The sequence below is a fragment of the Battus philenor genome, unplaced genomic scaffold (assembly GCF_028537555.1).
Source record: "Battus philenor isolate CCGP_79_NKW_IND1 unplaced genomic scaffold, ilBatPhil1.0.hap1 SCAF_4, whole genome shotgun sequence".
In the NCBI taxonomy this organism is placed as follows: domain Eukaryota; kingdom Metazoa; phylum Arthropoda; class Insecta; order Lepidoptera; family Papilionidae; genus Battus; species Battus philenor.
Window position 1 is genome coordinate 5414304 of NW_027181704.1, and position 72089 is coordinate 5486392.

General features: G+C 31.8%; 3 protein-coding genes across 4 annotated transcripts; all 3 read left to right on the forward strand.

The window, feature by feature from the left end:
- The first annotated feature begins 15157 nt into the window (after window positions 1-15157).
- On the forward strand, window positions 15158-21113 carry LOC137929000 (lipopolysaccharide-induced tumor necrosis factor-alpha factor homolog). 2 transcript variants are annotated; one of them, XM_068772012.1, is made up of 3 exons: window positions 15158-15201; window positions 19653-19923; window positions 20879-21113. In XM_068772012.1, the coding sequence occupies exons 1-3, from the start codon at window positions 15168-15170 to the stop codon at window positions 20979-20981; spliced, it is 408 nt and encodes a 135-aa protein (XP_068628113.1). In that variant the 5' UTR covers window positions 15158-15167; the 3' UTR covers window positions 20982-21113. The 2 variants fall into 2 exon arrangements, with proteins under 2 accessions (XP_068628113.1, XP_068628114.1); XM_068772013.1 differs by lacking the exon at window positions 15158-15201 and adding an exon at window positions 16846-16949.
- Window positions 21114-25031: 3918 nt separating this feature from the next.
- LOC137928948 (lipopolysaccharide-induced tumor necrosis factor-alpha factor homolog) lies at window positions 25032-27016 on the forward strand. Its single transcript, XM_068771956.1, has 3 exons — window positions 25032-25050; window positions 25661-25994; window positions 26914-27016. The coding sequence occupies exons 1-3, from the start codon at window positions 25032-25034 to the stop codon at window positions 27014-27016; spliced, it is 456 nt and encodes a 151-aa protein (XP_068628057.1).
- Window positions 27017-27699: 683 nt separating this feature from the next.
- On the forward strand, window positions 27700-31749 carry LOC137928885 (lipopolysaccharide-induced tumor necrosis factor-alpha factor homolog). Its single transcript, XM_068771889.1, has 3 exons — window positions 27700-27822; window positions 30032-30356; window positions 31430-31749. Exons 1-3 carry the CDS (start codon window positions 27804-27806, stop codon window positions 31530-31532), a joined length of 447 nt encoding a protein of 148 aa, XP_068627990.1. The 5' UTR covers window positions 27700-27803; the 3' UTR covers window positions 31533-31749.
- The last annotated feature ends 40340 nt before the right edge of the window (window positions 31750-72089 follow it).

The following is a 72089-nucleotide window of genomic DNA, read 5'->3' on the forward strand; positions in this document are numbered from 1 at the left end:
TAATATCCTTTATGTACTTTTTAGTTCATTCCGATTGTGTCTGACTTCTCTCTGCAAATTGTTTTCTTTGATTTAACAAGAGACCCTATACTTCCTTTGGTTACCTCCTTCATTTTAGAGATGATGTATCTACTATGAATAAATATCTAGAGATGAATAAAATGAACATCGTGGGCGGATAGAGTCTACAATTTCAATGTTTTCTGCGAGTCGATAAAAGGACACAGTTCCTTGATTATTAAATGAGGAATGAAAAGTATCATCTTCTCTAGTTCTTAAGACAAGGTTCTAATCAAAACCAACGAGGCTAAAACGAAATAATAGATGCAACTTTTGGACGAAAAACCTTAGAACGGGATTCAAGACACTGCAGTTCTGAGTTCTAAGCACTGTACAGAGTTTATGCGAAGATGAAAATTTAAATAAAATAGCCAACATCCAGCAGAAGAAATCTACATAAAAAGAAGAAGATCAAAAGGCCGATTTGCTGCAGATAAAGCTAAAACGATCATAGTATAGTAGTTATTTTAAATGTTTCGGAATATGGTATGATCATTATTATTATATCAGCCGTAGAACCTTCACAGCTGGGTATATGCTTCCTCTAAAGATTTCCAATAATACTGGTTGAAAGCAAACCTTGACAAGGTTATTTGTACACCGATTTCTAATGAAAGTGGTTCGTCGCGCCTTATTCGACCTTATTGCCCAAACGGCTACTTGTTCAATGGGCTATGCAGCCTGCTCAACTGGCACTTCAATTTGCCAACTCGCTGGACTATATTGGGAACATTCTTTCGTCGTTGATTTCCTCATGCCTGATTCCTAAATATAACATATATGTGTAATAAACTGAGTAAGAATGGTCAACACAAAAATTTTATTCCCATGCCGTTATCGTCCATGTTTCATAAAGACCGAATCGTAGGCGATAAAAGGGCGTGATTCCAGTTATGTGGCATTAGATCGTGTAGCCGGGATGTCGTTAACCGGACTTCGGTGAACGTGTTCGTGGCCGGAATAACTAATAGGTGTTGATTAGCTCCCAGGTACAGGCATTAGCGTGATAGACACATTCGTGCGACGCACGGAATATCTATGGAAATCCGTAAACCCTCGGGAGAGTTGGCTTTACTTATTCTTGCTTTATTCTTCTCTAATGTACCTTCGAAAGATGTATAAAACTTAGGAAGGTTATCATTGAATAGATAATGATTATCACATATGCTGATACGAGGAAGTTTTAAATATAAAATTTTCTAGGTTTGTTTCTAGGTGCAAAGCTAAGTAGCTAGCACACGCGAGAGCATGTGTCCGTACTAGCGTGTGCTAGCTTATGGGGACCGGAAAGTAATGTTGTTTTTGTCGACATTTTTTACAGAAAAACCGATTGCTTTAATATTATAAACACGTATTAAATGCTGCTTTCAGAAAAACTATAATAATAAGTTTATTATTATTTTGTATGTATTGCTATGGGGGACCCATGTCCAATAGTACACACACACACATAAACACACACGCATATATGTATGCATGTATATATATGTATATATATATAGCGTATACCCAAACGTCTGACAATCCATAACCATATACAGAAGCTAAGTGCACTAACAGATGGATGTGCAGATTTAAGTGGTTATCTGAAATTCCTTTACAGGTGGTTCGACGCTTGATTAAAGATCAATGAGCACTAGCTATTGTTGTCGGAACTGATTAAGCCTCATTGAACTTGCTGAAATACCAGAGAAGTATCAATTTCATGTTTTGGTATGAATTTCCATGCATTGAGAGTTCAGAAAACAATTTCTGCTTATAGGATGACTTTGCTACGTTTTTTGAAGATATTTCAGTACGATAAAAAGGAGCATCTGTTTTATTAAATAAATTGAAAAAAATTTCAAAGGAGTCCCCAATTATTATCATCCCCAGATCAGCTGGCCTAGCGGTATGTGTGGACTTGTTGAATGATTCCCAGCCGTAGGGAGTCCAACGCTGAACATAGGTTTAATAAGACCGGTCGGAAACGGTCTGCATGGAGCCTTGGAGACCGAAGTCGCCTGTCAGTCCTTGGTCTCAAATAAAGAACCTTAAGGTCCCGACGACCGTTTGTTCTGCGCACTACAGGACATGTCCACTCCCAATTCAACTTCCCAATAAGTAGAGAAGTACTGAGTATAACCTTCTCATGTTGATAAATTATGTCATGAATGTCGGAACATCAAAGAGTGCTAAAGTCAGTAAATTAAATAAAATAATAAAAATTATTCTCTTAATTATTATTATTTTAAATATATATATATATACTACTATTTCTGTTAATAAATTCAAAGTGCACAAAGTGAATTTACCGTTGAATAATGTTTAATTCAAAACGGCTCTGGCGGAAGGTGAAAACGTTTTATTTTGATATCGTTAATGTCCCCTTTGCCTTTAGTTACGGCTGTTCAATGTTGTGGAAGTGCGTGGAAAAGCCGAGATATGACAGGCACCCTGCTAATCATGAATACTGCAAAGGACGTACGGATTTATTCCGGACAGTTTGAAATTTTTTTGACCGAAAAATTTCTCATAACAAGTATCTCATATAGTGTTACAGTGTACATTTGATCTTATATTAAATTTTGAAAATTCTCAAACGTATCTAGAAGGTTGTTACAACGTATCACGATGTAGGAGTAATTAGCTAAAACATGATTTTAGTTTTGATTGTTCAACATACGTATCATATCATGCAGGAACGTATTACGGATTGTATATCTGTTTAACAATATATATAATTATTTAGTCATGACGTGCATAATTTTGTATTTGGAATAATTTTCATATAAGAAACTTTTTCGCGATTTTAAAAGTTAAAAAAAATATATTTTTATTCAAGTCTGCTGCGATTTTTAACTTAACGCTAAAAGAGCAGTGATACTCAGCAAAACAGTTTGATGACTACTTAAAGTGATCAAAACGAATCCATCCGCCTGCAAGTAAGTTAGCCATTATAATGGAGTTAAACAGAACTGCAGTCAATATTGTTAAATAAAGAATCCCTAAACTAATTTCTTCTTCTTTTCTAAAAAACTAAGTTATTGAATGATACAAATTTTGATAAATACAGGAAAAAATACTTCTTGGACAAAAATTCGCACAGAGTCATCTTTGCTTTTCTGAAAATAAAATGTACATTTATATAAATTTTTATACAATGTTTACTAATTCGTTTATTTTAGCTAAATATCAAAACTAGTAACCATTAATTATATGGGAATCCCCTGGATAATTTGTGCACAGGATATTATATGCAGTAAATAAAGCATGGACTGCTTAATGTTTCCAGGGTTATTTATTTCTAAAATGCGGATATTCTTATTATTTTATTTAACAAAACCAAAGCAACTACTTTTGTTTTTACGTACGTGTGAAACTTTCAATGAGGTAATATAATATAAAACTTCATCCAATATTTTCGCACTAGTTGGTACTCATAGAGCGCCTGTTAAAATTCTGATAGCAAAAATGCGAGTTTGTATTGCTTATGGTTTAACTTTGAAAGGTATTAGTTTTTTTTAAATCTCTCAATTTTAAATGCATTTAATCTAAAGTTAATAATAATTGATGAGTTTCCATATCCTTGAATTATATTAGGTATATAAAAAATGTAATAACTTCCCTTAGTACGTTCATCTTATTAATATAACTTAAACATTACGTACCTAAATGTATGATGCCATATTTCTCTTAATAATTTAGACTTATAAAATATTTATGTTAATAATGTTACCAATCTCTACCTAAAGCGCGGTTCAGCGTTGTAAGTAAATACTTACATTGTTTACGTACTCTTTTTTTCCTTTTATTGTGACTAATTCTTATTACATTGTTTTTTCTCACTTTTAGCATGAAATTTACTTACATAATCCGTGGGTTATGTTGTTAGTTACGTATTTGTATATTTTTTAATGTTTTTTACGTAACATAATGCTTAACGCTACTAGTTTGTTCCTAAAACAAATAAATAAATAAATATGAAATGCTGCTAATTTTTTGGGTTGTGAAGAATTTATTTGATATAACATGATATAAAAATTAAAAGTACAGGGTCCTCAAGTTAAAAATAGTGCTTAAACTGCGTGAAGTAGGGAAGTTGACAATGTTTGTGTTTCATTATGCCGCAGCCAAGGGCAGTTACAGTTCGGCGTTACGAGTGTTGTGATCAGGTGTACCGGTTACTTAGCGACTGTTAACCCAGCAGGGTACTCCCCGGGTCTGAGAATGAGGGGTGCGAAAGATTACTAAATGAATAAAGTCGACTCACTATCAAAAAAAAAAAATCTTTAATTACCGATTTTTATTTAACACCGGCAATTTAACAAAGTTGATCCACATTAAAAATGAAATGAATCATTTTCAGACTGATAGTGACCTGTTGAAGGCATATTTTCAAACGGAACAGCTAGCTAATCAGGAATAGTTTGACTGGTGATTTTGCGCCTAGGCTGGTTGACAATGCTGATACAATGCATTCTTAAAGTGAACGGGCACAGGCAAGGATTAAGTAGGTGTGAACACAGCATATAACTTTTCTATTTGTGAGGGTGAAGGAAAACATTGTAAGGAAACTGGTACATTGTTAGACCAAATGATGGAATAAAAATTCTAACAACTTATATTCTAATCTTGTTATGTATCGGAATACCGGAAATATTATTAGTCGGATGACTTACATGGTAATGAAACTTTTTAATATGGAGTTCATCATTAAAAAACTAATTCATAGTTTTTTCTGCATACGAAAAAATAACATTTTTAAATTTCAAATTATTATAAGAATTTGTACCAATTTTGTTAATCACCTTTCAGTTTAAAAGGCCTTTTATTTTGATATATCACATCTTAATAAAGGTTTAAGAAAATGTGTAGTCTCCATGAAGTTCTGTGTTCGATTTGGGAAATTACGTACGTACGTCGAAGATTAACGTGGATCGCGGGCCGTTCGACCCGGAAGCTGCACTGTGCGAGAGAGGGGCGCTCGGCCACGGTTATTATCTGGTTGCAACGTCACTTCCGATCCCCTCACCCCTCCTCCATCCACTGGCTAGTAAGCGTAGCCGGTATTCACTACGTTTGAACTATTTCGAGTGAAGCGACTCGTGTACCGGCGAACATTTCTCTATTTGTGCTTCGAATTGTGTTTGTTCTGGGACTTGAAAAGAACGCAACAGCTGACTGATCTCGTACAAGATCTAAAAATGAAATATATTTCTTACAAACATAAAGTACAGATGCTTTTTAAATTATTTATTTTTGCACGAGTTATAATTGTTAAGTATTTTTTTTATTTTTAATGTTACGCATCTGTGATAATATGAATATAACACCTATAAATGTAGTACAGGGTATATAGATATAGAGGTAAAAGCTTGAAAAGGGATGACTGTATAGCTTAATAGTTAATAAAAATCTTTAAAGCTGTAAAACCCGTCAATCATATGGAATAAAAAAACTGAACTAAAAAAGTCGGTATTTATTATTTTCTAAGAAATTAACGATTTTCTGCTTCGCCGACAGGTGATTCGTATATGAAAAAAAATGTGTCTCACCAATATAATTTTTTTAGCTATCGAATATTTTGTGATCTCGGTAATTGGAAAATTGTCGTCGTGCGTTATAACTCTAATATATAGCTACAGCGTCCATTAAACAAGAAACCAATACTGCTCAGTAAAAATATGATATTTAAGTTATTGAGTCTGAAATGTGAACCTCATTTATACTTTATTTTATTTTGAAGATGACCTTTGGTTTCAAAGTTGTTCACCGAATCCGTTACTTTGGGAAGGGCTTATTTCGGACAACCGATAGATGTTCCTTAGGGCTAAGTAACAGAGATCCTAAACGGTTTAATCACTTCGAACGCGATTAATTATTATACTAATGAAATCTAATTATATACTCGTTTCCAGTAAACATTTTCGGTACGTTATATTGTAAATATGACTATTTTAAATAGGCCTATAATTGTAGACATATCATTTATGTACTACTTTCAAATTCACCATCATCTTTTCAGCCATAGGACACCCACTGCTGGACAAAGGCCTAAGGACTCTATAACTTACCAGTAAACACGCATCCAGCTTCTTACGCCATCTATCTACCTTGTGAGTGGATGTCCTTGGCTGCGCCTGCTAGGCTGTGGTCTCCACCGAAGAACCCTAATAATCCAGCTGCCATCTATTGTGACCTTACCATTACCATTACCACTTGAAATTGCCAGGATCGTTTGGACTGTGTAGGTTACTTTTATTCGTCTATAAATCTTTTTATTCCTTATTCGATCGCGTAGGGAAATCCCGAGAGTAGCACTCTCCGTGGCTCGACTGTAAGCTTACCAATAAGTCAAGAGAGAGACTAAGTTAAATTACAACGATCAAAAATTGTAATGAAAGCGTTGCGAAAATTCCCTCCGATGCAACGGGACGGTGCGTTGCGGCCTAAGTTAATAAAAGACAAGGAAATCCGAAACAATAAGTCTTTGTTTCATCTTCGCAATTGAATTAAGAAATAGAAAATCCATTAAAATACTTTGATGTCAGTGTAATATAATTTTTAATTTAACCACTAAAGTTTTTAAATTGACGAATAGAAGAGCTTTTTTAATTTATAAGAAGCATAATTTTCATGGGATTTATATACGAATACACCGAAAATAACATAAAAATATTATTCATTTCTTTGTTTGTGTATAAAACTTAAGTATCCATTTTTGTACTGAATTTCAATTAATTTATTATTTTTAAGAAATTATAATAATGTTTATTATTATTGCACTATTGAAAATAACAAATAATATTTGTTCATTGCAGTTAATATTTCTGGGTAAAAGATGTATTCCTAAAGACGTCTCGTGACACAGGCTTAGTCAAGTGTGAGGCTTGTACTGTAAAATGGATCAGTTAATATTGTGGAAGTAAATAAATATATTGTTATTTTTATATAGTTTATAGTCTTAATATAAATTAAATAAACTGAAATTTGTTTTGCTGGATATTAGGAAACTACTTATTCCTTATGCCGATAGTTTTAATTTTTTTATTAGAATTAATTCTCAATGACTACATTCGTAGAGGCGTAGCAACGTAGCACTTGTATGTTTGATACAGATTATTTATATATTAGGGGGACCGGAGTAATGGTGCTTTCTTAAGTTAAATTCACACGACTATATTTTTAACAAGTTTTTATTTCAAATCAACAATGTATTCACCTTCGTTATCAACTACCTTTTGGTTTTTAATATACAAATTTTCAACGCTGGTGTGTTAAAAATCAATCGGTTTTTCTGTAAAATATGTCGACAGAAACGACTTTAAACGAATTTAATGTTTGAGAATATTTATTTGTATTAGTATTATTTAATTTAAATAACAAATTATTTACATATAAACAAGAAACATTTGATATTCTTCTATTCTTTTATTTTTTTAAAAAGTTCTTTAAGGTTGGTTACAAACGCGACTGTTGTAAATGGGACAAAAATATCTAATTCTAACAAATTCGTCATGATCTTTTCAGACGTAAGACTTTCACTGCTACACGAAGGCTTCCGACGTCTATCTATCTCTGTGGATGAACGTCCTTCGTTGCGCTGTCTGATCCGTGGTATCTACTATCAGATTCTTAAGAAGGCCATTTGTTTTACGTGGTATGTGTCACACTTGTCAATCCGCTGGCCTCTTTTTTTATTTAAACGACATCATAATATCATATGTTAAGAATCCTGTGGAGAAGGAAGGAATACTGTGGAAAATTAATAGTGTTAAATGATTAACACATTTAATTTTTCTAAACGAGCAAGAAATCGTATTCTCGTGTTTAACATCCTCTAGCTAATATATCCCTATCCGTCTATATCTAAGGTTACGAGAAATAACGTGTTGGAATTTCGGTAAACCTCAGAATGTTGTTCATCTTCACATCTGTATTCCATTAGCAAATACGGTTTACCTGCCATGAAATTTTCCAATTTAACTTGATCTCTTGCCTCCTTCGTCTTCTTTGTGTAATTGGATAATATTAGGGAGATGTGATATATTATGAAGGCTCAAAATTAACTAGCCGATGTGTAAGACGCAACGAAACGCCCGAGGTGCTATCAACCAGGTACCGAGTGGGTGGAAACAGGGGTGTCAGAATAGTTAGGTGTTATATTTCAGCATAAATCAACACTCCAAATAAACTCTGGAATATTTCCCGTAATTAACAGGAGCATTAAAGTATTTACGCAATTACTGTTTTGTGACTCTTTAAAATGAGAATAGAAATGGATGTAATTAAAAAAATCTTCCAACTTTAATTTTATTGTCTTCTTTAGGTATGAATTATTCTGTTTATAAAATAACTAGAGTGCTTAATTTGATACTGGTATTATTTTGACTGTTCTGGCATTCATCTCTACAAATATTACTACAGTGGTTACTGTAGTTTACATTAGAAAAAAGTTTCTTAAGGATCCAGAGTACGGACTGGCAAGCGCAGCCTAGGATGAACTAACAAAGTAACTTACGGACTGTTTCCGATCTTAATGAATATCTATAAGCTATGCTCATTATTAAGCTAAAGAATTTCTACGGCTAAAATAATGATGACGATTAAAAATAATTTTGGCTTTTTAATAATTACGGTGGTCACGAAAAATAAAAGCCAATTTAAAGTCGTCATGTCATCCCTAACAATGAAAACACGACAGCTTGCCAGGTAATCTGGTTTGGATCGCGGACATGAAATTCATAAGTGCTCGGTAGAGTTAATGGATGAAAACGTTAACTCCTTAGGACCTTACGAATTTCGGTGGGCGGCCACGGGGGGCGGACGCATTTGCATATGTGACTGCGGATAAGGTACCTGCCGGGATAGTTTGTGAGCTTACGAATATCCCATTAGCTGTTGATGAAAGTTATCTTTTGTTATCTTTCTATAATCATAGTAGAGCCACGTATTTATTTTTAATTAAAACTTGTTCGACGAAGTCCTTTGACCTGTGTTTAAGTTACGCCGTACACTTTTTTTTTAATCAAAATCTAAGGTCATGGAAATCGGATAAGATGAATTAACAATAATTTTACCACGCAGGCTGATTGGTTATAAGTATAAAAGCTTTAAAGACGCGAATGTATTGCACATTTGTCAGCAAAATCACTTTTGAAATGCGACAAGATAATAACATCTGGCAGTACAAAATCTGCAGGGACAGATATTAAATATTAATTTATCTTAATATCTAATATACTGAATTTTTAAAACTCTGTTTCTTACTTTTTTATCATTACGTTATATATTATTTTTTGAACGCAAAGATTTTTTTAATAAAGTGTTTTAACCATTAATTGAGAGCAAATCCGCTTTACATTCACCGCTTTAAAGATTTTATACCTACAATCACCCTTTAGATTTCATTCTAATAATATTCATTTAAATATTTTATGCTTTCAAAACAACATTGATTTATTTTCACGACGTAAGCTTGTTTATTCGGTATGTGACCTTTCAAAATTGAGTCGATCAATCCGAACCCACAGATGTCATGTTTAACTTTTTGTGAATATCTTGTTCAATCAGTCCTTAGGGATAAGCAAACTTCGTTATTATTCACCAGTTTCCCTCATAAGTAGAAACATTTCGGATGGCAATAATAAAGTTATAGAATATTTGAGTATACTCCTCGGTCATTTCGGTCACTCGAGTTTTTTGCCCTCCGACGGCCGCTTGTCATTGTGCGTTTTCATTTTCTTTCCCCCACATTTATGTATTCATGAAATGTTGCTATGTAATGTTCATTATTGTGCGAGAAAAACATTTTTTACTTTACAATAATAAATAAAATTACGTTTTATTCATTACGGGGCGGCGGTAGCCCAACGATAGAGGATTGAGACTTGCGATCACATGTCACGGGTTCGATTCCGGAGATCGAGTGTTTATACAATTATAAAAGATTTCCACTGCTCACAAACATGTTAGCATGCATAATATCACATTGTGATCGCTTACTCGCCTTACATAGCAATTATGGTGTATGCCCCCATAGATATCTCTTAGCGAAGCCTTTGGTTTGCAGTGTATACGAACGACGAGAACATGAAATTACATTATTTATTTCTTGTAAGCCCGTCCTGACAGATATGTATAAAGAATCTGTATCCACTAATAAATAACAGCCTTACCACCTTGTTCTTTAATATAATGTGCACAGAGATGTAATTGCATTGTAGTATATTGCAAAGAATCGAATTGGTTTCTGTTGGTTCCATTACTTGCTATTTGTTAAGCATTATAATATTCTTACTTTATTAATTTGACTAGCTAGGGAGGAAAATCATTACTCTGTCGCAGTCCTACCAGAAGATTTATAAATGTCCCGTATTTCTTTTTATTTATAAACAACCCTGTCAATCACCATCACCCTATGCAGTACGGTACACAATATTTTTTGTTTGTTTGTTATCATAGCGTACTTTTTTATTTTGATTGTCGTCAAATGTTTGACGGCCAGGGACCAACATTATTAGCTCTGTGGTTGGTTCGTGAAAAAAAATTTCGTTTTATTTTTCAGTTTTTTTTTTGTCTCTGTTGCAATTTCCTCGTGCCTATACGGAATTACAAAAGAAAATAAGAGAAATTTGACGAGCCGTCCTCGAATTTTCTGCGTAGCAAGGGATTCATCGATAAACTTTTGTATATTGATAGATTGACAAAAACATTGTCCGGATAAGTTCGCAGGATGAATTTTTTTTTTAATTTAATTAATTCATACTAATACAAAAAATATATCGAACGGTTAAGACTTTTTAATCTTATGCTGTTATACATAGGTATTTAATCTTTTAAGTGTTCCTTAATAACTGTCTTCGACGTATTCTTGGTATATACTGGCCTGAGAAAGTCTCCAACGTAGATCTCTGGAAACGCTGCGGTAAGAGGCCGATTGACTAGCAGATCAAAGGCTGCAACTACTGGAACTGGGTAGGCCACAGGCTCCTAAGGCAAGCCCTAGAATGGAATCCTCAAAGTAAGCGAAGACGTGGCTGCCCAAAGCAAACCTGGCGGCTGACGATCACTGCAGAAGTCAAGGCAGTTGGAATGACTTGAAGCGAAGTAAAGCGCGAGGCTCAAGACCGCTCGGGATGGCGACGTACTGCGGACGCCCTCTGGCCCATCTTGGGGCTCACATAGGAATAAATGATGATGATTTAATATTTTATTGAAAAAATATATTATTATGAACTACTGACAGCATTTTTTTGTAAAAATTAATTTAAGCTATTAAATATATATTAAGTAGTATAAAATAATAATATATAAAAAAGGATATTGAAAGTTCCTACAAACAAAAAAACAAGATCACAGGAAGGAATGTGTATGCTATGTAATTTTAGTATCAATTAGCTTCTTGAGTATCGTAATGAATACAGAGATCTCAAGCCAGACGTTGCGACGTACTAATCAGCCGATTGCCTGTTCAGAGCTCTAGAGTAGGATACAAAGGGCTTTTGTATTTGAACTGGTGAGGAGTAGCTACCATTGTGTTGACAGACCATGATTTCGATAAATTGAAGCAACAGTCTTTTAATCACGAAGTAAAAGATTCCACGTGAGCATATAATTAACAGTAATTAAACCATGTTACAGAAAAATAGTCTGTTACGCTGTTTCGATTGAACTGTATCGTTTTTTATAAATTTTACCTTGCACCTACAACTTTCTTTTTCATTATATTTGTTATAGTTATTCATTATTTGTAATAGTTATATCTCTATGATCATCAAAAAATCTGTAGATATTTCCTATTTTTTATTACAGTTGACAATGAAAATAATTTTAAATATACGAGAATTTATATTAAGAACGTAAACTTACTGTTTTTCTTTGATCCATTAAAATAATATAATGCCGTAGTCCATAGACGACCACTTACAAGACAGGCCTACCCGAAAAATATCTGGGGGATATACCATAATCGCCACGCTTGGTGCGTGTGCTGAATTAATTGTCAGCAGTGTCAATCTTACTTAATTAATTCATAAAATGTGACTTATATATACAACTGTATCCCGGGAATCGAACCCGCGACGTACGATCGCAAGTCTCAGTCCTCTATCACTGGGCTACCACTGCTCATACAAAATGTGTTTACTTATAAAATAATTAGCAGAGATGTCATGAACTAACTTTTATATTTGTTGTTATCTGCTTGAAACAACTTGCGCATATTATGTTGATGTGTATTTTTTTTGCGGTTCTTAAAATAATAAGTATAAATAAAAAAATTCTAATTAAATAAATGAAATTTTAATAAATAAATAAAAATTTCGTGATGGTTGGGCAACTAATAGGAGTCATCACAGCAGTTATTATATTATATTATATTAAATAAAAATAAATAATATTGTGTCTTAATGTTTTATCTTAACGCCAGGTCACAACACGCCATGACCAACAGTGGACGTTCTGTGGATAAAATGATTATAGTGAATAGGTTTCATAATAATTTATATTATTTAGAAATTCTTTTATTTTAATTCTAACTTGACGCCTACGTAATTTTAAAGATAATTTTAATAATAACAGAAAACTTAAGTATTTATTAATATTTTGATTCCAATTATCATTTTATATTTATATGTTCTTACCCATAACCTAATAATGTACGTATACGAATATTGTGAAAGTCTCTAATAAATATAAAATTTACATAATAATTACATATAATCGTAGTTTATAATCTAGGCGTTTAAGTGGTTGCCTTTTATATAAATAAATTATTTAATATTATAACGGAAATATTGACATCAATTGGTAATACAATGTGTATAACTATAAACAAAAACGTACAATATTTATATAATAATAGTTTAATAGTGCACAAAAAAAGTCATATTGGGTTTATGTATTGTGTCATTTCTTCAGAAAAACGTTGGAGATCCTATGAATACTCCAATGATTTATAGGAACTACGGGTTAACCATTGTACGGACCCGACCGATCCATCCGAAAGAGTTCTTTCGTTATCTTCATATTTATGCACTTGCATAGCAGTACGGACTAAAAAAATGCAATGACAATACAATAATATTTAAAAGTAATGTGGCATTGAACCCCTGTTTAGCATTAAATTGATTGCCATCGGTAATTAGTTGTGATGTCCGCTTTATAAAAGTGAATGCTCGTACTATCGCCGCAATCGTGATGCAGACCACGTACGTAAGTGCGTTGCTACGGAAAAGAGCCGGATGTATTTGCTTACCCGAATTTAATTTAGTCAACATCCCAGCAATTAACTAAATAGATTGCGGATAGCAGAGGAATTTGAATATATCCATTATGCAAATTATTTAACGTTTCGATGTTTTTGATACTGATACGCTGTTTTAAATATAAACTAAACAGCCTTATTACTAATTATATGTGTAGTAGGACCGAGAGAAAACTATCATTTTTTGGAGGTGCAATAAAAATTCGTAGGTTATTGTTAATACATATTAATCTTTAGCCTTTCGACTATCGAGAATCGATAACTAATTCCAGGAGATTTTCTTACTTACTATATATATTGTCAACGTCGTCGTTTCAGCACTGCAAGGTATAGGCATTACCCAAAGATATCTATGGGGGATATACTATAATTGCCACGCTTGGCAGGCGGTTGGGCGATTGCATTGTGGTATTATGATACGCAGAGGACGCTGCTGCTCATTTCTTGGAAACTTTGTTTGTGAGCAGTGGCAATCCTCTATGTATTGTCCTTTGTAAAGTAGAAGTGTGATTTTTTTTTCATTATTTTTGTGAAAAGCTATTTTCCCATTTTATTACCAGCAACTAAAGAGTATATGATTCACTTGTAAAAAAAAAAACTACTTCACTTTCCCGTTTTTGTAAGTCACTTGGTGACAGTCGAGCACAAGTGTTAGTATACATCTTATTCTTATGCTGTAATTTATGGCTCCTGCTATTTTTATAGGACTAATATAATGCATAACGTGTGAATTATTTAAGATTGTATCTTCCACGTTAGGCATCACTCGCACCACTCGTATATAAATGTAAATGTGTTACATAAATGCTATAATATAATACTAATGTTCCAAACGTATTATGCTAATTGAATTATAACGAATTTTAGAGGTAGTTATTTTATTTTTACCTGATATGACTATCACATATTCCGGAACAGGTATGAATAAATTGATGCCTGTTTTCGATAAATTATCAATATTGTACATACTGACCGGTATTATTTTTTTGGTCATTTCGTATGTAATAACAACGAATTGCAGTGTTTACAAATAAATAATTATAATTTCAACAGACATTACAATTTATGATAAAAATGAAAAATAAGTTCAAATGTACTTATGATTGCGTCTCAAATAGGGTGTATTGTGTCCATACTTTAGTAATATTTGTATAAATACGCGTTAAAAATAAAAGTTTGCTACGTGATTTGAAAAAGTACAGGAAATTATTAGTTTTTCTTATATTTTATAATGTATCCAAAGCAAATATCTTTTACGATCTAAAATAATTATTCTTTGTATCTCTCGTATTCCAATATCAAAGTAATAAATAATACCATTTAATTTAAAATAAGCGACTTATTGTAATACCTTTGAAAATAACTTTAAATAAATAAGTTTATATATATTCAATAAATGTTTTCCTAAGATAATTTAAGAATAAGCAAGAAAATCATCATTGCGTCGGGAAGGAAAATAAGCTGACATTAAGTATAATGTAGCATCATACTTTTAATTTAAGTTTTCGTTAGGTAAGTGATGGATCGCGGCGAGTGCACGCGGGCCTGCATTTTGCTTGACTATTCATCCATTAGTTAAATAGGTTTTCCATCAAGATAAACTTATCACTTGTGACGTAAAGCCCGTCTCGCACAATACGATCACTTCCCTAAGGGTAAGTTTTAGTGCGTTGTTTGTTTTAACACGTTATTTAGAAGTGGACGTAATGATTTTTAATCATGAAATGTTACTTGATTGTGAGTGATAAAAATATAACTATATAACGGGGACATATTTAACAAAGAGACGTTATGAAAAACATATGCATATAGATTTGATTAAAAAGTCCTATTTGACAATTCATCAGCTAAACTAAGAATGGAATTACATACATACATGGTGATACATAAAGGTATGATAGCTTTAAAGAGGTCAGTTAATGTATAGCTCATTTGTTGTCAATTAATGAAGATCCTTTTTTTCTCATAAGGAAATTTTGTTTTGGATAACCCTCCGCTGCAAGGGCAATGAACGGTTTTCTTCGACGCCTTTTGTTAAAATTACGGAAACGCTTTCGCAAACTGCTGTAGTTTCAACGGCGTTGGCATAGTGCCTCTACTCCTTAGGATAGACCGACGCCCACCACTCGTTATCATTTTTTGGTGGACCAAACAGCAGTGGAGTTTATATATATATATATATATATATATATACACATATATATATATCTATATACATATATTTATATGTATATATATATATATTTAAAAATTCGAATTATTATGTGTTAAAATTAACTGTGAGGAAAAATTAAAAAATGCTATATATTTCAGAATGATCACTTTATACACGATGTTTGGAAATACATGTAAAAACATAAAATCTTTTTGCTGACAATGGAGCAGCGTTCGCAGGTTTTATAGATAATATAATTATTATGCTACAAATTATAAACTGTAGCATAATAATTATAATTTAATATGAATATAATAATTATAATTATAAATGTATATATTATAATTATAATCTTGCGTGAAAACGTCCACTTAAAAAGGATGGGTGCCCCCCGTTTATGTCAATGTCCTGTAGTAAAAAAAGAATGGTGTAACTAAGTCTTGGAGATTCTGAATCACATTCATCGTAAAGTAATTTATGTAATACTTATATAACTTAAATAATTTAATATAATATTTTAATAAAGTAACCATTTTATGTTTGCGTTAAAATCGAATCAGAATTGTTTTTATTCCATTTGCTTCGTTATCACTTTTCATATCGAAATTTTTTTAAATCCGGTATGACTTTTTAAAATCATGACTCATCTAGATCTACATTTGTTTGTTACTTAGTCATATTTTTAAAATATAATAACTGACTCAACGTTTTGATAGTCAAATCAATATGTAATAATCAAGTTGATTAGATAAACGAATAACGATTGAGTTTGTCGATAATAACAGTTTCTTTTGGTCTATCTTCGTATTTAAAAAAAAATGACTACAATTGTCCCGAAAACGCTGTATTGCGCCTAACAAAAACGCTATAAGGTCATGGGATGATAAAAACTAACGCGAGCATTGACGGCGGACTGACAGAACGGAGTAGCTGGTATTTCACCTTTTTACTCGAGTGTATACGGCGGGGTAAAGCGGTTTTCGTATCACTCTAACAGAATTTATTTTCAATGCTATTCTATCTATGTGATACAATTATAAGCTACGTACATCATATTAGCGTTTGCAATCTCTTTATAACCTGAATTGTGAATAACAGATTTTTTGTTGCCCTTGATTTTAAAGTGTTCGTTTTATATCACACCGTTTACAAGAAAAAAATCAACGCATTTCTACGAAAATGAAAGTAATTTTTATTTGGAAATGTACATTTCAGATAAGATTTCAATTTAGTCAGTTATACGTCAGGATTTAGACATATTAGAGAGATAAACTAGTCAAATTCGATATCTGTTATCATCACACGCTTTTTGTCATTTCAGAAATCCAAAAATCGTTTATCAGTGTAATAAGCGTCCTCTTACAGCCCGGTCGTAAAACTTTATTATTTCTGCAATAGTACCTGAAGACCTGTGATACTTTGTATATTTTACAACTGTCATAGTTTTGTATATTATAATTAAAAAAATGCAGTCTGGATACGAAAGTAAGTTATTTATATAAATACTTTTCTATTTTAGCGATACAGAGAAGACCAGAAAACGATCTTAGCCCTGAAACATATAAATGTTAATTAAAAACTTATTTTGCACTTTGTGAGAATCTTAGTTAAACATGAGAAATATAAATCGGGTATCTTATATACTATTTTAAATTTAAATATTTTATCCCAATTGTATTGGTATTAATAGATAGATACAGTAATAACGGATGCAACTAAATGTTACAAGTTCAAAATGTGTGTTTTGATTTGATATAACAAGTATCCTATACTACGATATTTAAATATTTTTTGGTTCGGGAATTTATGTTGCCTTTTTTGTCTGGTGGGGAAATCCTTCATTGGTTACTCTCCCATTGTGAGGGCAGTGAAAAAATTATGCTTGATTCATTCCCGCTACAACCCCACGGTTTACTTTGACTTTTGTCAAATCACAAAACTGACCGACATACAACCGTAGTTTCAACGAGCTTTACTAAATGCGTCAACACTTTAGGGTAGAGCTGGAGGAACATAAGATGCTAATCTTACAGTAAAGTTAATACAAGTGTACTTTAACAAGATTTTATCAGATATTACTCACATTTAATTACACATACCTACTCCTCTTTAGATAACACTAGTAAAATGAATCATCGAAAAATCCATTGTTTGAATTATTCGATGAATATCTAATTTAATGCTAAGATCACAAGAACTGAGCAGTGGTAGCCCAGCGATAGATGACTGTGAATTGCGGTCGTAGGTCGCGGGTTCGATTCCCTGAATATAATCCTATATAATATACACGTTATACATTAATTATTAAGTATTGCCACTGCTCACAAAAAAGTTTCTATACAATGGGCAACAGCATCCTCTGCGTACCATAATACCACATTCCATTGATCAACCCGCTAGCCAATCGTGGCAATTTTGGTATACTCCCATAGACATATTTAGAGAAGGCCTACACCTTGCAGTGGGCGTCTGTGGGGAGAAACGACGATTAAGATAACAAAAAAATTAATATTAATTGTTAATAACTAAATAAATTTAAAACACGAGACCTAAGAAGGTTATTGGACGGTTAAGTTGTTATTTGAAAAGTTGTTTTATTCAAAAACAGTAACGATGTTTATTATTAAGTTCAAGGAAGGTCGTATTTTTTTATGATTTTATGATTTAGGGTTAAAAATAAACGATTTGTACAAACAAAACCGTTTAGTTAAAAGTACTTGTGGAATATTTTATGGCCTCTCGCGTGAATTTCAATTGGATATGTTTAACTTTACTAATGCTTGCTTTCAAAATTATAGCATGATTCTTAGATAAATATTGTGGCGTAAAAGCTAATTATTGTCGTAAACTAATTATAAAACTATTTTTAAAAAGCAACTGTTGAGTTTCTAGTCAGCACTACTCAGCAGAACTGCATTCCTAGCCGGCAGTAATTTTCTTAGATATTTTATTTTGAATGACGATTCGAAAGTGCCTATTTAAAAAAAAAAGAATATTTTGATTTTATTAGAAATATTTTACAGATAATTTAAAAATTCATTATATGACTAAGCTATGAAATTTTATAATAGCATCTGTAAATCGAGCGGTATCTATTAAATTAATGTCATATTGTAATAATGTATGTATTGATAACAGAACTGTTTGTTTATGATACCGCCACTTTAACTTTGATTTGTCTCTATGTGTGGTGATAACGGCTTTCTTATGTGTACATATGTTCCGTAAACATTATCTAATGCTGTAAAGCTTTTGTAATTTTATTTTAAATAAATGAAAGTGGTACATACGAAATAGATGAACAAAACAGCTTTTAAACTCTCTATCTCAAATAGACTTTAATCCGACAATACTAATAGAGTAATGATGTTTATCTAAAGGCAAATAATAAAAAATCAAAATTTTAATACTAGGTATTTTCGTGATAATATAACAAAGACAATAAATTTAAGCAGTTACACATGTCTATAAATCAAAACTTTTTATTCACATCAGCTCTCTTTCTAGGTAGCCTCTTACAGAAACTTATATATCTCTTTTATTCATATTTACGCACTAAATACGATAATGTTATTTTGGAAGCCTATTCAAATGCATAACAGAGTTTAATAACATATACCAAAGTTGATTAAATTTATCTAGTTGGCAAGAAAAGAAAATAATATCTGTCATTTATTTACGTCAATTTGATACCGTAATATTTCTTGTTATCTTGTATAAACTTTTTAAATTGATTTATTATTTTAAATAAAACTGTGTCAAACAAGGAATTATGATTAAAATCTAAGTAATCTGGTTGAAGAATAAACATCGAGATTTAAAGTGGCCGCTGGGTATTTTGTTTTCAATAAAATTACTTCAGTTCCATTAATGGCAAAGTTATAAGAGATTGTTATCGTAGGACAGATTGAGTACTTCGTTATACAATATGATATTTCAGAAACTTTAATGATTACATATAGTTTATATAATATCTATTAATTTATATTAAATTTATTAACTATATCCAAATACATCGAAATAGTGTCTTTGGTATGAAAAATATTTCGTAAGCAAAATGACCTAATCATTATAATATGGTATGAATAAATAATTTATTATCTATATCCAATTATCTGTATCTATTTCCATTCACCTCGTATATTGTTAATTATTTCTATTGTAAACTTTACAAATTTCTGATTTCAGTGAAAGAACAAGGTGTTGCACCGCCTCCTTACCCCGGGTACCCTCCAAACCCACCGGTTGTTACATCACAACCTGTTATCGTTGGAACCACTGTCACATATCCTGCAACAGTAGTACCAGCTGAAGTGACTGCTGTGGTGGTTGGCAGTCCAATGGGCACAACCCCAGCTGTTTATATGTGTAAATCCTGCAACAATCAAATTATTACGAGAGTCGAACGAAGACCATCCATAAGAACCCATTTGTTTGCCATGTTATTATGCGTTATTGGGTAAGGCTTTTGTTTATTTAACTTTATAATACTTTATTAAACTAACATTTACACCGTATGAGCCGCACCGGCAGAATTTGTCTAGAATTCATATTTTGCAGTAGTTTTTTTAATTATTGATTAAATGTAAAATAACCAATATATTGATGGTTAGTGGCCGACGCAGCTGTGAAACTACTATATAATATCACAGAGCATGAACCGTCAGACGCTGAAATTTATTCACATAGTCGCGGTTTAAGTTTCAGCGTAATTTGACATTTTTTATATATCAAAACCTAAAAAGCATAAGGAACTTTATAGAAAAATTATTGACGTCGGTGTTGTCGTTCGGTACTGTCGAAAAAAAATTATATATATAGGATAAAGATGTTTATAATTTCAATAAATTTAGACTATGCATCGCGTTTTTTCAAAGAAATAATTACAATATCCTTAAAGATTGATTAGCAAAATATAAAGCATTATTGTAATACAAACTTGCAGTGTAAAATAATAAAATTCGTTTTAAGTTCCTCTTATTAGATTACTGGAAAAAATAGAAGAAAACATTTATTTTTAATTCAATGTAATAAGTTATACATCGCTTTCTTTAAAAAATATGAGCAATTTTAAAACGCGTAAAATCTTTGTGAATTGATGTTTGTACACCATTACAGAATATCTTGATCTCTATGTTCCACTACAACTTGTGTAGATTTTAGTTAATGAAGACATAAGGCAATAAGACATATTAATTATATTTATGACATGTACAAATTTTGTGGTTGTAATATAGTAATATTATATAATATGTAATACAGATGTGATGTTGAGCAGAATTTTACAAAAGATTTTATGAAGCAATACACTGAACAGTGTCAGCGGTCATTCCACTTAAATTCGACAAAAAGTTTGTCTCAAATGTACACTTTGTATCGGACTTATTCTAATTATAAATATATTATCTTTTCAGGTGCTGGCCTTGCGTCTGTCTACCTTACTGCGTGGATTCGTGCAATAACGCAGACCATTACTGCACTAATTGCAACTCTTATATTGGATCTTATGTAGGCTAATTCATAATAAATGATTTTCAACAGGTTTAATTTTTCACGGCTAAACTTATGCCTACAAATATGCACGAAGTAACCCTGTTATAAACAACTTTATTATGAATGCTTCATGAATGCACATATTAAAAATAAAATTAAAATTCTATTGATAACATTATTAAAGACGGTTAATATTGGACGACCAGTCTTTTAAGAAATGTTATAGATTATGTAAATAAATGTTTTGGACAAGACATGAACTATTATTCATTTGTACATTGCAAATGAACAATATGTTTTTGAAAAATCAAACATATCACATATATATCGCTGAATGTATTACGAATATTAACTAAAATTAGGTTTATCATCGGAATTGTTCTTTTAAGGTTACTTTTTTTCAAAGTTTTTCTTTTACCATCAGGGAATAACATCTTGTATTATTATTGTATAATACATAACAAAATGTTTGATATTTTATTCCTAGAGATATTGTATTGATTTGTATTTGTTTTGAAATGTATATTGAAACTATATTCGTTATAAAAAGACAAACATCCATTTTTTTGTATATAGAATATATTACTGGTTATAACTTTAAAATCGATCTGTTAAAAAATATTTTTAAAAGTGTTTTAACTTTGATGTTATTCAGCTTTTGGTTTACTCATGTAAATGTACATATAGTGTAAATTATTATTATGAATTTGTGTCTTTTATTTAAATTATTTTTATGCCTTGGTTGATAAATAGCCTTGTGATAAAAATATATTTTTAAAAGAAAAGAAATACAAAATTTGTGTCCAGTAAACTATTGAAGCATAAATTAATAATTTAACTTTATAAAGACTTATTATTTATTAGTTTTATTGAATTGTTTATTTTTAATTTGATAACTATAACACATGTAACTAATTGAAAACGCTGGATGCGGCTCGCGAAATCTTTCGGAAAGGCCGATGTCAAGCAAAGGACATTCTTTGGCTAAAATTATAATGATTAGACATGTAACTGCATTTTAATGAAATGCAAATAAGTAATTTTCAACTAATTTGAGGGCGATATTCAATTATAAATATATGAAGAACAAATAAAAAACTTGAAAAAAAAAGGCGTATCCGTTTATCTACTGTTTCTGTTATCTATTAATATATACATATGAATAAATATGTACTATTATCTATATTTTTTTTATATTTTAATTAAAGTATCTGAACGAATACCAGCATATCAATAAGGTACAGGTGATAATGTGTCATACTAGTCTAATTCAACATAGGTGACTGTCAAAATCTTAGTTAATATGTAACATTTTAGATAAGTTCGTTCCCACACGATGTTCAGAGCATACGAGAATTTTTAAGTATTTCCAACGTTCGAGAAAGCCCAGTGGGTTTGATTTAGCAGCGTACGATCTAAAGTCACCGGTCTCGACCACTGATTAATCTAAGGGATTTATCCGAGTGACATTATAAAGTGCTGAAAATTATATATTTATAAAACGACATCATCATCATTTCGGTGATGTGACGTCCACAGCTTGACGTAGGGTAATTCTTAGCTTTTAATAAAACGAGTTGGAAGCGACCTGTGTAAAGAGATTTATTATATATTTGGTTTCACTAAGAATGACATTTTTGGATTTATAGATAAATAAAAAAGCCTTTTATTTCAAGACAGAAGGTAAACATTACATAGAACAAAAAATAGTAGCAACTAAAATAATAAAATATAAAAGATCAAAAAATGATATAAATAAATAGTGACTACGAACTACGGTATGATCTTCCTTCCTTTAATCTTCTGCTAGAACCCCTCTACAGGTGAAAGCCTCTTCCAAGGAATTATATATCATGACATAGAAATGATTTTTTGATTTAGTGTCTTTAATTTTTAAGGTTCTTTAGGTTCATTAAGTTTCATAGGTTTATTGAGTTTTAAAGTTTTCTTTAGAGAGTTTTAGTCGTGGTCTTCCACGGTGACCAACCGGCTTGGAAAATATGTTTTGTTTTGTTTTTCAAATTTTCTTGTGTTATCTCTGTCTGCTGGTTGCTATTATATATTCCTGTTCTAGTTATCTTTTTGTGTTGATGTTGCGTGTGGGCCTTTCGTGGACAAGAAATTCAGAATTCCAGGCTTCTCAGCACACCGTCCGACAAACTAGAAGTTCTTTTTAAAGATGTCAGGGTTTTATTTTTCTTACTGACTTGCGGGCTCTTTACATTGTTAGTAATTTGGTTATTTTCTGGAGAAACTGAAAGCTTTCTTTTATTGTTGCTCATTGATTCTTTCTTTTTTCAGCATAACTGGTTTTGCGTATTTTATTATTGCTAGGTTTCCCTCCTCTCCGAACCTGCTCTTGTAGTTGTTTTCTTTTTCCAAAATATTCAGCGGAAAGTCTTCTTGAATATAGCAGCTGGAGTCTTTTAAGATTTAAGTGTTTTAGAATACATATCTTCACACCAGGTATAAAAAAGTTGATGGTTATTGGTCTAGCTTTATCTCCTTTTTTCGATTCTTCTAGACTCCTGTATGACTCTGTTGTCCAATTTTAGAGAAAAGGATTTATAGATAGAGGAAAATAATTAAAAACATGCTGAGAATTCACTAGATGAGTGCAGCGCACTACCAGTCACTTTCACACACCTTAGGAACTTATGCACTGGGCGCCTACCGCCTGATGATGATAATAAATAATAACTTGGTTATCTCTGGTACCAGTAATGAGTTAACCGACTAGTGTGATGATTAAAAGTTAATAAAACTAAAAATACTAAACATCGTGTTTTATTCCGGTAACAAAGCCGGCGAATCAAACGCGGGTGCAAGAAAGTACCCGTGTGTACCCTTAGGTATCCAACCAAATCAATACACTCGATTAGTGATTTCTTAGTATCTACAACTAATTTGTGACTTTCACAATTTAAATAAAAAAAAACAGTTAAATAAACAGTAGATTAGATTGCCAGAAGATGTGCTTCCTATGTCTGAAAAATTGGAACACTATTCGAAAATTTTTTGAAGAATTTCTTTTGACGCATGAAACTTTGTGTAGGTGCGTGTTAATATAACCTCCAAAACTACAAAAGACGTAAGTTCTTCAGTATTTTACATATTCTCCGTATAGGTGCCAAGTCCATCACTTGGTTGGGAGAAGAAACCGATACAGTGCTTGAGGCTGACGACCATGAATTGGTTTTTACCTTCTTCGAATAGATTCATCTTTCTACTTAACCGAATTCTAAATAGTTCTAGAAATGTTACATTCAAAGTCCGTTCCAGAAATGGGTTACAGCGAGATACAGAGACTTCGCAGTTATATCTCTCGCTCCTATATCTAGAGAAAATACTATGAATTTATTTCTAGTTACTTTATTAACTACGTTATAGTACTTGCTGCCATGATTATCGTTACGCGTAGATACGTTACACTGCAAGGATTAGGCATCCTCCAAAGAACGATCTCCGGCCTTTTGCTACCCGCATCCTTTACTTACTTTTTATAGTACGGTAGTATTTAACAACTATGTACTACACTAATCTAATATATAAAATTCTCGTGTCACGGTGTTCGAACTTGAACTCCTCTGAAACGGCTTGACTGATTTTTACCAAATTTAATATGCGTATTCAGTATGTCTGAGAATCGGCTACTATCTATTTTCTATACCCCTAAGTGATAAAGGTTGTTCACACTTAAAATTTATTTTTTATTTTTTTAACGAAATTTTTTGTTTTTACATTTTTATGATACAGCATACAAGAATACATACAACCACAAATTTTCACCCCTCTACAATCAACCCTTATTTTTTTTTGTAAATTAAAATATCAATTTTTTTTGCAAAACAACGTTTGCGGGATCAGCTAGTACACTATAAATAGTTATGAGTGAATAAGAATCGCTTTGTTTCGTCATGCTTGTATCTTATCTTAGTTAATTTAATATCTTGACGATTTTAATGATTTAGCACTACTAGTACCAAATACGTTTCATTGTTTGTTAATTCTTTAAAACATTTGGAATATATTTCAGATATTTCGTTTTTGTGAAAGTTATTAAAAGTCGGTCTAATGCAGTCCGGTGACAGAGGTAAATAACCAATAGAAATATATAAGTAGTTTACATTGTGTTGTGAATTTTTTTTTTCCTGTAAATTATTTTATGTTATTTATCAAACTTTTAAAAATCGATAGTGAAATGAAGGGAACCATGCCAGAAACTTTTTGTATAATCTAAAGGTTTTTTGTAGTAAATTTTTTTATAATACCAATATTTTTATTTAACGAATAATCTTTTTTTATTTCAATTCATGAAACTAATGGACAATAACAAAATAATAAGACGAGATCTCTTAATTTAACTTAGTTATTGTCATCTACTTGACGTGAATACAAATTTCGGGGATTTTTTCTTTCATGGTACGGGGATATCCCATAATTGCTATGCTTGGCAGGCGGGTTAGCGATCGTAGTGTGATATTATTTTACACAGAGGATGCGAATGCCATCACATGTAATTGCATAAAGTGTGAATCATATAAGATGACAACCCTGGGGTTAAACCCGCAACCTACGATCGCAAGCGTCTGTCCTCTACCGCTGGGCTACCACTACTCGACTGCTTAATATAAAATAGTAAAAAGTGAAGTTGCGGTAAATCAAATATGATGTGTAAATGGAATTTTTATTGCCTCTTTCAGTTAAATTTAATCCTGGAGCGCACAGAGCGGAAGTAACATGCCAATTTCCCAAAGAAGCTCCTCCATATCCTGGACCACCTTTAGCAGCACCGGCTTCCCATCCAAATGTTCAGGGAATAGCTGTTAATGAAACTACTGTAGTTCATAATGGACCGTTTTTGGTACCAACGGCTGTGCCCGCTGTAGTGGTTTCTCAACCTTTGGGATATCAACCTATGGGATACCAACCAACTGTGTACGACTGCAAGTCATGTAATCACAGAGTTCTCACTAGGATAGAACGAAGGCCATCTTCGAGAACTCATTTGTTTGCTCTGTGTTTGTGTTTAATCGGGTAAATATGCTTTAATTTTTAATCTATAAGGCTTTAGTTAGATCATGTGTAATAATCTGAACTAACTCAAAGTGCATAATTCTTACATATAAAATAGTTTTATGAAAATTGATTAACAAGTTGGTGGCTAAGTAACATGCAAAACAGATGTCCGCGGGGACCTGTTCTTATTGGAAATCTATGAGGGAGTCCTATGTTCAGCGGTGGGCGACCTATGACTGAAATGGTGACGATATTAATGAAAAGTGTAAAGAACTTTGGTTAATTAATTATTATATTAAAAAATAGTTTAAACAGTTACATAAAAATATGCTGAAATTGGTGATTATTTCAAACATGGATCATAAATTCACCAATTTGGCTATAGATGTCATTCTAGATGAAAGAAGATTTATTATTTTCCAAACGTAGGTGATTGTCAGTGCTGGCTTTAAAAGCACATTTTGATATTAGACTAGCTGTTCCGATAGAGTTTAGTTAAAAGTTATTACCCCGTCGCAGGCTAACAGTAAAGAAATCTTATTCAATTTTAATTATAAACGACTATTGACAAAACTATGTTTTCTGGCACGAATACTTCAGAATTTTAATACATCTTTACACAATATTAAAACGCTTTATGGTACATGATTTCAAATGTTTGGGAGCTAGTGATTGGTGTTTTAATTTCCTATAAGTCAATGCATATAAGAAAGAGTCAGGTTTTTACTATTTACTTCGTAATTTATTCTTTCAACAAAAACTTTCTTCGTGCCTTAACGACGACGTGAAAAAAAACTGTGTAATAGGTATAACCATTCTTGAATTTTGCGCTTAGTATACGTGTAACACGTGTTTATTATAGTAACACGTAGATATTAATTTTAGTTTATACATACACGAAAAGAATATTTTTTTTAAAAAATCAAAAATATTTCAGTTGCTGGCCGTGTGCTTGCTTGCCGTATTGCATGGACGCCTGCAACAACGCTGACCACTACTGCACCAATTGCGGCACTTACATAGGATCCTATATTAATTAAATAAAATCAAGTTAACATCTTGTTCTATCGTCCTGGATGGTCTTAGACATAAAGTGTCAAGCTGTTTTTTTCAAAGACTAACTCAGTCGTTTAAATAAAAAAAAATGGAATTCATTCGGCAAAGAATAAATTCATTATTTAAGTTAATTATAATTTAAAAAAGTTTTTTAATAATTGTTAGAAGGCCTGAAGCCTGGGGTTGAGATCTCAGACTGACAAGCGCGGCCTAGGACCGTACACCCATAAGGTGAATGGACAACCTTGTTAAGGTTGTCGGACGACACGATATGTAGGCCATATTGGGAATTTTCAAGTCATATTGGAAATCTGTGGCATATATTCGATAGTGGAAGTCCTATAGCTAAAATAATAATGACGAGTGAATAATAATTAAAATAAAAATTTAAAATATGCGTAAAAGTTGAAAATAAACTAGTGAAGAAATTAATACTTTCAACAATTCAAATGTTTTATAAATAAAACCTAATTTTAAAAAAGCAGTTTTAATTATTATCAATTATTTACGGTCTATTGTGACGTAAGAATAATTTGCAAAATCGTTCAACATCAACATGATAAACTCAATTCCATGAAAATTTTTCATCAGATAGAGCGAGAAAGATATATCAAAATCAGACGCAATTGTATCTTATCTTGTTTTGTAAACTCTAGCCGGAGTAGGTATTCACAAGTTATTTGATCGAGGGCACGAATCATTGTTTGTGAATTTTTACGAATATTGTTCAATATTTTCTAAAAGTTCTTTTTACGCTTTAGTGTTTTTCCAATGCAGTTCGAGAACGGAAGTAAGTGATATAAGTGTCAAATTTTATCTTTACCAATATTATTTTAATCTTGTCACGTTAATTTTGTCCTTGTTTCAAGGTTGTACAACGTATACAAATTCATGTATCGGTAATGGTTCACATAATGGTATTTTGTAATAACCTATGAAATTTTGGTTGTAATAAACTTGGAGCCAAATTATTTAAATTGTTTGTGCGATATAACCTTATTCTAAAAACTAAAGTCGTGTTAGTTACACCATTTATAACTTAAGAACGGTTGAACCGATTTTTATGTTTTTCGACCGGAGGTTAATAAGTATACGATATACATCAATAAAAACAATTATCACTAAAATAACATCAGTCAAATATCAGTATAGCAGTCCACTTTTATAAATGGTGTAACTAAATTGGTAGCTCACGTATGGTTAGTTTTGAAAATAACGTAAACTGTCAAAATATTTTTAAGTATTTATTTAATTATTTATTTTCCCTTTTGACCATTTGTGTAATGGCGGAGTATTCTTATAACAAATTTGGTTGAACCTATATTGTTGACGCTACTACAAATAAAACGTTATCTTTTCCGACAGTGCCGTAAAGTATTAGGGTTCCAAATATCACACATAAAATCACAGATTAAATATTAGGCAGAACGAAGTTCACAAGGATTACCTTAAGATTATTATTAATCTAATAAAAATTATAAAATATACAACATTTAACACTTGGCAATATTATAATCTATTTAATATAATAATTATACGAATATAGTTAGTGTAGCTGAAAGTAAAAAAATAGAAAATTTTGAAGATGGTCTTAGCAGATTGACAAACGGATACGTAATAAATTTAGAGCGACAGTTATAAATGTAAATTAGCTTAGGTCAATTAATTTTATTTGTTTGTTTATGAATGGTGTGATTTTTATGTACTCGTGTTTATTACAGAGATGAAAGTAAAAATTTAAAGATCCTGTAGTGGATTTCTATCGACTGAAAAAAAGAAGGAGACGAAAGTCTATTTAATCACGGCTATTGGAGACGTAATAGTATATATTAGGGGGACCGGAAAGTAACGTCGCTTTCTTATGTTAAATTCACACGACTCCATTTTTACAAGTTTCTATTTCTAATCAACAATATACTCACCATCGTTATTAACAACCATTTGCCATCTAGTATACAATTTTTTTATGCCGGAACGGTAGAAATCATCGGTTTTACTGTAAAATGTGTCGACGGAAATGATATTACTTTCCGATCCCCCTAATATTTAGTCTAATAATGAGTACTCGGAATTTAAATTTTATTATTTTATCTGCGATAATGGATATTGTTTACAGTGATAGTATAAACACTTTTAGTATATATATTTGGTATTAATTTTGTAATGTAGTGTAATTTCATGCAAATACTAATATATAATTATACCAAATTACAAAATTTTCAGCAATTCAATAATATTATTTATATAAAATTTTAAGAAAAGCAGGCACATTGTTTAATAGTAGATGTCGTTATAATAGGCGGTCTATGTATTATGTGTATTTCATTGCATATATCCCTAATACGTACATGTAGTATTTTATAATACATAATTCTGGACAGGATTGATGTCTTGCGTCTCATTATCCCAGACTACGGCGCCTTAAACTATGGTTCGGCATCGGATCGCGTTGGCCAGTCGGTTGATATTAAGAGAGTAAAATTCGCAGGCGCTAGACCTGTGAATACTCTTCGCATTTGTATGTTTATTGTAAAAAAGGAATTAGTAAAATATTAAAATAAAATTGACCCAGGGGAGCTTTTTGTTAGTGCTTCTTAGTAGATAGCGCGTTACGAAATAACATAAACGTAATTTTAAACTGCAGTGTAGACAAAAGTGAAAACTTATACAAAAGCATCAACATAATTGAGTTATATTTTCATCTACAAAACGATATATTTGGAGTATTTATTCTAAATACATACATATTTTTATGCATAATTATAAGTAATGAGTTGACCAGACAGACCTGTTTTTGTCTTTAATATCTTTTCACATCTTATTAATAATTTCAAAAACATGGTGCTACAATTAACTAACGCTTTTTTAATATACAACATTGTTAGTTCTATTTTTTGGTGCGTACATAAATAATGTTGATGTCTTTCATATTTGAGGCGTGAAGAATTTAATACTTCTCTCTATATTTATATATTCTACATATTGTTTTAAATTTTTAGCGAAGAACGAGACCGGTGTGTACAATGCTGGAAATACTTCCCAGTATCCGTCTACAGCACCTCCGCCTTACCCTGGGCCTCCGCTGTCAGCTCATACCTACCCACACGTAGATTCGAGACCGACAGTAGTCCACGGTACCACTGTAGTACATCATGGACCAACATTAATACCGACAGTAGTACCCGCTGTGGTGGTTGGACATCAAATGGGTCCAAAATCAACGACATACGTGTGCAAGTCCTGTAACCATCAAATTGTCACCCGAGTGGAAAGAAGCGCATCTATGAGGACTCATTTGATAGCACTCTTTTTATGCTTTGTTGGGTAACTATTTGTTATTATATTTTTAAAGAAATTAAAATTATCGTTATTTAAAAAAAATCAAATAAACTGTACAATGATGTTTAAGCTATGGTAACCATGATTTTTGTCACGTATTAAATAATGGTCTCAAGTACACAACGAAAATGTTGCGTCTGAAGTGGCAGTGGGCGGGGCACATCGCTTGTCCGATAGTTATTAGAGCCGAAAGGTTATCGCGTTGCGAGCACGAGCCGGTATACACGGCGTGAATAGGCTCCGTACTGGGCAGACTGACGATATAGCTAAGATCGCAGGAAGCCTCAGGATGAAGCAGCATAAGACTGGTAATCGCGCCGATTTTTGGGGTAAACCTAAGTCTGAGATTGGATATCTATTGGCCGATATGATGATGATAATAATGATGATGAAACACAGCCGTAGCATCGAAATATTGTCAAATAATAGATATAACAGAAAAGTTTTACACACTTAAAGCAATATTCAGTATAAAGTTATCATTTTAAAATATGTATATTAATTTATTTGATTTATTGTAATGCGATTGGCTAATAACTTCGTGAAAAGTAAAGTTTACGGGAATAGATAGTAAACAGTAAGTAATTTTTAAGTTTTTAATAAAATTTTGAAAACGCTTTTTCATTATTTATTATAATCAAGTTTATTATTCTTTCCGAAGTTCGTTTTCTTTATTGATATTTGTTTGATGCGTTCTATACGCTGATTGATAGCAAATAAGCTATATTTTACCCTTTTGAAGCTTTCACACCTAAAACTAATCAGCTTCTATGTTTTATGATCATAATTTAAATCAACTATTATATTCGTTTAGTTATACTTTGGTGCTACATAACTAAAAAATTAGAGTGACAAATGAATAATTCAATTATTATAAGACTTAAAAGTTTATTTAGAAAAAAGATCTGTGGTTTTTCTTTAAAAAATCTTTTAAAAGTAATAATAACGTTAATTGTAACAATATGTATAAGTGGGAATTCAATGAGAAATTTCATACTTTGAGGTGGGGATGGACGCCGGCGTTAATTTTTAAATTATTAATGAATGTTTGTTCTTAGATGTTGGCCATTTGCGTGTTTGCCCTATTGCGTGGATTCGTGCAACAATGCCGATCACTACTGCTCGAACTGCGGGGCCTACGTTGGATCATATATAGGCTAAATGTTACAGGTAACAAAGATACCGATGCTATATGTAAAAGTTCAAAAAAAAATTGTAAATATTTATACGAATTTCATTCATTTATTAATACAGAACTTATTAATAAGTAGTAACTTATAAAACTATGAAATATGTAATGTAGACAATAAATTGTAAATATTTAATTGTAAGTCTGTAAGTTTTCTTTAATAAGAAACTATTTCTAAAGTATTAAATATAAAGTATAAACCAAAAAAAAAAGAAAACATTTAATAAATCTTCTCCCTGTATCTAATTACTTTATCTATTTAAGTTTTTATTTTTGATTAAGAATTACATTTTAAATTTAGAAAGTAATCCGTACAAAATAAAAATATGTTGACTAATGTTTTTATTGTTTTATTTTCCAAAATGAATATATGCGGTCTCGAAGAGTGAATAATATAAATTCATGATTTGTTTATCATGCAAATGATGTATAATTACTTATTCACTATTTGCCATAAATATTATTTTACGTATATGCCATAAACTGCAGGTTATCGTCGTCCCCCACAGATTTTCTATAGATCAAGTTGGAAGTAGCAGGTTACTCGTACCGTATCCCGACAATCTTAACAAGGTCACATGTTTACCTTGTGAGTCATAGGCTGGGTCTGTTCTACTATTGATTTTGCTTATTGGCATGGCTCTTTTCATTTCATAGTTGACCGATATCTAACCTAACTTTATCTTTTGTTCCGAGATAGCAAAAGGTAAGCGAAAACAGAATGATCTAAAATCTGAACGTTCGCGATGGTCAATCACCATTTACATATTTAATAACCGTTTTATTATCGAGAATCCTTATGTTCGCTGTGCTAAACACAGTGTTTAAATTTACTATGGAATTGTTATTCAAAATTAAGTTTCTATTTTATACTCCGCAAACTCATTGTAGAACTTATCGTGTGCATTTGTAGTTCACACAACTGCAATCAAAGTGTGCGTGGCTTACATGCTACATTGATATTAAAAGATAAAGTCGCTATCATTACTTTGTTTGCACATTTTATGGCACCTCATCAGTGCGCCATGTTAATAATGTAAATGAAATGTAGAGGGGCGTAGAAAGTCGAACGATGGTACTGAGTGCTGTACACACATATTAGTAGGCTATTTAAAAGAAAATAAACATATCGTTAATTTGTTTTCGTTATTAATGACGAGATAAAAATAAAAAGGCGAATATAATTTCAAAACTTAATAATTTGATGTATAGTATAAGTAATGCTTTAATTTCTGAGGAATAAAAATATAAATATAATAGCTATAATTAACATATCTGTCCTCATTGGCGAGCTCATAGTCGTTCAACGAGCCATGGAGAAGGATAGGCTTGGGAATTGCTCTAAGAGATCAGGAATGTGGGGATCTGCTATAGAGAGCCCAGCAAAGTTGTTGCAATGGTCAGGCCACATAGCGCGCAAGCAAGTGGCCTCTAGAACCTTAAGGTCTGAAATAGAAAACACGGACCAGCAAGAGCAACTTAGGATGATTCTACCCATAGGGAGGATTTATGACCTTGACAGGTCGTCGAGAAAAGGAATCGGTCTCATTGGAGTTTTGTGTGCAGGACTTATTTTCAGCAGCTAATAGCATCTAAGCTGCAATTAAGAATAGCTTAAATATTATAATATTTCATAAATCTATATGTTTTATTATGAATAATGAACAATAAGTGTGAATGAAGTTGACAAATCATTAACTGCTCAGACAAGACTATGCGGTACGATTTCCTACTAAGAAAGGCTAAATCTCCGCCAGTATTCAAAAGGCTAGTAATAATAATACTAGTAAACTTTAATACTTACTACAATTGTACTTTGTATACTACAATGACGAATAGAGATGCATACCTCTGTTTTTATTGTATTTCAGATATATAAGTATAATATAAGTCGTTTTTGTCATAGCAATATTTAGTTATTTTTATGACATCTTTATTATAAGATCTCCGGGTACTTACGTATTAATTTGACCACAGCTGAACAGCGCTAATGCGTTAAATCGCAGATTCAAAAACAGAAATGTAACAGAACAATATACAATTTTATATTTTCAAGAGTGATATATTTTACCAAAAAAATGTCAATTTAGAATTCATGTCAGCAGTTCATGTAGCATCAGGTAAAAGAAAATAGAAACTGATTTGAAACTATGTTAAACTGTATGTAGGCTCATTCCCAAGCGAAATTCGATGGACTACAGTACTTTTGTAATAAAGTATTTTTTGTGATATGCCACAAACGCAACTTCTAATACGTAAGTACCGTACTCTGTATAATCAGCAGTATGTAATATGTAAGTTTAACATTTCTCTAACACGTAACACAGATAATTGCCCGTTTTATTTTTATCTAACCAAGTCCATTCATTGGTTGTCTCGAAGTAATTGCCGTTTTAGACTACCGCCCTTTGTACTTAATTTGTCAATTTCTTCCGATTTATTTTTGTTTCTTGTTTGTATATAATAAAGAGTCAATAAATATATTATATGTTTGGTAGAAAGATCGACGTTATATATTTATCGTCTTAGGAACGTTACAAAAACTCTTTTTTCCTTATGAAAAAAAATTTAACCTCGGTAACCTTTTGTAACCTTTAACAACTAGTTCTTGTTGAAACCTAATCAGTATATATTTGCCTGTTATACACGACTGCTCAAGGAAAAGTGTAACAGCAGCGTGACGAATAACGCCATTCAACGGTTCTTCCGGCTTATTACTTGGTAATATCCGGTTCTTGAAACATGAGCTGTGAAGACGAGAGAGATTACGTATTTGTCATGTCGATTGTCTCGAAAATGTATATGTAAAAAATAATTAATTTTTACACATAAATCAATATAATAATCAGATAAAAAACGTAGTAAAATTACAAATAATTTAAAATAAGTAAATAACATTGTCATAACAACTAAAGTCTTTTAATTAATATTCTGGTGTTTTTTGATTATTTTTATTTATATACGAGTAAATATTGTTTAAGGCCACATCGTTGAAACAAATGAAAAAAAAATCTTAGAAAATATTGGATCCTAATACGATTGTATAAGGAAATAAAACGCATAAGCTGTTTTTATCGTAGCAATATTATTAACTGGTTTAGTGAACACATTCGACAAAAAAATGCGTCTTTGCACACCTTAGTTATAAGTTTTTTTGACAACAATTAAGCCCTGGCATTTAAAAATATATGATAGATATTAGAGACCATTGTATTACATAAAGAACAAAAAACATTAAAGATTATATATTTTTAAAGTAGATAACACACAACTATATTGTATTTTAGTAACGCTATGCGATTACCGGCATATACATTTCTTAAAAGAAAGAAAAAATAATATGGTAACATAGCATCACTACAATGTTGAAAATTATTGATATTATCATGAACAGTAATAATTGATATTATCGATGTCTGTGTATATATTAAAAATGTTTATTATTGCTTAATAGAGTATTTCATAAAAAAAACACAGAAGTAATATTATACTTAAGTTGTATATACTACGTTTTGCTGATTTGAAAAGATTTAAATGTTATACTGATCTGATATTGAAAAAATAATACGCATAACTAATTTCGATTTCCCGAAATTTACATAATTTTTTTATAAAAAAATATCGATGATTTCAAGCGTTAAATATAAAAGTGGGTACACAGTTTTAGGTAACCCTCATATTGCCTGACGTTTTTCTAAAAGAGCAATAAAAAAAAATTATTAATTTATAAACTAAACGTATACCTTTTAGATTACATAGTTACATATTTTACATGTCTTAATGAAAATACTATGACATTTGTACATTTTTATACAGAAGTTATATTATTGCTTTGAGTGATTTATAATAGAGAATTATAAATCACATCTATAACAGTAAACAAAACGTATATACGAAAATAAATTTGTACAAAGTAAATTTAAAGTGATAATTATCTATGGAAACAATTTATAACTTGATTATAAAATGTCAAGATTACAATTCAGCTTATCTATAACTATAGTTTATTTTAATGCATATTGATTAAAAACAACATTAAAATATTTGGTTTAACACTAGTGCTGGTAACTCCCTAGGTATGCATTACAGTTGGGGCAGTAGTGGTCGGCATTTTGGCATGAATTCATGCAGTAAGGTACGCATACACATGGCCAGCATCTGAAATGAAAATTTGAATTTGATGTACTTTAAAAAAATATCATTCAAAATACGTTTATCCGAGTACATTTACATATAAAAATCAATCGTCAGTTTTAACATTATAAATAATGAGCTGCCATTGGTATACTACGAACAGCCGACTTTTTTAGTTTTATCTTTTTGAACAAAATCATGTATAATTACATCAAATCTGGATTGTTTTGCGACCAATCTTCAAGTTCACCTTATAGACTTGTCTCACATAGCCAGATAACGTCTGCGTGGATTGCTTGCTACTTCACCAAGATAATGTTTAGTACTATCGTGGTAAAATAGCAAGCCATATTGGGAAAGTTTTATAGCATTGCTAGACTTTCTTTCTGCCGTATTTGCCTAACATTAACGCTCTCCGAAGTAATAGTAATATTAGACTTAGATACCCTTCAGTTTCGATAATAGCAATTGATCATTTTAGGTAACTTTAATGATTTATTGAGATTATTTATCGATTTGGCTTGTACTGCAAACCAAGTAGCATTTGCAGATTCCGTGGGTTCAAGGTGTTAGGGCGCAGAGGGCTCTTAGTCTAAACTTTCTTTTCAGGTATTAAAGTTGGACGACTCTCTGGAGGACCTCGGCTTGGGTTGCTACGTACTACAGTTTAAGTGGATTCAGTCACTCTGTAGTGTCTAGTGGAGAAACTTTACACTTTATCGACTAACTAATCCCTTGGAAATCAATTTAAAAGTTCAAGATGGTTGATACCTCTGCGATGTGTTAATGTGTTTTGAATTTATTTAATTTCTACGAAATAAATTGTGTTCTTTTGTAAAAAATAAAATCCATGTTGGTCAGTAAATTATAGAGTCTAATAGTATATTTTTTAACAAAATGTTGCGATGAAATGAGTATGTCTTGTCTTAATACGATACGATCCAGATTATTAATTATTGAAAGTGAAAATTATGCGCAGGGCTTTGTATGCCCAGGTTGCGAAAAATAAGAAAAATTTAAATAATGCTACTAAGTGATAAATTTATTAATGTCAAAGATTTTTTAATCTGGACAGGATTGTTCTGAGGGCTTATGTTGATAGAAAAATAGTCCATACAAAACAAAACTTAATTTCATGTTGACCCGGATTTCGATCGATTTTTTTTTCAAATGTAAACTTAATTAAGTACATATTCCTCGCGTGACAATAGAATGCGATATCATCGCTCATAAATGTATACTACAATCTATTATAGTCCTTATACCATCAAAAAACAAAACAAGTTTTGTAAATAAAACTTACAAGAAACAACATAGAAGCAGAGCGATTATATGCGTTTTTGTTGTAGCTTTGTGTTCTATTTTGGTAATGACTGAAGCTCCGCATGATGAACAGACCAGACGGCTTGGATCAGGACCTACCGGTGCAACGTTCATATTGATGCTGAAATTAAAAAAAAATCCTTTAAAAGATCTTAGCGGAAAATAATTTCATGGCTTTACATGAACAAATGTTTAATAATTGTTACAAAACGTATTTCCAATATAGACAATGAATGCATCAATGATGGTAGATCATCGTTTTTAATATCAATCAGAATTACCAAATCAGACGCTCTCAAAAGTTATAAAATTGCCAAAAGTAATGACGGTTTTTTTTTTTAAATACCTACAAGGTAACGTAACATGAAAAAAATATTAGCTATAATATTTAAAGATTTTTATTGTTAACTATAAACTAACACCGAAGGTATCATCGTAAACAGATTTTAAAACAGCATCCAAAAACAATCTCGAATAACAACAAGCGAAACAAGTTTAAGAGGTTATAATTATAGGCAAGTCAAATTAGTAGCTATAAAAAAACAATTTGTATTATTTAAAAGTATAAAACTATAAATTGAAATTATAATAATTTCATAAAACACTTACGTTTTTAAATGTACAATGAGTTTAAAGTGAATTAATAATGTAATTTATTTTCACCGGCCACCAGCGACCAATCCAAACCGATAGCAACAAGCGACTGTGTGATGTTTAGAACGAGCAGGCTTCGTTGACGATGTGACTCATTTAGTAAACGTGGATGTGAAACTTATTAGCCTGTGATACACGAAATAGTATGGACATGGTTATACATTTCTTTATGATTTTAGTCTTGTCGGGTCTTTTTAGACAAATATCTAGGAAGTGTTTATGTATTTGTGGCAGTATTGATAAACCAGGTGATAACAACTGATAATTATAAAACAAAATAAATGAACATTAAATTATTCAAGGATTTCATGTAGTTTTTATTTAGGTCAGTTTGCAGAAGACATATTTTATAGACACCGACAGATGTATTCGGCCGGTGCTTAAACTTTTTTATAGTAACTAAGCTTTTTCGAGAAAGCTCTCTAGAAATCCTATGTACGAGCCGTACTTTGTTCCAAAATTTCTTACTTGTTTATTCCACAAAGTAACAATATTCCCCAAAGATTTTTACAAAGTAAATACCTATATCCAGCAGTAGATTTATCGTAGCTGAAATGAAGAAGGCGATCAGAAAAAAATCTAAAATCCCGCGTGGCAGTTCTCAGATCAGGACATGTTTGGATGCCTCGTAGTCTCACATATTTAGCTAAAAGATGTCATTAAAGGCTATTTCAGTTTGATTCTGATTTCTATAAAATTGGGTTCCTCTGGCATTCCCGTGACTTACATAAACGATTATTCAAAATGGTAAAAGTTTAAAATAATATCCATAAATAATGAATACTTCATTGGCAAAATCGCCAAAAAATAATAGTATGATTCATTCATCACCATCATCATTATGTCAGTCGATACAGGTCTACTGCAAGGCAAAGGTCAAATGTCGTTGGTCACACCTAGTAGAGGGCCTACCCACAATAGATTTTGGTAATAATTAGTCGTTAAAATATAAATAAAAAACTTAAACCGTTTCTCTCATATAATCATCATTACACAATAACTAAGCAAACCGAGGATTCATTGATATACACCGTCATCACCGTTGCAGTCGTAGTACATCGTCTGTACCTGTTGAGGGTGAGCTTTCTAAAGACCAAAAGCCGAAGATCTATCGAAATATTTACTATGTGAAATTAAAGTCTGTTAAGTCAAAATTAACTACAGAGACGTTTTTTGATTTCTTATTTCTATTACAGCGTTCTTTTTGCCATACACGTCACAAAATGTCACTTTCATTATGTGCTTACTCAAAATTATAATATTTCACAATAGTGATACATGGTGTTCCATGAATCAATGTGAAGGCAAGGACAGGTAGTGAACACCGGAAAATTAATAAAATAACCTGTGTCACGTAGTTATAAACTGCCTAACACGTAAAGGGCTTCTTTGCACCCTGTGATCTATTACTATGACTACAAATATTTACTTTTTTAATACCATCGTATAGGTTTTCCTGAATGATACGAAAATTCATAGAGCATGGCAAAACTTGAAAATAATAGCATTTTTTGTCAAACCGTATTCTTAAAATTATAACTATATCCAATTAAAACCGACCGATAAAATACATGAAATTGTTTTTTTATTTATCATCATCATCATATGAGAGGTCCTCAGATCCCCTAAGATCACCAACAATGAACGGTCTAGCGCTGGCCGCATACAGCTATTTCCCTTGACTATGTTGTCGGTCCAAACAGTGAGGGGTCGTTTACCGGCTCGTGGTTGCTATTCGAAAATCTTTCAGCACCATATATTCAATGCGGGACATAAATATATCATCATCAACGTCATCATTATAGCTTAAAGACGTATGTATACTGCTTCCTCCGACGGCCATAACAAAGACATTTTTTTGTCGTCGGGAGTTCATTCGGTGAGTGATCACTTTTTCCAAGATTTTTATCTAAATCAATTAATTAAAATTTTGATTCATTTTCTGGATTTAGTAGTGGAACGTCTTTATTAAAATTAGTAACGTAGTGTAACTTAATATTGTTATTAAATAATTAATGTTGTAGTTAATAAATAATCAATCCTTGAGTACGTTTGTAAAGTGGAAATATGTTGTAATATCTTATCTTGATACTATAGATATAAATAATCATGAACTGGAATTAGCTTTGTTTATCGTCGGTACAATCCCTAGATTTTAATAATTGAGTTTTCAGAAATGTGTATTATCATTTAGATAAGAAAAATATTATTAATTTTAAAAAAGAAGTTGAATATATTGTAGATGTTGCCTAAATTATTAAAAAGTTTTTTTTTTAAAGTGATACAGACATATTAAAATATGCTTAACGGCGTTCACGTCGTTAAAGTCGATGACGTTATTCATTATAATGTCTTGTTGTCAGACTTTTAAAAACTTTCATACAGTGATGAACTTTACTGATTCCTTTGTAAAATATGTTATATTTCTAACAACTGTAATTACTATAGATACCTGTTTTAGGTGACTGTTTCAGCGTGGGAATGGATCACTCTTGACGGCGCTTACATGAAGACTTAACATTAAAAAAAATATTAAAAACGATTAGTATTATTTTTACATTATATTTTAATTATGTAAAAAATACTTATTTAATAACATACATGACTTTATTAAAAATCATAACATTGGCCAACTATTTTTACTATTTTATCTCAAATCTGTTAGTTGGGCAGGCCAAATAGCGCACATGATAGATTTTCGCTGGGGGCCTGGAGCGCAGAAGACAGTACGGCAAGTGCAGTGTAGAACGTCCACCCTCATGTTGGACAGACGACTTTGTTATGATCGTCGGAAGACCAGAAGATGCAGACCGCTTTTAACCGGACCTGTTGGAATTCTTTAGCGGAAGAAACTGTCCAGATGTGGACATTCTACGAAAATGATGAGTATGATGTTATTTGAGATCAAGAATTTCTTTAAAGTTATAATATTTCATACTTGTATGTGTTAATTTATATTAAACACAAAGATGGAATTATTCATTCAATTCTACTTTATTTGATAGAAGTCAAAATCTGACTAAAATTGATAATTCTACACGTTATCACTATTAAGTTGTCTTGAAAGACAATTTAAATGAAATGGTATATTTGTTCCTGCTATTACATAGTAACTTTGACACAGACGAGAACAATTGGAAAATAATACGATGATATAATTGTTCTATGAGTAGTGGTAGCTCAAAGGTAGAAGACTGAGATTTCCGACCGTTTAATTGCCGTTGTACAATCTTATATAATTTACACTCTGTGCATTAATTATAAAGGATTGCAATTGCTCACAAACAAGTTTGCAGAGGATGAGCAGTGTCCTCTGCGTACCGTATTGCGATCGCCAAGTGGTATATCTCCCATAGATATCTTTGGGGGAAGGCCTATGCCCAGTAGTGGGTGTCTATGGGCTGATAGGAATAATTGAATGAAGTTAAAATATTTGTAATATGTATTATATAGTAGGTGTGTTCAAATACGTAAACACACTACTGCAAACGTTGTTGTAAAGTAAATAAATACATTAAACTAACAAGCTCATATGGAGCCGTACTTTATTATAAAAGTGGCTTTAATATACGCACGTGAGTAGCTTTCTAGGCTGGCATGCAGCTAGCGTTCAAATGCTAACATCAATGGAGAACTTTATAATTATAAAAATAGTGACATTCTTTTTTTATAATAACAATGTTTATTCCTGTAATATCAGAAGTGCATTAAAACTTCTACTTAATTATACACTCTATACTACGAACAGTTTACCTCGGAGAGTAAACGAGGTTAGAATGACGATTTTGGACTGATTTGTATTATCAGACAATACTGAAGAAGATTAAGATCTGCGAATAGAAGATTAAAAGCAATGTAGGCTCTTCCGACGTTCTTAAAACGATAAAAAAATATTATTAAAACTAAAAATATAAGTTATTTTTTTAAATAAGAAACGAGAGTTTTATACATAACAAATTTGTTGACTGGTTGCATATTTTGTACTCAATTATTTCTTGAAATAAAATTACATTGAATTGTGTAGGCAATAACTTAAATGGCGGGAAGTTATAACAGTCGCAATGCTATCTATATGCCATTGATAAGATATCTTGATTCATACTTATCAATCGATTAAGCAAATATATAATTATATTTTCATTATCGTTGTACAAATTCGAGTTAATATGTAGTAACAGGTATTTGTCTGACGAAAAGCAAAACCTACTATGCATCATCCGGGGCCTGAGTAGACTATTGAAACTATGATGATTTCTCCATAATTTTTCTGTTGGCAGTATAATAATTGCAAATCACAAAAAAATTTCTTCTTTCTTAATAATCTTTAATCGCAAGCCTTTAATGTTAACCTGATGAAGAATTTAGGTTAGCCAAGAGCGAACATCAGCTTATTTCTAGAATAGGTGTCAAAAGTAACATTGGTAGGATAATTTAAAATTGTTACCCAGCCCCTCTCCTTAAAGCGCGATGGACCCGACGCCTGCTTAGTAAATCCATGGAATGCAGAGAAGTTATGTGTCTCCGTACCTCAAGGTAAACTGTCCTTTGATTTGATAAAGATTTTGAGAAAAATATGACATATTAAAAAAGTTGTGATATTTTCTCCTACAAACACTAGGATTATTTTTTTAAATTGGGGAACATTTGATTATCACAAAATTTAAAAATAATAATGCGAACGACTTAACAGCGCCTGCCGTAAACCACAATTATTTTATAAATAAATTTTGCTATTAACAAACGCAGGCGCTAATTACATATTCATTCATTGATTTATGTCAGTCAGTTAGATGACCACTGCAAGGCATAGCCCCCCCCCCCTCCCACGGTCCCGAAAATGAGCGGTCCGGTGCTACCCGCATCCTGCGAGTTCTCCTGACCTTGATCATGTCGGTCCAACTAGTGGGGCACTTAGTCCAGCTCTTCATTGGGCACGGCGTTTCTCCGAGTAACTTCAACGGTTTAAGCTCAATGAGAGCCCTCGTGCTTATGCGATTATGTTGTGGACCAGACCGTGATACCACAACTGGTGGACGACTGCCCCGCATTTGGTGGACTTCTGTACGATTCCGAAAGCTGGTTAAGCAAAAAAATAAGTGAGGGCAACATCGTCGCACTGATGCAGGACAAAAACGACAGGTCCGCGTTCCTCAAGTGCTGCAGAAGAATCCGAGCACAGCCCCCACCATTGATCTCTGGATGAACTTGACACTTTTTATGAAGCCCATCATAAGCGACCAACTCTCGTATCCGTAACTAATCACTGGCAATACCCATTGGTCAACGACCTTTGTCTCCAAACATTGTTATATGAAAACTAATTGTTGTTCAAAAGTTACATAACCTATATGATAATTAAACTACCATACTATTAACATTATTAGTCTTCAATTTTATCCAAAACTTTTTATTTTGTTATATTGATTGAATAAGTATAATGTAGTACTTGCTTTTTTGTAGATGTTTTTTTTTCAGCTATGCAGATTTGAATAATTGCCAATAAACGTCGTAAACGTTTTAACATTACAATTTTACAAGACGTTAAACGAATGTTAAGTAAACAAAACAATATAGTGATAAATTTTGTAAGCAATGAAATGGGTTTACTGGCAGTGCACACGAAGTTCAAAACCCTATAAAGACGATGGTGTGGGACGTAACCTGCCATAGACGCTAAGTCAGCAGAATAAAATTGCGAGGGTGTGAACACACCCTAATCGTTTAGTAGACCTGCGTAGGGTCACAAAACGACTTAATATAGAAATAAAAATAATAAGGATAAAATTTATACATAAGTTAAATACATATCCGTCTTCTTTTTTGTTTTTGACGGTTTATATGAAATAAACTTCTTTTCTTGCTGCAATAGTTTATAGCGTATTACGATAAGGTGACATTTTCGCTTCAGAAATACCTGATCTATTCTGTATGTAATAATGACATTTTACAAGAACACACTTTCACACAATATAATTTCTGATGACGAGGTTTAGATTTAGAGTAAACACTTCGCACATGGTACCGACTTTACTTACTCCTCCTTTGTAATACAATCTATTCTTCTCTGGAATGCGCTCCTCTTCGATATCAGGATGATCAGGAATCGTTGTGAATTCAAAGTGAAAGTTCGAAAGCTGTTGCTTGACAAGCTGACGGAATCATCACGATAATTAATTTTATTTTTTATTATAATAAATTATATTTAAATATCATTATAGTTAGTAGTAGCCATAAGAGTTATTTTTATAATAGTTGTTATTTTCCTTTTCACTTCAATTTTTCTTTTCGTCATCTTTTATGATTTTCACCTATTTCACCTACCTCCATTAATATATCTTTTGCACCGTCCAAACGGTTAACTGGTAGAAAATGTCTTCGTAATTAAGTTGGCAGTCAAATATACATTGTCTAAGAAGTAAATAAGTAAATATATACATTGTAAAATAAATAAATAAATAAACATGAAGTATACGAAAAATATTCGTTGCAGTTACGTATAACTAATTTTAAGTTTATTTTTAATTTAATTAATATTGTTTTATTCACTTTTTCATATAATACTTCTAAAGTTTCATTAAAAAATTACGCTATTAACCTAAAAATACACAAGATTAAGTTGCCAACATATCCCAGCGGATTCGCAAGTTGAAGTGGCAATGGTTTATTTTTGATTTCGGTGGGAAAATCTTCTGAATGTTCAAGATGCATTCCTCTGGGGGGTTGACAGGGTTGTGCGGGACTTCTACCACTAACCCCCCCTCTCCCGGCGGTCGCCCTTTCGCTTTGTGAGAGATCGCAGTATCTACCAGTTAAGGACCACCCGCAGTCTCCCTCCCTATGAAGGTCGCCGGATAAAGCTGGATGCGGACTGTCGTAAGACCGATAGGAAGGGACTAGTAGTTTTAGACGGTAGAAATAACGACGTATACTTAATTTTTAGGTGTAATAAATTTATAAAAGGCAGTTTTATTTTTCTTTAATGGCGACACTACTTGACCCCGTCACTCTTTTGTGACAACTTCCAGTAAAAGGATTAAAAGTGATGGGGTTGAAACAGCGTTTTGATTATTGAGTCGGGAGCTCGGTCACTCGTTTGATAACCATCGAAGTGATAATTTGTCTAGTGGAAATTATGTTAGTTGGCCTATAAGAGTATTAAAAGTCGAATAAAAGTATTTACAGTGCTGTGAATTGGAGTAATATATGTAATAAAAAAATTCAACCCGTTTATAACCGAAACCAAACATAAAAAGGTACTTCAAACATATTTTCTAATGGAATTTGAATTCGCGCAAGCTTAGTTATTTACGTTCCAGTAAGTGAATTATACTAGTTATTGATATTAAATTTCGTAAAAAATATTTGGCGGTAAGGTTCGGTACAAATTCCAATTAATATCGAATATGCGCTTCGCTAAACTTCGCAACATTTTCAGCAGAGCTGCGTATGTAAATTCTGCATAAGCCGTTAGGCCCTTTCAGCATTAATTGATTGCTTTCAATAAAGTGAATACTGTCGCGTTTATTATGAAATAGTGTGCTACTCAATCTGTGGAGAATTTACTTCGTAAATTGTTAATCATAGAATATATAAAGTGATTTTAAAAATCTCTTTATAAAATTTATTATATTGAGTTGGATCGCGTTGATTTTTCTAGCGTATGAAAGTACTTGTGGTGGAGTTTAACAGGTTCGGTAGGCCATGTGAGATAATACCTAACGAGCTGGAGCACAAAAATTAAAATGCTTGGATTGGAGATCGATAGTTTATTTTAAAATTCATCCGAAATTATTTGTCATGTGAATGAAATAATTTATGTGTACATATTTAACACTGATGAAAAATTGATGTAAGATAGTGTCTTATTCAATATTCCACCAAGCACTAAAGATTTAATACAAATTCACAAACAACAACACATATGTCAAATGACGCCGTTCGCCATTTTTTATTTTACATAATATTTTTCGGCGTGAGACGCGGTTTTGACAATTACCTACAATTAATACGTAACGCGTCCTTAGTTTTTGCGCGTGCTTAGACCGATGGATTGACAGATAAGCTAAAGCATTTTGACAACTGTGATTATTTCGCTACATACTTTTGAAAATAATTAGAGGCATCAGATTGATCTCTATCTCGTATATATATTCTTAAGCCTTTGTATAGTACCGTTAAGAGAAACAGAGGTGCCCAGCGTTAGAGGACTAAGGCTTGCAATCATAGTTTCCGTGTTCAATCTTAAATAATTTAACCGTATATATTATCTAAAGTTTGTAATGTATAAATAAAAAACTTAAAATTAGTTTTTCGTGTGTAGGATATTATAGACCGTACAATCATATCAAAGACATTACTATAAAATTATTTAAAAGGTAAACTGCACAAGTTTCCGCAGTATTTATACGCCTTGCTACAGTTTGTTCCCGTACAAACAAATCTTTGAACATTGGCAGCGAGTGTAAACAAAAGCATCCGTATTTCACTATTCATAGCTAATATAAAATAAGAATAACTGAGTTTTGACATTATTTTTCAACAAAAAATAGTTTAGAAATGTTTTGTAACTGTTTGAGGTGATAGTAAATTAAATATAAAAGTAATGAACATGTATAAGGCTGCACCCAGCGTTTTTAAGAAAAAAGTTCATCGTTTGTTTGACATGGTCGTTTATTGTCTCATTAATTTTTTTCACTGTCTTTTTTTATTTTCACTCGCAGTAGAGACAATGAATGACAGTAGTCATTCTTCACATAATCTAAAGCTTTAGGGCTGACAGCATTAACATCTTCAGAAATAATACAGCTAAAACCTTGTTTTACCCACTAAACTCATGGCTCTAGCTGATTTAGTGTTGCTGAATATGACAAATTTGACAAACACACGCCATAGTCAATATAAATGTGAAAACCTTTTGCCAAAAACGAAATATTGCTTTGAGGCACTAACGCCGAGGAAGGCCATACAATAAACTGTACGGGTCGCTTCCGCACATAAAACTTCAGTCACGCTCTCCGACGTCGGCGCCGAGACAGCGCCTGTAAATGTGATTCTGCCTTGCTTTTTGCTTCCACTAGTATAAGCTTTATTTTAGAAACACATTTTAAATATTAATAAAGTAGAAATGCGGTGGAACTTTTCAAATTGGAACATGTGAATGTTTTCGGGAAGGAATTTTTATTAGCAGACCCTTCGCTTCGTCCCCAGTTGACCCTTGTCAAGGGTTCATTTTAGCTGTACGTTTCGTTTGTTTTAAAATTAGAGACATTTGACTTAATTTTCTTCATAATATTAAATGCGTTTAGTATAACCTGAAACTTATATAATATATGGACATATATGTTTATTGTGTTTTAAAAACAATACTGATTGTCTTAGAGACAATTTAAAAATTAATTATAAATTTCTCTTTCTTATCTGTCATCTTTTCATTTCTGTAAGTCGTGTCCGTCTCGAACCCCCTTAACGAAATCGATGACAAGTTCTTTTAATACTATCTTCTACATTATGGTTTCCTCAGATCAAAAGTAACGGAGAGTTCAATTATTGATTTGACTTGATAAAACTAGCGCCCACGTGGTTATTTAACGTTTACTTTACGTACAGCTAGTAATTGGACGAATTTCTAGTTCTCTGCGGAAGATATAGTCAAAATATCTTAGGACTTTCTAATATAAATAAAAAACTCTAAAAGTCTATATTTTTATTTTGATATTTGTAGTGTTGTTAGTAATTTTGGAAATTATTGTCCGGTATGAACTTAACGTTCGTAAGGCCTCCTCCATCTTCTTCTATTTCTGTCTGTGGCATATTTTGAAGGTCAGTCTTTCCAACGGTCAAACCAACATCGGTCATATCATCGTTTATCGTTTCTGTTCTGCCTACCATTATCTCTCCCGATGGTCCCTTCCATTTTGTAGCTCATATGGTCTATCAGTTACTTTCATAGTTTAATAATATGTGTCCGGCCACTTTAATTTTAAGGTATGTGCATATTCCTCAGTCACTTTAGTTTTTTTTTTTAATCTAATAATCACGTTTTTAATTTTTAAATAATTTTCGTACTTCAAGTTGTTCCATCGCTTCATATTTGTGTTGTTTGAATCCTATGTTTAGTGCGATTTGTAAAGAACTGTCTCCAGGATCTACACAAAAACCAAGCTAAAGGCAGTAATGAAATACAAATTTCGTTGTTATTTTTTTGGTATTTTGTTTCTAAAATTTCTTTGACAGTAAGTATATATCCATGTTAGTGATTGGTTATAGATAAAAAGTTTTAAAGTGGTGAATTTACACCTTATTTTTATCTGGAATTTCAATCTCATCATAATTATGTTATTTATTATTTCTGAATCCAACATTTTTTTAATGAGATGTACTATATATTAATTGATAAGAGACGAAGTGTTTATTCTCCTCGTTACGCCTATAAATGATCACTTTAAATGTAAACGAATATTACGAATAATTTTACGAATATCAGTATTACAAAATTATTTAAAAACTGAAAATGTAACATATTTTTTCTTAGAACAAACTTCATTTAATGTAAATATTTTACGGCTTACGCTCTGTCGTTGTTAGTTAGCGCTATGTTTGGTTAACCCAGGCAATATTTGTTTTGGCAACGTGAGTTATTTTATCATTTACTGCCATACTTGTTGTTTATGTATAATTAAGGTATGTGAGTGCGAAAGTTTTACCTCTAATTTCGTGTCTGTATTACAAAATTTATTTTTCGTCACACACATCTCTTGTTATTATTTAATTAACTTATTTTAATGTGTGTGTTATGTTAAACGTATGAAGTATAGCTTTATATTACAAACAAACTTCCGATCCGACACAGTTTCGGAGAATCTTTTTATTTGTATTAAACTAGCAGTGAAACAACGTCTTGGGAGATCCAAACGCTCTCACGTTTCAAGCGAAGATACTATACACTATATGCCGTCGGTTCGTCGTCCATTCCCACCTGTGTTCCACCCTCAATAATTATACCTTTACAATCAGGTGTTTACAAAAGATATGCCTATCCTACAGCAATCGAGTTTCATTAATTACGTGATTTTACAATACGGTCTTGCCGTCAAAACGAAAGACCGGTTCGCGGGATGGCCTTCTTATCATCATAACGATAAATGTACTACAGAGTGTAAAATCTTTTTACATCAACATTAGATACATTAAAATTGCCAATCCCGTGAAACTTGTATGTAGCGGACCGAGTCGAAGCTCCTCTGAGAGCCCTCGAGCTTTGCTGTCTTAAAAGAGGTTAGAGTTAAGCCTTCTGTACCCAGAAACACGCGGAATGCAAATGGCATTGGGGCAGCACTGTAAGCCAAGACCAAAAAAAAAGAAAAAAATATTTAAAGTTGTCAATCAAAAAATATTTAAAGTCAATGTAGACGTGTCTAAATACTTGGTGGTTTAATCACTGTAAGAAAACCACTATCCATTATTCTTAAGTCATGTCCTACAAACAAAAACAACATTTTTGTGGGAAGTATCTATTCTTCTTATTCCTCTTATCTTACTGCTTTATACATTTTATTTGTTTTATCCTCAATCAATTAAGAATCCATGCATGTATGTGTCATTGGAAATAGAGGGGAATATATCGACCGAATCTACTTGGATTTAACACATAGTATTCTTCAACACAAAGGATTTTCAATAGAAGTGATCTGAAACCAGTGTTTTCCTAAAACTTGTTAAAACAGGAAAAAAATTCTTTAATTAGTGTATTAGTGATATTTTACCTATGGTAGAAGCCTATGTGCGCCTACTTCAAAGATTTTCAATAGGACCAGATGGAAGTGGTTAATTAATTTTAATAAATGCAATATACTTTTGAATATTATGTATAAATATTTGTGTGTAAAGGAGATTCAAATTTATTTTAGTAATACATTTCAGAGACGGCTTCCGCATTTTGTTCCATTTGCCGTATTCTCCAGCGTTAGAGTTTAACGTTTTTGGTGTACAAGATAAATTCAAAACGCTATACCACAAAGAGAAACGCAGATAAATGATAAGCTAGAAATGGAAAATTTCGTACAAGTTTCGGTTATTCTAGTGCCTCATGGGTCGGTTTTGACGTTCATTTATTTTGCATATTCGTGTTTGCTTTATGCAGTATATCCTTTCACAAGGGGAGAGTTTATGTAGCTAGCTAGCTAGCTATTGCGGTGACTATATCTACTGTCAAACAGTACATCATTCGGTTTTAAGTCACCGTTGCTAGTGAAATTTCTGAGCTTATGGGAGTTACGCCACATGACGATGTTGACACAATTTAATATACTAAAATTCTTTATAATACCGCATTGTTATGAAATAACCACTTTGTAATAACACTTTACACCTCACGTACTTTATCTGCAAATTAACAAAGTACGACTTACGGATCCACAAAAGCGGCATAAGAGGTCCATCCAAAAGCTGGGCAGATGACGGAATATTCTGGATACTGGCTTTGAACGGATCCAATTAAAAATCTATGCCAGGCATCTATGTTCAAAAGCGGACGTCTTACGGCAGAAATCCTTAGGATGATGAAAGGTTTATTTTAATTGGCCATTAACTCTGTCGTTAGAGCTTACGGGGATTCCCCATGAATGATAGAACAACTAACGAAAATCATCGATTTGTGTAAAGCAAGCGTAGCAATGGGAAGTCAGTTTAGGAATACTATAAAACGCTTAACGACTCTGCGCTGGATTATAATGCAAAAAAATATATGAGCTGGTTTATCGACTAATGAAAAAAGTTATTCAATGCTTTTCTTATTTCATGCATTAACCGAAATCTCTCGCACTCTGAATGCGAGCTCTAAAGACCAATGAAAATGAACTCTAAAGCTAATGCTTCATAGACAAGTAGAAGGTTGCTCTTGTTTCGATTTAAATGAAAATACCTAGTCTTGAGTACCTTTTGATATTACTATTTATATGAATTTGACAAGCAATTAGTACGTTCCGTAATGTTTATTAGTAGTCTGTATTTTCCTTTTAAATGTTGTATAGTTTAGAGGTATATCTATAATCTAAAAGTTCGCTTCGTTTACAGCTAAAACGTAAAGGACTTCGTCTTTATTGTCTTAACTAATCACATGACTGACCTAAATTCGGTCGCTGTGGTAAACGAAGCCAGTTTAAGTTGTGTAAGCAATAAAAACATTTTAGTTCTCGTCTGTATCCGTGCGGTCAAGTAAAGTCTTCAAATGAGCGTTGTTAGAATAAAACCGTTTGCTTGCAAGGATCATAACTTACGCTTCTCTACGACGACGTTTGGACATTGCGGTTTGTTTCTACTTGCATGTTCTTGCCGAGAAATGTATTTGTTTTCTTGTGACAAATTTATAGTTAACTAAAAACAACATACAGATATAGAAGCAATAAGTATTAGTGATACCGTCAGTTTCTAACAGTTCGCTGCTATAAAGAGCTTTATAATACTATATCTCGCAAAATACGATGTCTGTATTCGGCATCTTTAGATATGTGATTGTACTATAAGACTGCAAGCGGTGGTCTAGTTTTCGATACCTACTTCTAGCGAACAATTAATGTGATTTTATGATTTTATATTAATGTACAATAAAAGTAAAAGATTTAAGGCCATACTAGACTGCGTAACCCATAAGGACGAGTGCGAATAGTGAGCTAGAGTTGGTAGTGATTTATGCACATAGCTGCAGCGGACAGCTACGTGAAGATGTAACATCAAATCATTCAACTATCAGGTAGCGAGTGGTCATAAAAGAGGCGAAAATCATAGTTGTATATATCTGCATTATATATAAGCCCAACTTACACGCTAGCCACGGTCTCCTTGAAATAAAAAAGTTGTAATTTTTATATATCACCTAGCAGAAGAGTACAAATACGAAATACGTGAACAAATGCTAGTACAAAAGCTTACTTCATGGATAAAAGAATTGTAACAACTATGTTATTTTTAATGATAACTTAAATCACCGTATATATGTACAGCTTTAGTTTATATATTGAGTAAACAACAGCGTGGATTTGAAAATAATTAAATAATATAATGTAATTTAAATTACCTTATTGTAATTTTATACAAATAAAATAAAAATATTTTTCACAGATGTATACTACTTCTTAAATATGTTGTATTTATAGCTTTAAATATTTTTTGATGTTATCCAACAGAAATGAGGTTATTACATAATATGTTCTTAAAAACATTGGCGCACCCCGGACGTCGTCGAGGCGCTTTATTAATGTTTACTTTGGCAGAGTTTATTTTGGTTTTCGTAAACAAAATAACATTTTTAATTAGAAGTCACGAAAAAATAAATTACAAGATTAAATAAATATTACAGACTACGAATTTAACTGCCGTTCTGAAAAAAAAAACGCATAAATTAATATATAGACAATAATAGATGAGCAGTGGTAGCCCAGTGGCATAGAACTGTTACTTGCGATCGTAAGGTCGCTGGTTCAATTCTCAAGATAAAACGTTATATAATTAAAACTTTCCACAGGACGCACAGCAGCGTCCTCTGCGCACCATAATACCACAAAGCGATCGCCGACTCGCCTGCCAAGTGTGGTGATTATGTTATATACCCAATACATATCTTGGGGCGCGGCCTATGCCTTGCAGTGCAACCTTAAAAATATTGATTTACTTGTTGATCGATTTAATAATAACATTTAATTTTAAAAACTATTTGTTTTGATCTTAATTATATCTCTTCGAAGCTGTTACTTACGCCTATATTTGACTAATAATAATAGTACTGTAATATTTGTAAATTCAGAATTATATTTATGTGTTACTGAAATAAATAGTAGAAGAGCTCATGTTAGACAGCGCCATAAAAGTTCGGTTTCTTCAATGCAGTGCCAAGGCGCTTTTGAAGTTTTCTGTGCCAAATTCTGTTAAGTCATTGTCCCTTTAAATAGATGACTTAAGTTTAGATATGTTAAGTTGTGAATTTTATTAATGGTTTTCGTGGGTTGATACAAATTATTTATACCATAATACACTCTTTTAAAATCGGTACATTTGTCTTATGTCGACAGAGATTAGTAAAGTCATTTGATAATTAATTGAACAAAGATACAATACATCACCATCGTCATGTCAACCGATAGATGCCCTCTGCAAATTATAGGCCTTCCTCAAAGAAGTTACAAGTGTAACAAAATATTTGTTTTGAATGCGAAATGTAGTCTATGTATTAACATGACATCATCGTCATTTAAGACAACTTCTACAGCAAGACTTCAGCCTCTTACATAGATTTCACATAGAATCCCTTGCAATCTGCATGTATTCAGCGTTGTCTGTCGACCATAACAAGGTTTTCTGTCCAGTTTATGGCTGGAAGTCCTAAGCTGCCTTGCCGGTTCGTGGTCGTCCACTTCAGAACCTTCAAGGATTGGTGCGCTGAGCGACTGTAAGCTAATGCTATTGTTAACTGTCGCATAGCGAAAATTTCTATAGCTTCTTTTTTCTCTTTAATCTTTCCTCGACTTCTTGCATTCAATCGAAGATATGGAAAAATCAAGGTCTTAAATTTTTTAACGTTTAATGTTTGTATATAATTTCTCGTCAGAGTAATTTACGTTTTTTGCCTTTAATAATTTTTAAGTTTAATTTTTCATTGTTTTTATTATCTACAAAAATTTTATTTTCTTACTATTTATTTATATAGTGCACGCTGCGTTTCTGCCTTAGGTTTATGATACACATTATTATGTACCATATTTTTAATGCTAAGCTGTAATTATTTTATATATTATTTGATAAAATTATTATAAAATAAGTTACATAATAATAAAATGAATCCAGGCGTACCAATACTAGATTTATTCTTGAAAGATTTTGTAGGAGATTCGCTGCATGCTGTATTGAATTTCATTCGATAAAACGTATTCAGTTCTCGCATTCTGATAACTACTTCTATTTCCTTTTCCAGTATTACATACGTTGACCTCAATGTAAAATATTTTATATCACTACAAGTGATATTGCAAAAGTAGCACTAATGGACATAGCTTTTGATTTAAAGTTGTAACATATACCAAAAATATAAGTAATTACATTACTAACTGATACAACAAGAGGGCCTGCCATTTAATTAGCAAATATAACTTGAAATTGAACATAAGTAATTAATTAAAGTAACAGTAGGCACTTCGGGAATTAATATGGATAAATTCTGATTATTTTGTTTTGTTGATTTTGCGCAATGATTTCCACACATACACTTAGGATCATTGGTTAATTGTGTGCATCATGATAAAAGTAATAGTAGAGCCTAATTAGAATTATAAGAGATAATTATTAGAAACAAGAATCAGATTGAGTTCCCCTGCAATGGATCCTTTCAACTTAAATCTACATGGGTTTCTAACTCGCCGTGATCTGAGTGCTAACAAGAAAGTGTTTTTTTTTCTGATTTCATTTCTATAGAGAAACGAAATCGGAAAAAAATCATGATATAATAAGTCAATGTGAAAAATGATTCAATTATCTTCTAATTATAATCTGAACAAAAACATAAAGTATAAGTTCAGGTTTTGGAAACTACATAATTAAAATACGTAGAAAGGTTAATAAAAATTCCTCTCTTTTATCTAAAGTAAGAGCTTCAAAGGCCGACAATGTTTTTAAGTGGACGATATCAATTGCGATCACGTAACTCAATAAAAAGCGACGCAATTTAGAAGCTAGAAAGTAAGTATCTGTTCAATGGGTCTAGTTAGGTAAGGATCGGTTCATATAAAAGCCCTTGCGATTTAAATCCTTATTAAGGCTGTAGTTAACGCTCCATCGTTTACTACTAGGAGCTATTTAAAGAGACAGAGAAATTGTATCAAATAAAAAGTAAAAAGAATCAAGATTGAACAGTGGTTAGTAGTGCAGAAGAAACTTGTGAATTGTGACCTAATTAATCGGTCCCCGAGAAGCCCACGCTATGGGAACTATATAACACTATTACTGCTTACAAATACTGAAGGAAAACATTACGTAGAAATCAGCATTCTTTAGGAAAGAAATAAAAAAATATTTGACTTACTAATCCACGACGGGTCGTTCATGGATAGGGAGATGTAGCAGTAGGAAACATAATAAGGCTAAAACAATATTGAATAGATAGGTGAATATTCAAGTAGGAAATATAAGCTGTTAAGGAATAATAATATGACTGAACAACTTCAGTATTCAGCGCAGGTAGATGGTAGAAAACAGATACGATTTAGAGATCACTTAGAATGAATTATCGTAGAATTATTTTTATAATTTATTATTATGATTAATGTTCCACAGAAATTTGCGTCCGTGCCTTTGTTTTACATTTACATATATTATTTTGGATTTTTTTAAGCTCGCGTTTTTGCATGTTACAGTATTTAAGTAAAAAAAGTCAGTCTCTCAATCTATCTAAGAAATACTCTAACAATGTCCAGTTTTTACCCTTACGGTTGTGAGACTACAAACGTGAAACGTTGTAGGATTATGGATGTGAAATCTGTAGCATTACCAACACACCATAAATGCATCCTTATGGACACCATATTCGCCATCTAAATTCTCAGTTTATTTAATTGAGGAAATTTAAAAACTAGTTACACAATAAAAGGCGACGTACACAACAAGGAGTGATCGCAAGCTTTCGCCTTTAGAATTATTTAGATTGTGTGGACGTACAAAAGAATCAAACCTCGACATAGAATAAAGTTATTCAATATACTTGATAGCATATACAGGATGTATAACAGTCTTTCGAGATATATGTAAATATATAATATATAATATATGTGATATATAAATAATAAAGAAAAAACTCGTCATTTTATATTCGAGAATTAAATAATTAGTTCATGTATTTGCGTTTTAATGCACATAGATTATCACCAAATTTTACAATGACTACTCTTTGAAATACTATATGAGATGTGTTACTATATTCGAGTTACAATTTCACATCAACTTGACCACCTTACTGGTTTGATACAACACTAAAACCCATTCAATCTGCTACGACCAATCAATTAGCAGTGAATGCAGACTCCGGTCCAAGCGCTGACTTTACATTGTGTTATTATGTGTACGTATAATGAGACGAGCGTCCGATATTGATTGCTTTGAAAATACAATTACGTCGGCATCAATATGCATTAAGCTTCTCATTCTGCTCATTATGGATAATTAATGACCCGCTGGCTTACTGGAGATGTTGGGAAGGCCCCGTGTAATATATAATTAAGAAACGGTAATTAAAAATTGATGCAATCTAATAGGGGGCGCGCTTTTCAAATTCATTAGATTATATTAATTTGTTCATTTGTACATGCTATTATCCTGTTTGCATCTTTTATCAATAGTATACGTCATGAGCCAGAAGAGCTCCGTTAGTTAAATACCATAATAAATTTTAGTTCCCCTAAAATGGTATATTTAACTTCAAATTCATAGCTAAGGTTCCAAACGTGCTCTGATAACATGCGAAGAGCCTTTATTATTGTAGTAAGGGTAGTAGAAATTAGATTCTATTATATAACAAAGTCGTTGGAAGACGCTGGATGCAGACCGCTTCCTTTCGGTCTTATTGGAAATCTGAGGGAGAATCCGTATCCATCAGTGGATATCTTACGGCTGAAATGATGATTATAATGATATAAAATTTCAACATTAAATTTAGGATATAATTAAAGTTTATTCTGATACTATCATTATAAACTTTATTATATATATGATATATGAAGCGATAGTTAATATCGCATCAGGTCGGATGTGCTTTCGTTTGGACGCCTTGCAGACCCTCTAGGTATGTGCTCAAAGAAGGTCTATTATCCGGCTATACTATTAAATAATTGCTATGGCGTTTCGATAAAAAAATAACGGAGACTACTAGAAATGCAAAATGTATGTCTTCTAGGCTCTATAGAGACTATTAACACTTGTATAAATTGGATTTAATTTACGAATAATGTACCGTGATTTGAATATAACATTTAGTATAGAAATACCCACTATTTTATACACAGGGTGCATGAAGAATTTATTACGTATTAGGGAACCTGTAAAGAAGATATAATAATATTCTGTTTAAATGAATAATGTTCTAAAAATTAAAGATAATTTAAAAAAATTGTTAATATTTTATTTTCAAACATTACCGTGACTCACGGGCTAGTAAAATCAAACCTAACTTTGATAGTGCGGCGTTGTTAAGTAAATAGATGAGGAAATATAGTGTTATGGCATGAAAACTACACGCTGATTTATTTTATAAAGGGCGTGTTAATAATATTATTATAGTTGAATCATTGTGTAACATAATTTATCGGAGAGAACTTTTGATACGCTGTTTATTTTCAAAAGCATTCAAGACAGAGAAAAAATAATAAAATACAATTTTTACAGAGATGTCACATTATTTATTAATTACAAAATAGTTATAAACATTTGTAGATTGCCAGAGTTTAGATTTTTTTAATAATAGCTTCATGTAATTCAACTAAAAAAAAATTTCGTATCAAATAGCGGCAACCCTCTCCCAACTTTCTGCGCTTAGTAAAAGCGAAAAAAAAATGTTGTAAAAAACACTAGCGAAACTAAAAATATATATATAAATTAATAATAATTAAGGTAAAGAATAGGTATGACAGTAAAAATAGATTTAAAAACAACTAAATATATACAGACGATGCTTATCGCTGGTCGAATTTATTGGCGTTCATTTGATATCGTAGACGACTATTTACATTTGAATAAGCCAAAATCCTACGGCTCATTCGCCGCAGCACTGAATCGATTTCAATTTAACGTTTGCGGTTACTTGACTTCAGAACAACGTTTAATTTCCCTTATTCAGCCACGGCTTATGGTATCGATTTAATGCTTAAAGGTAAATGATAGTTGCAAGGCATTAAATGTGTAAGGACGAGATTATGTGCCTTTACTCAAATATCACTATTGAATACAGTATCTTATCACTAATATCTGTATACAATATTGAATACAGATATTAGTGATAAGATACTGTTTAATTTAATAAATTATTGCATTGCAAGAATTTAATTTAATTATGGCCGACTATTTTATTTTATTAATTCAAGTTGCATAAACATTTATACGGAAATAAAAGCAAACAGTGCAAAAATTAATTTAAAATAGTTAAAATAGGTGGCAGAATGAGATCACAGTAACTTATTATAGTGAGATACTAGGGATTAGGATGGAATCCAAAGCAATGTAAAAAAAAGCGAATATGTGAGAATTACTATGGCATTCATCGTTACTTCCGCATTTCAAGGATTCACAGAGGGTTTGGCAGTTCCACTCCATCGCCTTGTACAGTTACCAGGTAAGGCGTTCGGGGCTGACGGCCCACGTTTGCTATCGATTTGCTATTACTCTTACCGACCAGACTGTTTCCACTCTCATTTATTTTTCAGTCGATGGACTCTCACTGCAAGGTTTGACTTCCCCCAAAAATCGCCATGATGACAGGTCTTGGACAGGACGCTGACGACATCCAGTGGCCTTAACCATGTCGGAAATCCGCCTAGCAGGAGGCCTACCTTCGCCGCATCTACCGGCTAGTGGTCGCCACTCGAGAATCTTTCGGCTTTTCACTCTTTTCCTTATCTAATCAAATTTTAAATGTTCTATCTATAGTGCTTTGGAATCCCGTTACAGAAATGAGCTGATTTTGTGAGTCTCTTATTGAGGTGATATAATTCAAAAACCCGTCCCATATTAACATATTATCATTATTATCACATAACGAAAAATAGAAAAATGAGTATTATTATTTCATTTTCTTAGTGTTTACATCTGTTTTTTTTATATTTCTGCAATAATATTTATGAGCATTCCTCTTATAGTCGACAAAAATCATTGTTCTTTCTTTAAAATAAAATTGAAAAATGTGGTTATATTCCACAAAACTCTATAAAAATATTAGTCCTGGATCATGTAGTAGTGAGTGTCATGATTCTCAGTCAAATAACCGAGCCTGGCGTCGCTGTATCGTCAAGTAAAGTAATCTTTTCAATTGTTATTAACGCCATTTTAAGATTAAAATTGTTCATACCTTGTATATGAACGTCTATAGTTAAAAATAAATTGTAAATAAAATATTATTCGTGATATAATTTTGCTATTCCACTAACTTAGCTGTTAACAAAATTAAAAATTTTAGAAACGAATAAACGAAAATAAAATGAAATGTTACAAATATCGATTGTTTAAGCATTTTGTTATAACTACATTCTATATATTAAGTTGTAAGTACTAAATTAAAACCCATGCACATGGCTTTTATTTACAAAAGCAAGCTTTTGATGTAATAAATAAACTAAATAGTAATTACGTAGAAAACATGGTTTTGTGTACATGTACAAGCTCGCGTAGTACATTCACAAGCATTTCCCATTAGTGTAACAAACCAGGAGATGTTCGATACATCACCTTCCAGTCAATGCGACGGAACTCATATAGTGTTAATTAGCGATTTAATTCACATTTTGGTCGATAATTGTACTCCCTTTAAAGACTTTATTTCGACTAAGTGTAATATATTCCCATTTATATTATTTTTCAAAAATAAATAGTTATCTACTTTGTGTATTAGTAAATTTAAACGAACAATAATAAATTTTATTTTTTATAAACAATAGTAAATTTTAACAACTTTACTGTGTACTTTATTTATTACAATATTAGTAGTTATTTGGACGATATGAATTTTATATACTCTGTATTTTATCGCGATAAGACCGCCTTTGGTATTTACCTAATGATTTCTCTATGTGACTTCATTTCCTTTTCGCAGTTAGGTTATTGACTAATAAAATAAAACGTAAAAGTAAAAAAATTATATTAAATAAATCTAATTTCCATAATTGAATAAAGTCTAGTCTGTTAAATATATAATGAAATATTAAGTCGTATAAACTAACAGACTCATTCGCTCAATAATTTAATTATCTGAATTTTCCAAAATCATGTCCGAATATACCGTAATAATGTAAAACATCCAGACATTTTGTAACAAATATTCAATTCGTCTGGCATGCTTTAAATACTGGGCACGTATTATTGTCAGTTTGATTCAGTTTAAAACTTTATTCTAACGATTGCCGACAGTTAAACGCGTGATTTATAATTTTATTAAATTATATTTTGATTGAAATCAAAGTAATGAAACGTTAGTTTAATTTTTTTTTGGTTATGTTTAATCCTTTATTATTTGAAACTTTTTAGTAATAAACTGAACATACATGTTGATGGTTTTTAGATGAAAAGATTCAAAAAGGTATATAGATTATTTGCTGTTATTTAATGCATGGTACAGCCTAACTAAAATCATGGATTTGGAACAAATATGGTAATATACTAGGAAAAGTGCTCTTAAAAATTCGGTTTACTACATATAAAAATAAATAATTGGTTGCTCTCTGTCACCTTTACATTGACAGAAGTCATTGATCTGTATCACTCCAAGAGGAATAAATACATATTTTAGAGATTACTGTAAATAGATTGGGAAATTTTACTGACAAACGAGGTATATATTCACTCTTTCAAACCTTTTACACCTATATTTAGTCACCCATACAATTTGCATAAAGCATGTCAGAGAGATAGTGATTTTTTTAAGTGTAACATCTAGTCCAGAATCACAAATGTTATTATAACACACTTCCAATACAACAAAATTTTGGAGAATCTTCTTATATTCTTCTAACAGCATAACTATGTCTTTACTAATGAACTCTATTTTGTGCAGTCGGTATATCTTTTGTTATACCCATTAACATTTATTTTATTTTATTGGACGTACCAATGCCGGCACCCTTAAAAGTCACATGAATGTTGGCGTGGTGTTGGTGGTGATTTTGTGAGATCGATTCCTCCAATTTCAATCATATGTCATTTAAAAATCTTAATAACCGATTTTGAGTCATTATATTTAGTAGTGTTGAACTGAAGCACTTACTTATTACAAATTTGTTAGAATTATCAATTTTGCAAAACCAGTAAAGAGAAATTTTGTCATTGGGGCCGATAAGTTCTTGTGTGGCAACCACGAGCCGGTTAACGCGGCGTGGATAGGTCCCCCCACTGAGTGGACTGACGACATAGTTAAGATCGCGATAAGTCGCTTTATGCAAGCATCGCAAGATTGGTCATCATCGTGATCTGTCAGGAAGGCCTATGTTTGCAGCGGGCGTCTATCGACTGAAAAAGAAGAAACAGAAATGTTTACTAATCAATCTTTTCAGGTACAAACTTCTCTATAATAACCGCAGTAAAATGGTATATCAGAAGGATGAACGAAATCTGGGTTTCCCCACACCTAGAGCATAAGACTAGCCTCAAAAAATATGGTGGACTTCAATGATTCAATACCAGCATGCTTGTATCTTGGAAATGCGTGTCAATATATCTAACTTGCATCATTCTCGTGCAATAAAGCCTCGTTTACATAAAGCTTGGTGTCGTCGCCGCGCCGTCTCCGCGACGCGTGACTGATATTTTTATGTGTTGACTGCCCACGTTATTCTACAGCACTTCCCGTATGTGGAAAGTAAAACACACACACACAATCACACACTCGGAAGTTCTCACGATAGTTCAATTGTAAATTTATGATTGAATTGCATTGTACGATAGCTACATAAGGTATGTATGGAACCTGGGTTTACCTGTTTATCAAAAGTACATCCATATACATTTATTTATCCAATGTTGAATATTGATGTTACTTAATATCTTTCACTCTAAGCGGTCCAAAGTTCTCCTTACATTCTTCAGTCTGTTGTTCTGAGGAGAGGCTATCAGTTCATCCAGAATTCGCCTTGGAACTCTTTCACGAACATAACAATCGTGGCACGTCTACATGACATCTTGTATTAAGTCATCAATAATTGTATATTTTTAATAAAAAAAGAAACCAACGCCATGTTTTGAACAGTGCTGCGAAGGAAATTATGTAACGTTTATTGGGTGAAATGGTTTAAATACAATTATAAAGTTCTTTTAATTGATTACAATGTTTAAACTTTTGATCGGAAAATTATTAATTGGCGGCACAACCGATGGTGTTCGACGACAAAGTCAAGATCACAGAAAGTCTTTGGATGCGGACAGCGCATGATCGGTCATTGTGGCAATTTTTGGAGGAAGCTTACGATTTGCAGTTTGCGTTTATCGGCTAACGTAATGATTATGACATATATATACATACATATATATATATATATATATATATATATAAATATATATCTGTGTGTGTGTGTGTATAACGGAAAGAAATGTACCATATAATGTTAGTAATCCGGGTATTGTTATTCCGTATCAAGGCAAATGTCAGCATCTGTGGCCTATACCTAAAAATAGATGAGCTGGCTTCGTATTTTAATTAAGTTAAAGTAATAAAAAACTAAAGTTCTTAATGTAAACAACACCGTAACTAAATTATTTTATTCTTATAGTTATCCATTTAGGCTCATTAACAGTGGCCACATGTCGTGAGATGAATGCCAGAAGAGCCTTATTTGATACAAACTATATCCAGATTAAGTCTCTTATGATGGCTGATTAACCTTTTCAATTTAAAGCTACGAGAATTTCAAACGAGCTAATCCGTAAAGGCCATAATAAACTTGGACGGGAAATTTTTCCACAGTACAGTAGAGTAATTTATTCTCAAGTTTTATCATCGAAAAAAAATCTTGTTTTTTACAATTTTTTGTCTAATAAACATCATAAATTTATTACGTGATAATTCAAAAACATTACAGCATTGTAATGCCGAAATTGTGTAGTGAATGCTTTGAGACAGAGGATTCAAGGCTTTTTTAATACCTTTAAATATTCTTGCGGAGTTGTTGTAAAAGAAAATTAGATGATCATTCACTTACTTTTTTACGTTTTTTACAGCATCGGACTTAATTATTGAATATTTTTTTTTGTACCAAAGTAATGCGAATTTACGATCAAAACGAAACGAAAGTTCCTGCGCGTTCAGATGCCGTAAGCTTCTTGTTTCCTCCGTTGTTAATCCTTGTCGTTCCTTTTTATTTCTGTTTTGAAAAGTTTCCCTCCCTTACTTGATTTTATTGCTATTTAAATGTAGTCGCAGAGCACTTGCGAGCAGGCGGGAGGACACTTGAAAACCTTATTTAATGGGCGTCCGACGTGATCCTAAGCGCAATAATCTCGCTAATTTTGTGCCGGCTTTGCATGTTAAGCAGGTGACTGAAATAAACTTTTTTTAAAATAGATCCTTATTACGGCAATTAGAATATAAGGAGTTATTACCATAGGAATACTACTGCTTCATATTTCATGCACGTATTTATGATGATGACGTATTTAGAGTTTAAAAATTTTCAACGTTGAGATATTGAATAAAGTTCCCAAGTGATATTATCACCTAAAATAATAATTTAGAGACATATCTGTGTTGTAAAAAGTGAGTTATTGAGCTAGGAAACATTGTGTATATGTATTTATTATCTGTTTCTATTTAAACCGGAATAAAAGGTTTTTAAATTTATTAACGGTTTAAACTGAATTTAGCAGCGGTTTCAACCCACCGCTAAATCAGCGTGTTTTCTTACCGGGAACAGTTTGCTCTTTTACTTTTCAAACGAAAGGGGTTGTACAATTGAAGAAAGCTGAATTTGCTAAAACGTTAAATATTTCTTTAAACTTTGTATTACTGAAGTATTTCCTTGTTTTAAAACAATTTTTTAATAGATATTACATGATTTTTTAATATATTCCTGGTGGATATGCGTTTAGCTTTTAAATTGAACTTTTGATGTTTATGGAATAATTTTATTTTATTGATTGTACAAAATATAACGAATGATTACTAATTAATTTGCCATCTGTATGATATTTATAAACTTACGAAGTATATCATACAATTTACGACAAAACTATAAGCATTAAAAAAACATCTTTTACATATTTTGCGCAGAATTTTCGCTCCCCTTAGCGATGGATATAAAGAAAAAAAGTAAAATTATTTAATAAATCAGTTAAAAAGTCAAGTAATATTTATAGCGCAATCTCGTATTAAAGAATCCAATACACTTAGTGGGCAAGAATAACCAGTTGCGTCCCCAGAGATCACTCATTTTTGTGTTATATTCACTTGACACGCAAGTACTAAAGATATGTCTTTTAATCTTACATCCAGTACTTTACGTTCCATTAAAAATATTTTACGATGCAGATTACTAATTACTTGGTAAATTTAAAATACTATGACTGAATTTTAAAAATAAAAGATTAGTGATTTACATAGGATGTGGTCTTGTTTGGTTACAACAGGCTGGTTTCCATAGCTCATCGACATAGCGTCCATTTTACCTAAAAGTAATTAGGATCTGATATTAATGTTATTATTGTAAATAAGTAAAAATATAAAACCGTTTGTGTTACTAATCAGAGGTACCCCAGTGGTAGTAACAGAAACTTACGATCGTTTGTCGATCCCCGGGATTCGATTCCCGGGATAGTCTTATGTATAATTCACACTTTGTACTTTAATTATATAGAATGCCTCTGCTCACAAACTAGTCTTACAATATCCTCTGCATACTATAATTCCAAAATGCGATCGCAAATTCGCTTGCTAAGCATGGCGATTATGGTATATCTCATCATAGAAATATTTGGAAGAGGTCTATGCCTCACAGTGGACGTGTATGGGCTGAAACGACAATAAGTTGCTAAGCGCAAAAAGCGAGAACAGCAAGACAATTTCGGTAAATTTTTTCTCTTTTCCTTAAAATACGACGAAGGTTGTTATCGAGGAATAAAAGGGAAAAACTACGAAGAAACCCGTAAAAACATGAATTTTATTTTCTTACACAAACAGGTTATTATAACTCATGTCCCTTCGTGTGATATAGCATAACAATGAAAATTAGTTACACTGTTATTAAAAGCTTCTAAAAAGAAAACTTATTTTCATAGGCCAGTAACATATGACAGAATAAAATTTGCCACGGTAGTTATTTAATAATATAAAATACATCCTCCATAACTATAGATGACTTAACCTGCCGTTCCGTAAAATTATAAAGAAAATAATCTCATTGAAATACTTTTACAATATCCTTCTGATAGATAATGGATATTTTTTCTTTAATTGCTTGAAATATAAACAAAAATAAAACTGATAAGGATAGTTTAATCATAAATTAGAACATAATTATTGAATTTGGAATGTAATATAAAGATAAAAATTCGCACCTTATTTCTAAGATGTTGCTATTTATACATAAATGTAAAACAGCTATTTATATATAGCTTAAAATGTAAGAAGCAATGCATAGTAAATGTTTGGTATACAAATATTTATACGTAATAAATACCAATAAAATATTTTTCTTGCGTAAGCTGTTTATTTTCGAGATAAAATAAAGAAAACGTGTTCTTATAAATAAATGTGAGAGTCACGTTGACATGTTACAGGCGAAATTTTTATTTTACGACTCCATGTAACATTTCGTCATGATAGTTTGTTTGGTAGATTTTATAGTGCAGTCTACGTTTTATATTTACAATGTTGTATTTGAGTTTTATGGAGCGGAATAATATAAAGTGTCTTACGACTTATGCTCCGTGATGAAGTAAATATTGTAGGTGTAGCTTGTAAAGTTGCGAGATGGTTCAAATAACAAGTATTGCATTAAAAACTTCTATAACTTTTATAAACTTCATTTTTTATCTCTGCACTACCTTAGGTTGATTAGTAGAGGAATTAAAGCCTATACGGCTTTAATTCCTCTATTATTTTATGTATAAAATAGATATACATAAATAAAGTCTGGATTTTCTATTCAAATTTTACTCAGGAAACAAAATTATTTTTGGAAGGATTACGTCATTATTTTTTAACCTCAAGATTCCGTGAACTCGAACATATATCGGACCAAATACAATAATATAGAAGATTGGAGTTTCTAAGGGTTAATTCCGACATATGTCGTCCAATACTTAAGCATATCACTATTTGTAGTGTTAAGCACGCGAAACGAAGGAAACATTAAATAAATCGCAAAATAAAACAGTAAAAAATATTACATAGCTTATATTAAAAATGTAAAAGTTGATATAACGGAAATGTATTTTCCAATAACAGGAATTACTGCTGTGGTTAAAACTGAAAAAAATATGTTAAAATTGTTTTTTATTTAAATTTGTATAAATGTTGTTGAGTGTACATTGTAGCTTATGTATCTAAGAAAATAATAAAATAAAACTTTTATTAATTTATCTTCAGTTTTTCATTGAAAGTGAATAAGTCTCAAAACTTATTCACTTTCACAACAAAAGTTGTAATTGGTAAGAAAATGTTGTAAATAAACCTTGAATAATATTTCGAACAGAAGAATGTAATTGAATAAATTATTCGCTATTAGCTAAAGCCTTACTAAACCGGTGTATTCACTAAAGCAATACTCGGATTTTAGTCAAGATCTAAACCATTTTAGTGCTTATTGGCGCCGTTCCAGTGTGTTCTGAATTGTTAAAAGCTATGTTTTCTTGTAAAGATAGTAGTATCACGATAAACCTATTTGGCCGAGCGACTACTTAACCTAGTCCTCTATTAGCATAACAAATATGTAAATTTATTTTCTATTTAATGCTACGAATAAAGAACATTGTTACGGACAGTATTGTTTTGATACTAATGATATTTCCGAACAATTACGTTTACAACGTGATTTGCTAGAGCTATTTAATTAACAATATAATATTGTCTGAAGAATTATTTTTATAAATTCAAATTTTAAAACTAAATGAAATGTAAATTAAAACTTTTGTGTCCCGTGTTTGTATATATAGCGTTTTCGGTTTACAATATTTTCAAATTACCATATCTGCGTTTATGGTTATGGTTGATGTAAAGATTTCTTAATAATACGATATTTTTATGAAGCACCTTATATGTAAATCGGAACAAATAATTTGGTTTATGTAGGACCATCAAAAGAAAATACAAATAAGTTCACATGATTACGATCTATAATTATATCTTTAATTACACCAATAGATGGCTAAAACATGAGTAAACTGTATTTTACGAGTAAATTAAGATTAAATTAAGCTACTTTACTTAGGCCGCAAAGTATGCAGAAAAGATGACCGCTAAATGCTTAAGAATCGGGAGTGCAAACAAAAAAATGCAGGTGAACAGGCGACCTTAACGTTGGAAGATGCTAGAAGCAGACCGCTTCTAAGCGGTCTACTGAATATGTGGGGGAGGCCTATGTCCCGCAGTAGACGGAACTACTGAATGGATGATGATGATCATGATGAATCTTCACAAGTTTCAGGTATTTGGAGAATGTGCTTATACTATTGTTCGACAACTCCAAGTCTTTCAACTCGCAGGTATATACTTTGTTTATGAACGTGTCTACGAATTGGAAGATATACATATAACACGAAGATATAAAAGTTCATCAGTGTTTATAAAATTATGTTTACTGCAAATAGTCATTCTAATATTTAAAAACTATACAAGAGAGAAGTTCCTCGTCCCGTCTCTTTAAAAAAAAAAGATGTTTGTCGCGTTTTATTAGGTTAGTCGATTTGAATTCATCCACCAACTTAAGTATCCTCGTAGAGAGATACTCTTGCGTATTTATTTTTAATTAAAATTTCTATTTCAGACATTTTATTTATTTAGTGCATCTGACTAATATTGACGTAAATATAAAGCTCCTATGCACAGCATTTTCTGTGCGGTTTGAATTTTAAAGATAGTTATTTTACGAGTTTAAGTGGCTTCGAAAATAAATGTTCTTTTCAAACCGAAAGTTATCTCTTAAAAGCAAGTGACAAAGTATAAAAAACGAAGTTTCTCTAACGCTAAGACATTGTGAGACATTATTCACTTTTATCATTTCTTCGCTAACCGTTGGATACTGAAGTTCGAGGATTTCTACAGTTTCGTAGATAAAACTAAAATTTACTTCAATTCCTTTTACAAATAGAAGGAAGCTTATGGAGTCTTGTTAGGTTTATCAAACTTCTGAGAAATTGTTACTTGGAATATTTTATTTGTGATATTAAATATGCGCTTACGTGAACTGTTGATTTCTACTTATTAGGTCGAAGTGGTAGTCAAGCCATGTAATTCGTAGAATAGATGGCCATTGGCCTTAAGTTTCTGTAGTGCAAACCTCGGCCCAGCAGGCGCAGAGCAAGATGTCTGTACAAGGTCGTCGGAAGACTGTGTTATTGAAATATATGGAGGAGGCCAATGTCCAGCAGAAAATATTGATAATGATGAGAAAGTATTTACAATATCCGCTTATAATATAATAATGGTTCTAGCCTGTGAGTGTAAAAAGTGTCGAAGGTGCTACACCAGGTGAACTATTTCATGTAAAAAATCTATGTGACCACGAGAGACGTTCTTGATCCGGGTTGTCGGGACGAAATGTTTGGCAAAGCGTTCCCGTGACCCAGTCATATTGCTACGTAGAAAGAAGATTGCACCCCTTAACCTTCATTGAAAGTCGGGTATAAAATCCCAGTAAGGGCAATTATGTGAAGTCATTTTCAAAACGTAAAAAGATAGAAAGTTCTATTAGGTAAGCACAATTAGTATTAATCAACTCAAACACAGCCGTTACCAGTCTCGCGGTGTACGTCTTCATTACTTTTATAAAGAAAAAAGTACCATATATTTGATAGGCGGATATTAAACCTTGCTTTTCTTAACATTTACTGAAAGCGTTTTGAATTCTGATTCATAATTCATGCGGAAAAGGTCTAAAACTTTTCTGCGTCTCTAAATTTGGCCATCATAAAAATAGAGTGATTATTCATTAGTTATTTGTGATGTTTTTCATCTTCAAATAATACTTAACTGATATATATTACAAAGACCAAAAAAAAACCTTTTTTTATTAATTTTAGGGACAAAATTTGAATGACAAATATTGAATCCAAACTCATCTATTTTCATAAGATGGTTTCATTTGAACCAGGAGCTTTTTGTGGTTGATAAAATTATGTAAAATGAAATTCTCGAAAGGGAATATTATTGCTAAGATCTTCAACGAAGAAATTATGATTTTTATCTCTCTTCTGAGTCGTACAAACATAATGAGTTAGCATTATAAGTATTTACAGGGTTTGTATTAAAGCGGGTAATTAAAATCTTTGGTGAAATTTGTGCTTTGTGCAGGGAAACATTTATAATAAAATATGTGTAATAGACGAAAATATTTTTGGAACGCTTTATCAATAACCATTTAAATTAAAAAAAAATCTTTATTCAACATTGGATGAATGGCAACTCTTTGTAACGACAATATGAGTCTACCATCAAATATTTCAGGCCTAAGTAGAGAAAATGAGAAAACGGAGTGACTTTGCATTTTTTTTATATAATATTTCATATTCAATTAACATCGAAAGAGCCTTGAGACAGGGACATAGTTCTCTAGATGTGCTTTCTTATATTAAGTGGATGTGCTACGACCACCAAGCGACACATGCTGGTCAAGTCACGTCCCAAACACGCTTTATATATCTCTTTTTGTCTTTGGACACGACTCTCTGCTTGTAAGTGGATCCCTTATGACATAAAATTCCATAGCAATTTTAAAAATCTTGTAACAGGAGCTTCCTATACAATATCTGGTATACTATTGTATAAGCGTGGCTTGTATAAAATATTACTATCTCGATAAAGTCGTCTTAGTAATAGACAACAGTTGTTAAATAATTAATAAATATTTTTTATAAAGTCATTGTAATAAGTTAATATAATTAAATATGACAGAATAAATCGCCGGGAATCATCAAATCAATGCTTGCACCGCACGTGCTTAATGTGTATTCAAGCTAACCTAATTGGATTTGCAAATCAATTAGTGCTCAACATTCGTCCCATTATCCATGAACTGTTCAATATATTGCAAAGTCACTTTACTGAAAGCCTTTAATAATGTATTAAGCTTACACATAATATAGGATTATAGATTACACGATATCTAATAGGTCTACAGGTGAAGATTGTTCATATATGGCACGAAATTTTAGTATCAGAACAGGTAGGAAGTGGTTGACCAAAATATCGCCAGACTGTTTGAAGTAAGAAGAGGAAAGACGCCACATTTTTTTAGATTATTGTAAAAACATCATTAGTAACGTTATAAAGAGTAACAAAACCTTATCGCGTTAGAGCAGGAAAAGATACAAATTGTGGAATAATGTGATAAAGAATTTAGTAAAGTTAAAGAAAAATGTAAATCAAAAATTGGATTTTATAAAAGTTTTATATAAAGAAAAGTTAATGACTAAAAATAAAATGAAAATAAAAATGTAAAATTAGTAGTCTGAAGATGAGGGCAAAGTAAGGAAGAGGGTGTAAAAACGAAAAATAAAGTATGGAAAGGAATGATATAAAATGTGGCGTATAAAAGAAAGATATGTTAAAGATACTACGGCGAAGGATAAAAGTTGCGGACAAGAATAAAATAGTCTGTGAGTAAATTATTGAAAATATTGTCCAAAATAGGGGTTTTACGGGAGGTCCTCAATATGGTGGCTATATAAAAAAAGTGCAGCGTATTACGTCAGGTAGCAACAAATTTTACAGACGCCTGTTACTTGTTAATATCATCGGAAGACACTGGATGGGGTCGTTCCAAACTGGTCCTTTTGGTCCTTGACTTAAATGATGATGATGATAAAATGTGCAAGGTAATTTTGAAGTAAGTAAGTAGTAGAAAGGTAACCGCGGAAATTATAGCGTGGAGGTCATTCACGAAAGCGGACTTTAGTATCAGAGGTACAGTATTAACTTGAACGTATGCGAAAGCTCTGTTTGCGTGCTTTGCGGTATGAACCTTTATTTCTTCTCTGTATATTAAAATTAGTTTTATTACAAAAAGTTTTATCATAAAATGTGTGTTGCTACCTAAAGTCATTATTTTATTCATAATAACCATATTTAGGGACATAAATATGATATTTAAAATTAAAATATAATCCACTTTACTAGCAATTATACTGTTAATTACAGCAGGGGTATATAAAAATAGTAATATAGCACCTATTAATCTATACATACAAGCATAAATATACGTAATGGTTTATTTTACAATGTTGATATTAGAGTAAATACAATGTTTTGTGAATTATTGTTTCGTTAAAAGTTCATGGAGATTCATCGTCATAACAGAGATTCTAAATTTAAATATTAATTATCTAACATGACGACCTTAATGTGGCATTATTGGTACTTTTTTTTTTCTTTTAAATATTTTATAAATTAAAGTATTAAATTTAATAATTTAATGAAATTAAAAATGTTTATATTACCGCTTCTTCTATTACTTGAATTAATTAATAATTATATAATTTAATAAATTATAAAAAATTTAATATATTCTTAATTTTAAGCATGAAAGCGAACATGTGTTCTTGTATTGTATTAATATTGTTAGGATAAGTGCGGCTTAGAAACGTCTGCTCACAAGGTAAACTGACGCCCTTCCTAATTTTGTTGGAGACGCTGGATGCTAGGCATTTTCAACCGATCCTTTTGGCAATGTAAGAGAAGGAGTGTGACCAGCAGTACACTTCCAACGGCTGTAATGATGGTCATGATGATAAAAATAATATTAATAAAGTCGTAAAGCATATAAATATTAAGTAATAAACGTGTACCGTATCATATAACTATCAATTTATTATACAAATTTGTTGTTTTCTTTTTTACTTAATTCTTTTAACGTATCTGATTTTATATAACTATAGAGTGCTAAACTAATTTAAGAATCAATTTTTAAATATTGAATGTTATAACAATTTATTTATTTATTTAAAAGTTATTGCGATCATCAAAAAATCGTATGCATTTTGGTGTGGTCAGCTCGTTCGGTAATTCGTTCGCTCATTCAAGTAATTCTCATTTAATTGACGTCTATCGTATCACCCTACGTATTTTTTGTAATTCCAACTCGTAATCCCAGCTAAGCTTTGTAATATGGTTTAGCAATATTTCGATCGATCAGCGAAGATTCTATTATTCTTATTGTTTATAGAAAACTATACTTTTTTTCGTTTTAAATTATAATACTTTATCGCTTTCCTTAATCATTTATTATCACTTTTTCTTATTTTTTAGTTAAAAATTAAATATGACATCATTTTATAGTAAAAAATAATATAAATAAAAAATGTTAAGTCGGTCCGCGTTTGACGGCGAAACATTTTTCTGATTCACTGTTCTTTGTTTTGAATTTGTATATATTGCAGCATTCAGCTTGCGGGTAGCAAGTACCGGTCAGGTTTCTTCTCACCAATGAACCGTTGCAGGAGTTTGTTCCGCCGCTTTTTCTCCCAACAGGAACGCTTTCTCA

Bases quoted from the DNA above. Each gene is read 5' to 3' on its own strand.
- LOC137928948 (XM_068771956.1), top strand. The intron at 25,995-26,913 runs GTAAATATGCTT...AAAATATTTCAG, and splicing joins CTGTGTTTGTGTTTAATCGG to TTGCTGGCCGTGTGCTTGCT.
- LOC137928885 (XM_068771889.1), top strand. The intron at 30,357-31,429 runs GTAACTATTTGT...GTTTGTTCTTAG, and splicing joins CTCTTTTTATGCTTTGTTGG to ATGTTGGCCATTTGCGTGTT.
- LOC137929000 (XM_068772012.1), top strand. From the start codon at position 15,168: ATGGAATTACATACATACATGGTGATACATAAAG. The intron at 15,202-19,652 runs GTATGATAGCTT...TTCTGATTTCAG, and splicing joins ATACATGGTGATACATAAAG to TGAAAGAACAAGGTGTTGCA. The intron at 19,924-20,878 runs GTAAGGCTTTTG...TTATCTTTTCAG, and splicing joins ATGTTATTATGCGTTATTGG to GTGCTGGCCTTGCGTCTGTC.